Genomic DNA, 72,089 nt, shown 5'->3' with positions numbered 1-72,089 from the left:
GGCTGCTTTCCTCAGATCCTGATTTAGATACGATGCCATTTGTAATTAAAAATTGTTTTCAAAACTCAGGGGCTGAGAGTGGCATGCAGGGGAAGTGGGCAGTTTAAGGCTCGCCCTCAGAGTCTGGAAATGAGGTAGACTGCCATCAGTCTAAACGAGGTGGGAGCAGGTTCTCTCCTTGGACCTTGGTCAGTGGATGCTCCTTCAGGGGGTTCTTGGGACAAGCTTCTGAGCCTGTCCTGAGCTTCTCCAGGAAACAAAGTAGCTTCAAGAACATGGAGTCAGGATCTGGCCCCCAAACCACCCATAGCTGCCCCTTGACACGTCAGCTCTCCCTTATCCAGCTCCAACAGGCCTCTGCAGCCACACCTCACACTGTGCCCTATAAAGGCATTCACCTCCAGGTAAACAGCTTTGCCACAAACCCAGAAGAGCCTGGACTCCTCCTCTGACCCTTTAGACATCGACAGATGCTATGTAGGAGCAGAAAGTGAAGTTCCTAGAGAAACCAAGGAAGTCACAAGGAGGGGCATAATTTTAACACAAGGGCATAATACCTAGAAAGAAAATCCCACAGTGAGGCTCTGAAGACCAAAACCTTCACTGTAACCTCATGGGCCTCCTGAAAGACTGAAGCCACACACTCCTAGCCCACCCACCTCTGTGAGCATCCTGGTCTTAGAATCTCCTTTCAGACCGCGAGGCAAAACTTTTCCAACATCTCAAGTCATCTGGAAATACTTTATGGGACTGAGGAAAAGTCAGAAGAGCCAGAGATCAAATTGCCAACATCCATTGGATCACAGAAAAAGCAAGAGAATTCCAGAAAAATATCTACTTCACTGACTACACTAAAGCCTTTGACTGTGGATCACAACAAACTGGAAAATTCTTCAAGAGATGGGACTTCCAGACCACCTTACCTGCCTCCTGAGAAACCCGTATGCAGGTCAAGAAGCAGCAGTTAGAGCCAGACTTGGAACAACAGATGGTTCCAAATTGGGAAATGAGTATGTCAAGGCTGTATATTGTCACCCTGATTATTTAACTTATATGCAGAGTACATCATGAGAAACGCTGGGCTGGAAGAAGCACAAACTGGAATCAAGATTGCCGGGAGAAATATCAATAACCTCAGATAAGCAGTTGACACCACCCTTATGACAGAAAGAGAAGAAGAACTAAAGAGCCTCTTGATGACAGTGAAAGAGGAGAGTGGAAAAGTTGGCTTAAAACTCAACATTCAGAAAACTTAAATCAAAACCTTGTCCCATCACTTCATGGCAGATAGATGGGGAAACAACAGAAACAGTGAAAGACTTTCTTTTCTTGGGCTCCAGAATCACCACAGATGGTGACTGCAGATGGTGACTGCAGCCATGAAATTAAAAGATGCTTGCTCCTTGGAACAAAAGTTATGACGAACCTGGATGGCATTTTAAGAAGCAGAGACATTACTTTGCAACAATGGTCTGTATAGTCAAATCTATGGTTTTTCCAGTAGTCATGTATGGATGTGAGAGCTGGACCATAAAGAAGGCTGAGCACCAAAGAATCAATGCTTTTGAACTATGCTATTGGAGAAGACTCTTGAGAGTCCCTTGAACTTCAAGGAGATCAAACCAGTCAATCCTATAGGAAATCAATCTTGGATATTCATTAGAAGGACTGATGCTGAAGCTGAAGATCCAACACTTGGGCCATTGGATGTGAACAACAGACTCATGAGAAAAGACCCTGATGCTGGGAAAGATTGAAGGCAGGAGGAGAAGCAGAAGACAGAGGCTGAGATGGTTGGACGGCATCACCGACTCAATGGACATGAGTTTGATCAAGCTCTGGGAGGTGATGATGGACAGGGAAGCCTGGTGTGCTTCAGTCTATGGGGTCACAAAGAGTTGGACACGACTCAGCAGCTGAACAGCAACGAGATGCCCAGAGACAGGCTCATCCACTTCCTCCTCTTCTTGTCAGTGGCCAAGGCTTCTTTCTGAGAGACAAAAAAGACTGCAAGTTGATTCTGGACTCAGACTTGTGTTTCCATTTCAGCTCACCTTCAGTCTCAGTGTGACCTGGAGGGACTTGCCTTGTGTTTCTGCTCCCCTTTTTCAAAATCTTAAGAACAGGCAGCAATGGTGCTTCCTTCCCAAAGTTATTGTGATGATTAAATAAAGGAATCTTTTTAGATGCTTGGCAAGACCCGGGAGTACAGTAAGCCCTCAGTAAACAAACACTGGTGGGTGTCAGGGGTTGATTTGTCTCTCCCGATAACATTGAAGTCCCACCTCCAGGACTCCAGAATGCAACCTGATCTGGAAACCTGGTCTTAATAAAGGAATTAAGTTAAGATGAGACATCAGGGTGGGCCCCTAACCACTATGACAGTGTCATTTTTAAAAGAGGAAATGTGGATGCAGAGGCAGACACGTATAGAGAGGAGGTGATGCAAAGACCCAGGGAGGGAACCACGTGAAAAGAGGAGTGAAGGGCTGTGTCTATAGCCCAGAAAGGCCAGAGGTGGTCAGCAGACCCCCAGAAGCTGGGGGCAGGCGAGGAAGATTCCCCGACAGGTTTCAGAGGGTCATGTCATGCTGACACCTTAATTTTGGACTTTTACCTCCAGAACCATGAGATAATAAAATGCTATTATGTAAGCTATGGTCCTTTGTAAGGGAAGCAATAGGAACTGCTTCCTATTAGAGTACATGTGGATATACCCTAACTCAGGAAGCCCAAAACTGCAGTACCTTTATGTTTTTTTAATTTCTATTTTATACTGGAGTTTAGGTGATTTACGATGTTGCCTTCGTTTCAGGTACACAGCAAAGTGCTTCAGTTATACATTCATGAATATCTATTCTTTCTCAGATTCTCTTTCCATATAGGATGTTACACAGTATTGAGTAGAGCTCCCTGTGCCATATAGTAGGTCCTTATTGATTCGCTGTTTTATATATACAGTGTGTATACGGGATTTCCCCAGTGGCTCAGCAGTAAAGAATCTGCCTGCAATGCAGGAGATGCAGCTTTGATCCCTGGGTCAGAAAGAAACCCTGGAGGAGGGCATGGCAACCCACTCCAGTATTATTGCCTGGAGAATTCCATGGACAGAGGAGCCTGGCGGGCTACCGTCCATGAGGTCGCAAAGAGTGAGACACGACTGAAGCACCTTAGCACACACGCACACACACGGTGAGTATATGTCAGTCCAAACTCCTAATTTACGCCCCTCACCTTTCCTCTTCAGTAACCGTAAGTTTGTTTTCTATGTCTATGAGTGTGTTTCTGTTTTGTAAAGAAGTTCTTTTGGATCATTTTTGAGTTTCCATATATACGTGATATCGTGTGATGTCATGTGGTATCATGTCTTTCTCTGTCTGACTTATTTCACTTAATATGATCATCTCTAGGTCCATCCAGAAAATGCAGTGCCTTTAAAAAGAAGCTTCTCATTGACTGGTCAGGTTGTGTTAAGTTCTGGGCAGGCAGAACCCCTCTGCTCTGTGGGTTCACTGGGAACCCAGGTTCCTTCTGTCTTGTTGCTCCATCACCTGCATTTCAATCAGTGTGGAAGGGCAGGAAAGGGTCTAGGACACTTGATGTTGGGGCTTCGGAGCTCAGGACATGACCTGGAGGTGCAGGCATCGCTTCCACCCACTTCATATCAGCAGGAGCTGAGTCACACAGCCACACCTGGCTGCAAGGGGTAGGGGATGGATGGAGCCTCCAGTGTTCCTTGTTGTAATTTGTTATTTTTGTTGTTGTTTGGTTGCTAATTTGTGTCTGACTCTTTGTGATCCCATGGACTGGCGTGATCCCATGCATCACAGGCTTCCCTATCCTTCACTATCTCCCAGAGCTTGCTCAAACTCATGTCCCTTGAGTCATTGATGCTATCCAACCATCTCATCCTCTATCGCTCCCTTCTCCTCCTGCCCTCAATCTTTACCAGCATCAGGGTCTTTTCCAATGAGTCAGGTCTTCACATCATGTGGCCAAAGAATTGGAGTTTCAGTTTCAGCAAGAGTCCTTCCAATGAATATTCAGGGTTGATTTCCTTTAGGATTGACTGGTTTGAACTCCTTGCTGTTCCAAGAACTCAAGAGTCTTCTCCAGCACCACCATCAATTCTTCAGTGCTCAGCCTTCTTTATGATCCAACTCTCACATTCATACATGACTACTGGAAAAACCATAGCTTTGACTATATGGACCTTTGTTGGTGAAGAGATAATCTCTGCTTTTTAACATGTTATCTAGGTTGGTCATAGCTTTCCTGTCAAGGAATAATTATTATTCAGTGACTGAGAAACCCAATATTACATTTGATGAGAAAACAATGCAGAGATTCAATTATGTCCAAACCAGGAACCTGGGCATGTGCCACATAATGGCTGAAGTTTGACAGAATCAGTCCATTCAGAGGAAAGGCCTTCTCCCAAAATATCTGGGCAGAATCTCCCAAGACAGACTCCTGGAGGATGGCCCCAACTGAGCAGGCCATAGCTGCCCTGAATTCAGGGCTCTCAGTGACCAGTTGAATTGCTCTCTGCAGCTGAATTGCCATTTCTTTAGCTGTGGCAAGGTTTGGGTCATCCATCTGTCTGGCGGTTTCATTAGTATCTATTTTTGCTCATAACGAAGAGATAAATAGGCAAGAACTTCATGATTGATGTAAACCTCTTTGTTAAAAAGAGTCATTCATCACTAACTGCCTTAGAAATTACAGCCCAACTGTGCACCTTCAGAAATAATTCTAAGCATAAAGATGCAACTATTTATCAATTAATTTAAACTCCAGTGAGAGTTTTGCAGACACAGGCACTTTAGGATTTGGTCTAATGGATTGAATTTAGACTTACTCTACAAATGGATTCTGAGATCAGGGTTATATATATTCACAAGCTGAGACTTTGTGAAGTATTCTTGGCAGAATAGAAGAATATATTAAAATCTGGACTCCTTGTGTGTTTCCCCGGAAGAAATCAGCAGTCAGTTTCTTCTACCATTAAATTAATCCAGAAAGTAAATGAACATAATATAAGAAACAACTCTGTTGAGGTACCCAGGTATTTCAATGCCAGCTGTGGCCAACAAAGTTTTGGCCCTATTATGCTGGAGCCCTTTGAAAAATATGTCAAATCTTATCAAATTGAATTTGAAAGAGACTATTAAAGATTTCCAGGAAGCTCTTTTGAGGATCAAAATGAAGGTTTATAGCAATAGAAACAAATTTGATTTCTAAAGTGACTTTTGATAACATCGCGTTAATGACCTTTAGGGAAAATCTTCTCAGGAGAACTATTAGGTCGTGGGGTATTCAATCAGCGAAGCAATGTTAACGCAGGAAATGTGCAAATTAAACATAGCATCATTGGTCTTAGATTGATAAGAGACAGATCACAGGAACAAAGTCTCCAAAACGTACAGCAGAAAATCAAACCTGATTTAATTTGATGACTGTCACCCAGCCTCATGGTGATGTATATACCATAGGACTTTATTCCCAAGATTTTATAGGTGAAATTTGTGGCCAGAGGAAAAAGGTAATGATTCTACAGAAGGAAGAGAAAAAGGAGGGGGAGGGAAAAGTGTGAAATGCCTGAATTTATTCTCCCCCAAATGGTAAGAAATCATCAAATGACATGGAAATAGGGTTTAGGTCAGGACCAGAAACTGGCAGAAACAGGCCATCTCACGTGGATATGTATGACTGCCCTCAGCCCAGACACTGCCCGAGGCCTTGGACACAAGGGCCAGGGAAGAGCTAGAGACTAAATCTCCCCACCTCAGTGGCCTTGCACTGCTGGACAACCCGTGGCAAACCCAGAGACAGAGAGAGGGCTTCACCCAGAGGGGACAAGAGACCACCCCGCCCAGAGACTCAAAGCTGCAGACTCCTCAGCTTCCAAAGGGCCTGTCCCCTGCACCCAGTTCTGCCCAGGTCGAAGGCAACACCTCAGAGTAGACAAAGGTGGCTCCAGCTTTACGGCCCCGAACTCGGGCAGCCTCTTCCTCCTTCAGTGTTCCTCTTGGTTCTCAACAGCCTCAGATCTCAGTCCTTCATCCTCAGCAGCCAACAGACTCCAGCAGCCAGCCCTCTTCTTGACATCTCCCTGATGTACAGACAGGCATCTCAAACATGATACGCCCCTCTTCAAACCTGCTACTCCTCCAGCCTCCCCCTACCTTTGTGCATTGGAGCATCAGAGCCCCAGTTGCTCAGATAAAACATCTAAGAATTATTCTTGATTTCTCTTTCTCACATCCCACATTCAACCCTGTGGCAAGTCCTATTGATTCCACCTACAGAACATAGCTCAAAGCCATTCTCTTCTTGAAACACTACTCTTGCCAAGAGTCCCAACCAACAATTTCCCTCACCTGGATTATCAAAATATCATCCTATCCTTCTCTCTGCTCCGATGGAACCTCTCCAACCGACTCCCCTCACAGCAGTCGGAAGAGTCTTCAAGAAGCACAAATCAGACCATGTCACTTTCCTCCCTAGACCCCTGCTCACAGAAATTCTGGGTCCAGTGAAACTGATAACTACATGTTATCATAATGTAGTGACCGTATGATAACGCGGACTCTGTAGGCAACTCTGTGCTTGCGAGTGGCATCCTTCAAAGACCCCCAACTGTTAACCTTCAGGTGCGGACCTCCCCACAGAGCTCCAGACCCTCACACTTGAGTGTTCACTTACTACCTTCACACTGCTGTCTCAGCACTGTCTTAAGCCGAACATGTGGGATGCTGAATTCATCATCACCACCCACAACCTTCCCATCACAAATCTGGTTCCTCTTCTGGTCTGCTCCTCAATGAATGGTACCAGCTGCACAAGCCACAGCTTAGGCATGATCCTTGGCATCTGCCTCTCCTCCCCCAGGGGCATCTGGGCAACTCAGCTCCTCAATATCTCTTTAAACCAGCCACTGCAATCCTCACTATGGCCACACACCCTCACTCGTCAGTGAGAACCTTACCTTTCACCTAATCAGCCTTCCTGAGTCCACTGTGGCCTCCCAAGCCGATCTATTTCCAAACAAGTGGCCCTTCCCCTCTTCCCGGGAATCCCAGCTCCATGCTACATATTCTCAGTGCAGTGTCTCCATCTCTTCAAGGGATGTAGCTAATGTATATTTTTTTCATTTCTTTCTTTTTTATTTATTTTTAATGGGAGGACAATTGCTTTACAATATTGTGTTCATTTCTACCATAGATCAACATGAATCAACCATAAGTATACATATGTCCCCTCCCTCTTGAACTTCCTGTTCAAACTCCCAGTCCATCCCACCCCTCTAGATTATCACAGAGCCCCGGTTTTGAGCTCCCTGCATCATAGAGCAAATTCCCGCTAGCTATCTAACTTTCTATATGGTTATGTATATGTTTTAATACTACTCTCTATTCGCCCCACCCTCTCCTTCCCCCACGGTGTCCACAAGTTCGTTCTCTGTGTCTGGATCCTAACTGCTGCCCTGCAGATAGGTTCATCGGTGCCGTATTTCTAGATTCCATATATATGGGTTAATATGCAGTATTTGTTTTTCTCTTTCTGACTTACTTCACTCTGTATAATATCCTTTAGGCTCATCCACCTCATTAAAACTAACTCAAACACATTCCTTTCTATGGCTGAGTAATAGTCATTGCAAATATGTACTATAGCTTCTTTATCCATTCATTTGTTGATGGACATCTAGGTTGTTTCCATGGCCTAGCTATTGTAAGTAGAGTTGCAATGAACACTGGGGTGCATCTGTCTTTTTTGATTATGTTTTTCTCAGGGTACATGCCCAGTAGTGGAATTGTTGGGTCATATGGTAGTTTTATTTCTAGGTTTTTTTAAATAAATCTCCATATTTTATTATGATAATCTGGTGGACCATCAACTCAACAGAGTGTGAGCTGTTGGCGAGGATGAAGCCAGGACATGACTGAAGTGACTTAGCACACACACACATATCCAAGAACCCTGAGCCGTGCCTGACTTGATGACCAATTTTTGAGTGAATGGCACTGCCCTGCCCACATATCTTCATGGAGAATCAGAAGGCTGAAACAAAGCACTCTTGTGAAACAAAGCCCTGGAGGACTAGGCTGGGGTGGCAGAGTACATGTTCGGGTACAAGTAAGCCTTCCCTTGTGGCTCAGCTGGTAAAGTGTCTGCCTGCCATGCAGGAGACCTTGGTTCAATCCCTGGGTTGGGAAGATCCCCTGGAGAAGGAAAAGGCTACCCATTCCAGTATCCTGGCCTGGAGAATTCCATGGACTACAGTCCATGGGTCGCAAAGAGTTGGACACGACTGAGCTACTTTCACTTTCACTTACTTTTCACTTTCAAGCCTTCTCTTTATGGAAAGGAGTTTTGGGTTCTGACATCAACTGCATCTGAGAAAACTCTCTGTAAACTTGTGTAGAAGGGTAAATTAAAATAATAAATTAAAATAAATTTTCATTTAAACATTAAAATAATAGTAATAATAATTATTACTAATATTATTTCAGAACTTCAGAGTCCTTGAGGCATTTTACTTTGCATTATTTTGCATTATTATTATTTATTTTGCATTATCAAATACTGCAAAGACATCTGAGGGAAGCCTCAGCCACCAAGCTGAGTCGCTGCAGCTCTATTTGCTAAACGATTTGCAATCTTGGAAGAACAAGGAGTGGAAACAGCCCAAGGAATGCACGGAGCTGACTTGAGCTCAGCATACAGCCTCAGACAAGCCAAGAGTGAACTGAAGGAGTTTTATGATTCAGTGAAAGGTGGCACGATCCCCTAAAGATGGATTAGAAGTGGTCCAAAGAATGACAATAGCTTCCTCTTCACACTTTCTGACCTGCCTTTTCAAGCTCCTCACGTCCTCCATTATCCCAGATGTCACCGTCAGGACCCCCTTTACATCACTGTGTGAGTCCTGATCACCTCCCCTTATAAACTGCCCCTGGCTAGAAAGTCCATTATGATTCCCGGCGCCTCACACCTGTGAGGAGGCGACACTGATGGGGTAATCTATCGCCAAGCAACACGTCATATGCTGTGCATCAGGAGTGACTTGCTCTGTATTCCGAACAGCCCTCACGCAAGCGTTCTCATCTAAACAGTGAGGGCTGCAACCCCAGCAAAGCTGAGCAGTCCTTGCCCTGCCTGAAAGCTCCCCTCCCCACAACAAAGCTGTCTGTCTTACTCTCTCACGGAAAAGCAGAAAGGGCTCTGAAATGCGTCTTGCATGCCTGATTTTAACTTTAGAGGGCTAGAGGTTGGCCTTGCTGAAATTCAAATGCAGCTGCTCATTTCATCATTTTATTTGAGCTGGTCTGTTTTGTTTCTTTTTGATCCCCAGTGGAACCGTGTCGGTTTCATGTAGCCAGTGCTCAACGGTTTCGTAGGAAAGAGTCTTACATATGCACACATACGCAGCACACACACTCTCTCTATAGCTACATAATATGATACAAATAGAAAGCTGCCTTGTAAAATACCCAAGACATTGTTCCGCTTAGAGAAAGGTCAAAAGCAGCAAAGAGTGATGGGGAGTCAGGGCGGGGAATGTCTTTGTCAGCGGATTCCAAGTTATTTCCCCACAGACTCCCAACCAAGGTTGATTCTCAGTCCCAGGGTGCCTCCAAATGGCTTGGAGATCTTGTCAAAGATTCCTGAATTCAACCCCAGGAAGTCTTGATCTAGCAGGTCTTGTGAATGGCTGTAAGTCTGGTTTAAACCAGCAGCTTGCTTGATTCAGAAGCTGTTTGTCCAAGGAGCAACCTGGACTATGATCCAGAAGCCGTCCTCCTTCAGCTCAGAGCCCTTCCATCATCCCCAGAGAAGGTGCCCTGACTCTGCCCCAGGTGGGTCTCAGGTTCCCCTTACACGGGTCATCTTGTCCCCCAGCCCTTCAGCTCAATGTCCAGCTCCCCTCTCTCTTGAACTCACCCCACCCTCCTGGGAGATCACGTTGCACCTGCTCACTGCCTCCCTTACTTGCTGAACTTTCTCTGGCTTCTAGAATGGCCCCACCAAGTCACTCTAGCACACGCCTTCCTCAGCCGCCACTATGGTGGCTTTGTCCCAGGCAAGCCTCCTACCCAAGCGGAGCCAGTCCAAGCCCCGCCTCGGAGATTCTGAAGCTTAAATCAGGTAAGGATACCAGTATTCTCTCTAACACATGGGGCTGTCCATGAACACGTTTCCACGCGTTCTCTCTGGTGGCTAAAACTCCACCTTCTAACAGTATTCGCTGAAGAAAAGAAGGCTTTCTTGTCTCTCCTAGCTGTTCTCTGGAACTCTGCATTCAGTTGGGAATATCTTTCCCTTTCTTCCTTGCCTTTCATGTCTCTTCTTTTCTCAGCTATTTGTAAAGCCTCCTCAGACAATCACGTTGCCTTCTTGCATTTCTTTTTCTTGGGCGTGGTCTTGATCCCTGCCTCCTGTACAATGTCACGAACCTCCGTCCACAGATCTTCAGGCACTCTGTCTACCAGATCTAATCCCTTGAATCTATTTGTCATCTTCACGGTATTAATCATAAGGGATTTGATTTAGGTCATACCTGAATGGTCTAGTGGTTTCCCCACTTTCTTCAGTTTAAGCCTGGATTTTGCAACCCGGAGCTGATGATCTGAGCCACGGTCAGCTCCAGGTCTTGTTTTTGCTGACTGTGCATGGGGCTTTCCATGGACATGTTTTCCCTGTTTGCACAGAGGAGAGGAGGAGGAGGGTGGATGGAGAAACCCGGGAGAGGGGAGGGGCGCCTGGGGGACCTCCTCCTCCCATACCTACTCCTACCCGAAAGTCTTTCCCGAGGCCAGATCATTCCTGTCTGCACGTCTCCATGATACATCCTGTGTTTGTTTGCTAAGACTGCCATAACAAAGCACCATGGAACTGCTGCTTAAACAACAGAAGTTAATTTATTTTCTCAGCATTCCCAGGTCCAGACGTGTAAGAGCAAGGTGCCGGCAGGTCTTCTCCCTGTATCTCCACATGGTCCTCCCTGTGTACCTTTCTGAATTCTAATGTCCTCTTCAACACAGCACCAGTCATATTGGATCAGAACCTGCTATAATGACCTTATCTTAATTGCATCACCTCTGTTAAATACCTACCCCAAAGCACAGTCACGACACAGTACTGGGATTAGGACTTCAGTATATGAACTTTGAAGACACACAATTCAGTTCAGAACCTCCCCCAATATTGTCATAATAAACCCATTTTTTGGTTGAAGCTCTGAGTTGGAAGCTCTCCTGCCTGCAAACTGTAGCCCTCCTCACCTCCAGTGTGTCCCCGGGCAGCTCTCCAGGCAGGAGAGCTTGGGCACTGCTGGTTTGCTGTTCTTTGCCCTCACTGGACAAAAAAAAAAATGTCTCGTCTGCTGAAATGAGTCTTCCCAGGGTTAGAACATGGCACCCAGCACAGGTTCTCTGCTTAACATCTGTACCACACGTGTAAGTGGACATCACACGCTCCTCTTCCCATCACAGGAAATTCAGAGGAGGGAGCCCCCTTAGAAAGCTTTGCTCAGGTTTGCAAGATATATACTTTTGCCTTTCGGTTGCCAAGTTGTGTCCAACTCCTTATGAACCCATGGACTGCAGCACACCAGGCTTCCCTGTCCTTCACTATCTCCTGGAGCTTGCTCAAACTCATGTCCATTGAGTCAGTGATACCATCCAACCATCTCATCCTCTCTCATCCCTTTTCCTTTGGGCCTTGAATCTTTCCCAGCATCAGGTTCTTTTCCAATGAGTCAGCTCTTCACATCAGGTGGCCAAATTATTCTGGCCTTATTCCTGGTGCTCTTCGGCCAAAAAGAAAGTACTGTGAAGAATTATTGCCTAAATATGAAGAGTTTTTATTGGCATTCTAGGAAGCCAGAGACTTCTGAGTAGTGTATGAATCACAGGAAGAACGATGATTATTTTTTACCCAGAAACTGACAGTATTTGATGATGAATAAATGTAATAGTTCATGATCTGTAATCTCCTTTGATGTCATTTCAAGATTACTTGAGAAAAACCTTGCAGAGAAGGACATGATTAGGGGGGAAAATGTGAAAAAAAGTGGAAGTGTGAGTTGCTCAGTCTTGTTTGACTCTGCAACCCCATAGACTGGAGCCCACCAGGCTCCTCCGTCCATGGAATTCTCCAGGCAAGGGCTTGCTGTCCCCTTCTCCAGGGGTTCTTCCCGACCCAGGGATTGAACCCCAGCTCTTGGTGACCACAAAGTAGATGTAAGCAAAACAATGGCAGTTAATATCATACAAGTAAGAATATTTATTGTTGATGGAAATACATCAAACTATAAAAGCATGCCCAGCAGTGATAAATGAGTGGAGAGGGAGGAAAGTTAATAAAACTCAACTGGAATATTGTATCCCTTTAAAGGGATGAAGTATTAAGATTTGATGTAGCCGTGTCATAGTTCTTGGTGGCCTCTCATATTGTCCTCTGTATTTTTCTATCTGTTTCAAATATTTTCATACTAAAAACATTGAAAAGGAATGAAGTGAAATATGAATAAGGCATCCCTGAAGAAATCTACATGGGTGAGTTTCAGCTGTACTTCACTTTTCTCTGATTGTTGTTGATTCCAGGGCTTTCCTGCAGAATGGCTAACAGCCCAGACGTGGAAGCCAGAGACTGGAAATCCAGGAGGTGTCCACAAAAACCTGATGTCCACTTCTTTCCTGAGTGGGAGAAGAAGCCCCCTCCATACCTAAAGAAGGTTGGAGGCAAGGCAAGGAGCTCCAGGTCAGGAAAAGATTGCCCATCCTTTATCTGATTACCCACCGCCAGCCATCATGTGAAAACCCGCACTGGGGTGTGAAGCCCAAGCTTTCCCACTCAGCCAGTCCCTCCCGCTTCTTGTTCACAGAGTCAGACATGCCTTGCAGCTCTCTGGCCTTCTCATGCTCCCTTTTTCTTCCTTCACAGAAATTTCCCTGATAACCTCTCAGATGTGTAATCCTACTTTAGTGTCCGCTTGTCCGAGGACCCAAAGTAGCATCATTTATTTCCAACACCAGCAAAGGACAAAAATATAATAAGAGCTAGTTGTTTTTCAATGAATATAAATAATGAGGAAAAAATAATGTTGAAAATTTAGAAGTTTTCTACAAGGAAAATGCAAAAATTCACTGGTATCTATAATTGAAAAACCACTTTAAAATAAATTTTATGATCAGTGCATTGTTTGTAAATTAATTTTTGTCAACATTTTTAGATTCGTGAATGATTAGCAATCAGTAAGGAATCACAGTTGATGAAACTACCAAATTATAGAGATAATTTATAACCTGGTTTCTGCTTCATTAATTTAGCCACTCTGGATGCACTGAGGTCCTTGCTCAGTGGCTGAGAATTACTCTAAGAAAAAGATGGCCCAGATCCTTGTCAACCTGTGCTCATTGTGGCTTCATCTAGGACCTACACCTTCTCATGTTTGCATTTATCAGCACGTAAGGGTGGTCTGGTATGCCCATCTCTTCCAGAATTTTCCACAGTTTATTGTGATCCACACAGTCAAAGGCTTTGACATAGTCAATAAAGCAGAAATAGATGTTTTTCTGGAACTCTCTTCCTTTTTCCATGATTCAGCAGATGTTGGCAATTTGATCTCTGGTTCCTCTGCCTTTTCTAAAACCAGCTTGAACATCAGGAAGTTCACGGTTCACATATTGCTGAAGCCTGGCTTGGAGAATTTTGAGCATTACTTTACTAGCGTGTGAGATGAGTGCAATTGTGTGGTAGTTTGAGCATTCTTTGGCATTGCCTTTCTTTGGGATTGAAATGAAAACTGACCTTTTCCAGTCCTGTGGCCACTGCTGAATTTTCCAAATTTGCTGGTATATTGAGTGCAGCACTTTCACAGCATCATCTTTCAGGATTTGGAATAGCTCCACTGGAATTCCATCACCTCCACTAGCTTTGTTCGTAGTGATGCTTTCTAAGGCCCACTTGACTTCACATTCCAGGATGTCTGGCTCTAGGTCAGTGACCACACCATCATGATTATCTGGGTCATGAAGATCTTTTTTGTACAGTTCTTCTGTGTATTCTTGCCATCTCTTCTTAATATCTTCTGCTTCTGTTAGGTCCATACCATTTCTGTCCTTTATCGAGCTCATCTTTGCACGAAATGTTCCTTTGGTATCTCTGATTTTCTTGAAGAGATCCCTAGTCTTTCCCATTCTGTTGTTTTCCTCTATTTCTTTGCATTGATCGCTGAAGAAGGCTTTCTTATCTCTTCTTGCTATTCTTTGGAACTCTGCATTCAGATGTTTATATCTTTCCTTTTCTCCTTTGCTTTTCGCTTCTCTTCTTTTCACAGCTATTTGTAAGGCCTCCCTAGACAGCCATTTTGCTTTTTTGCATTTCTTTTCTATGGGAATGGTCTTGATCCCTGTCTCCTGTACAATGTCATGAACCTCATTCCATAGTTCATCAGGCACTCTATCAGATCTAGGCCCTTAAATCTATTTCTCACTTCCACTGTATGACCACCTGATCTGCCTCTTGAGAAATTTGTATGCAGGTCAGGAAGCAACAGTTAGAACTGGACATGGAACAACAGACTGGTTCCAAATAGGAAAAGGAGTTCATCAAGGCTGTATATTGTCACCCTGTTTATTTAACTTATATGCAGAGTACATCATGAGAAACGCTGGAGTGGAAGAAACACAAGCTGGAATCCAGATTGCCAGGAGAAATATCAATAACCTCAGATATGCAGACGACAACACCCTTATGGCAGAAAGTGAAGAGGAACTCAAAAGGCTCTTGATGAAAGTGAAAGTGGAGAGTGAAAAAGTTGGCTTAAAGCTCAACATTCAGAAAACGAAGATCATGGCACCCAGTCTCATCACTTCATGGGAAATAGATGGAGAAACAGTGGAAACAGTGTCAGACTTTATTTTTCTGGGCTCCAAAATCACTGCAGATGGTGAGTGCAGCCATGAAATTAAAAGACGCTTACTCCTTGGAAGGAAAGTTATGACCAACCTAGATAGCATATTCAAAAGCAGAGGCATTACTTTGCCAACAAAGGTCCATCTAGTCAAGGCTATGGTTTTTCCTATGGTCATGTATGGATGTGAGAGTTGGACTGTGAAGAAGGCTGAGTGCTGAAGAATTGATGCTTTTGAACTGTGGTGTTGGAGAAGACTCTTCAGAGTCCCTTGGACTGCAAGGAGATCCAACCAGTCCATTCTGAAGGAGATCAGCCCTGGGATTTCTTTGGAAGGAATGATGCTAAAGCTGAAACTCCAGTATTTTGGCCACCTCATGCAAAGAGTTGACTCTTTGGAAAAGACTCTGATGCTGGGAGGGATTGGGGGCAGGAGGAGAAGGGGATGACAGAGGATGAGATGGCTGGATGGCATCACTGACTCAATGGACGTGAGTCTGGATGAACTCCAGGAGTTGGTGATGGACAGGGAGGCCTGGTGTGCTGCGAGTCATGGGGTCACAAAGAGTTGGACACGACTGAGCGACTGATCTGATCTGATCTGAAGGGTTCCTAGTTTTCACTCTGATAGCCATTTGTATGAATGTCCTGATCTCCAAACAACTGGAGAAAATAAGTACAGTCGATCCACGCAGAGTTGTTAATGCTACCGTGTTCCTTGGACAAAGGAATTCAATCCTGCTTCCCAGGAAATCTGCAGGGAAGAACCAGTGGCAACAGGTAGCTACTTGTAACCCATAAGCCTGTGGGTGTGATTCTGATTTTGTGTTAGCCTGATTTCCCAGCTGCGCATGATGCTACGAAGCAGCAACACTGCTGTGTTTGCTCTGTAAACTTCAACACCACTGTCCAGCACTCTCCTTTAAATCTAAGATTGTTCTCTTCACCTGCCTTAAGTAAGAAACAACATTTGTCACCAAAAGCACCTATTGAGCGTTAGTTGTGTGCTAATGTTAAATTCTCACAGCAACCGAATGAAACAGAACTACTATTATGGCCATTTTCAGACAAGAAACTAGGCACAGAGACGTTAAGCAACTTGCCCAAGGTCACACAGCAAAGAGAGAGACAAGACAAGGTCTGAAACGGGGCAAACTACAAGCAAGGTGTGAAGCTGAGTAAACAACCCTTCTGAATTTCAGCTTTATTTTTAAAAGGCCAACAACCTAAGATGATTTTCTAAATTTAGTTTCATGATTCCAAGAAGACAAAAATGACTTTTGGTATATGTCCAATCAGCATAACGTCATCATGGAGAAAAAAAATCTGCCAACACAACACATGCCTTTATAAGCAAGTCAATGCCTTTGCAATAATGTTCTCTTCCTTTGACAAAGAGAGTTTTACATTTTTCTAGAAGCAGACAGCCTGCTGCTCAAAATTTATTAAAAACATGTTTAGTATTCTGCCCCAGTCCTTTTTCCAGTTCTGAATGTGAAAATGTTTTTTATTGCTCTGCATGATTGCCACGTTGATGACCAAGCTTGGGGTCAGTGGTCAAGCTTGGGGTCAGTGGTCAAGCTTGGAGTCAGCAGGGAGTGATCATTGTGTACTTTCTCAGCAACAACACGATGCTTAGAAAGCTTAGAGAAGCTGATAATCTGGATAATGTGCTGTAAGACCTGTAACATATAATAGATATGACCATTAGTCAACTCTCTATATCACAATTCTAATGAGGATCTGAAAGTGTTAGTCGCTCAGTCATGTCTGACTCTTTGCGACCCTACGGACTGATAGCCCTCCAGGCTCCTCTGTCCATGGAATTCTCCAGTCAAGACTACTGTTGTGGGTAGCCATTCTCTTCTCCAGGGGATCTTTCTGACCCAGGGATTGAACCCAGGTCTCCTACATTGCAGGAGAATTCTTTACCATCTGAGTCACCAGGGAAGCCCTTAATTGGGAGAGGTGGTAATTTTTTAAAAGCATTTTCGATATTTTAAACAATTAAGTTATTTGGCAGTACAGCTCTCAGTCATGGCATATTTGCTCATGATACCGTGAGCTCTTGAGCACTTTCTTCTATTTGCTCTCACCTGTCCAACCCAAGAGCAGTTCATGGACAAGAAAGTGGTGAGAGGAGGGAGGCAGGAAGGCACCCCAGAGGCTCTGGCTTCACTTGGCCTGGGATTCTCATTTTTTCTTAAGTCAACAGGCTTATAAGAACAGCTCACAGAAGGCTCCTCCCGTAAGCATCAACGTTTGCACTGAGCAGAAGATGTCTGAATCTCCTCATCACGACCCTACATTCTGGGTCCAGCCAGCAGTCTGGACTCTGAGCAAGTGTCTTTAATCTCAGAAAGTCAGTCACGTATTCTATAAAATGGAACAAATGAATCCTGGGATCTTAAAATAGACAACAGGTATGAAGTGTTGTGTTCAGAAAGTGTGGGAAAGAGTTTTCGTTCAGAAGATGTTGGTTCTGCCAATTAGAGAGCTGATGGAATCGGTGATCTGGAAGGTGTGAATTGCAGTTGGGGATGGGCTCTTTTTGTTTCCTGTTTCCAAGTTAGTGGCATTGCACGGTCTTCACTTAAATGGGAGAAATAGTGTCCACTGGTAATTATTTTGCTCTCAGTCCTATTGAGGAGGAGTATCAAGGTAAGTGGGCTTCCCTGGTGGCTCAGACAGTAAAGAATCTACCTGCCAATGCAGGAGACCCAAGTTCGATCCCTGCATCAGGCAGATCCCCTGGAGGAGGAAATGGCAACCCACTCCAGTATTCTTGCCTGGAGAATCCCACCAACAGAGAAGCCTGGTGGGCTACAGTCCATAGAGTTGGAAAGAGTGAGACACAGCTGAGCAGCTAACACAACACACGCATCTAGCAAAGGCGAGAAATTGATGGGAGAAGAAAGGACTCAGCTGATGGGAGCACCAGTCTTGAGGGTATCTCTAGTGATCCTAGACCAGAAGTGCCCACATCTGTTGAGGACTAGGCTCGTGTCCAGAACTCACTGTGGAAACAGTGGAGGATCACTGAGTCCGGTGCTGAAGAACCCAAGTTTGAAAACATGTTTCTTATACCAATGAACAGGCCAAAATCCAGCATAACTCAAAAGAGTTGTTCAAGGGCACGTGGCCATTCAGAAAGAGAGGTACAAATCTCGTGACCTCCACGAGGGTTTCCCAACTAGCTTCCATCAGTGACTTTATGGTCTGTGTAGGTTGGAGCAGGAAATCCAAAACTGTTTTGTTATCCTAGCCTGGATGTATTTTGTACTAATTTCAAATACATCCAATTGAAAACTGATGCTGAAGCTGAAGCTCTAATACTTTGGCCACCTGATGTGAAGAGCCAGCTCATTGGAAAAGACCCTGATACTGGGAAAGATTGAAAACAAAAGGAGAAGGGGGCAGCAGAAGATGAGATGGTTAGATAGTATTACCAACTCAATGGATGTGAATTTGAGCAGACTCTGGAAGATGGTGAAGGACGGGGAAGCCTTGTGTGCTGAAGAACAACCACCAGTGAAATAAGTAAAAGTCATGATGTTAGCCAACAAAAATATTTATGTTGGTCTTCCCTAGCAGTTCAGTGGTTAAGACTGAGCACCCTCTGCTTGGGGCATAGATTCAACCGTGGCCAGGGAACTGAGATCCCATATGCTGCCAGGTGAAAAAGCATATTGTGTAAAATACAGTTATTCTAATTGCTAAGATCACTTAACTACTTAAGACTTAGATATAGAAAAATGCAAGAATTTTAATTCTACAGGCAAAATTATATAGGATATTAAAGCAGAGTCCAAAGGCACCATTCAAAATATAATGTCAGAAAAAAAGTATAGAAGACATTAAAATAAGCAAATTTAATTACTGTCTAGGGTATCTTTCATTGTCTTTGAGCCATTAAGCAACCGTGTAAGTGGTAGGCAGCCAACAATAATGAAGATGGCTCTTGTCCATGTAAGGCACCTTCTGTCTGGTGGAGATCCACTAGATTATTGCACTGTGGATTTGATTAATTTTGTATCATGTTTAAATTCATTTCTATATTCCTTTTTTCTTGATGGTCTATACATGTGTGAATGTGCATGTTTATTTTAATCTTCCTTTGAACCATTTATAACATCATACTGAATTCCTGATTAATTACGGTGCTGAATAAAATCCTTGATATGTGTTAATTTTATAGGTTTCTGAGGGTCATTATTTTGTTGTTGTTGTTTAGTCACTAAGTCATGTCTGAATCTTTGCAACCCATGGACTGTAATCCCCCAGGCTTCTCTGTCCATAGAATTCTCCAGGCAAGAATACTGGAGTGAGTTGCCCTTTCCTTCTCCAGGGAATCTTCCTGACCCAAGGAATGAACCCTTGGCTCCTGCATTGCAGGCATATTCTGTACCACTGGGCCACCAGGAATGTCTTACCGCTTAAGAGCACACACAAAAGACAGTGGCCAGTTTCATCCAAAAGGCTAGAATGCAAGCTTTATCTCTAACTAATACATGAAACTCTATGTCTTCCCAGAGCCTCTGCAGCCCAAAGCTATCTCAGATACCTGTGTGCTCACCAGTCCCCTCCCAGCTGGCACAGAGGTAAAAAATCCACCTGCCAATGCCGGAGACCCAAATTGGATACATGGATTGAGAAGGTCCCTTGGAGTAAGAAATGGCAATCCACTCCAGTATTCTAGCCTGGGAAACCCCACAGACAGAGGAGCCTGGTGGGCTACCCTCCATGGGGTTGCAAAGAGTAGGACACGACTGAGCGACTGAACAGCAACAAAGTAGCAACAACGAAAGCTACATGAAGCAGCCACCAATCGGAAGTTCACCACAGAGAACATGTTTAATGGAAGTAGAAGGTTAAGCTAGAATAAAAAGATTCAGAGGTAGTAATACTCTGATTGGCATTTCCATCAAGCTTCACACCACCCGGGGAGGCAGGCACAGCTCCTCTCTCCTTCCTGTGTTTAAAGGTTGTAAATGTCACTCACTCAGATGGAGGCAACAGGAAGTTGACAGCAGAAGTTCCCTGAGAGCCGGCAAAGACGATGAATGCCTGGAACCATGTTCATGCATCGTGTCAGCACTGTGTTTAAACAGTTAGGGAGCGGCTTTGACCTCCTGGAATCTTACTGATAAGTTTCAGTCAGTGTAAGAAGAGACTTCCTGGTTTTATCTTAATCTCCTTGAATGTGACTGATTCACATGATACGCGTTTGATGCAAATGCATGGGAAGGAAATCAGTCCACGTGGAAACATAGAGCAGCAGAAGTAAGGCCCTCCCCACCTCAATAGGGGACAAATTATACCTTTTTAGGGAAAATTATGAAAATATATTGCTGCTGTTCGGTTGCTAAGTCATGTCTGATTCTTCGCAATGCCATGGACTGCAGTATGCCAAGCTTCCCTGTCCTTCACCATCTCCTGGAGTTTGCTCAGATTCATGTCCTTTGAGTCAGTAATGCCATCCAATCATCTCATCCTGTCATCACCTTCTCCTCCTGCCTTCAATCTTTCCCAGCATCAGCGTCTTTTCCAATGAGTCAGCTCTTTATATCAAGTGGCCAAAGTGTTGGAGTTTCAGCTTCAACATCAGTCCTTCCAATGAGTATCCAGGACTGATGTCCTTTAGGATGGACTGGTGGGATCTCCTTGCAGTCCAAGGGACTCTCAAGAGTCTTCTCCAGCACCATAGTTCGAAAGCATCAGTTCTTCAGGGCTCAGCATTCTTCATGGTCCATCTCTCACATCCCTACATGACTACTGGAAAAATCATAGCTTTCAACAAATTATTTACTAAGGCATTTCTAGGATGAGTTCCTCTTCAATGGGAAGAATGAAGGAAGCATTTTAGGAGAATATGTAAATTGAGCAGAGTAGAAAGGAAAGCAAGCCCAGGGAAGCTGATTTTTCTGGAGCAATCGTGGGTTGGGGGTCAGGGACTGGATGTGAAGGGTGGTTTGGAATCAGATTGGAGAGGGCTGCATCTCGCCTGCTAGGACTGGAACCAGAACAGGCACAGGAGCAGTACTGAAGAGTTTTGATCAATTACCTGATGTTATTTGAGGTTGTCAGAATGAAGAATTAATTGGAATAAGCTTAGCTTTGGAGAGAGAAACTAAACAAGCCATAAAGGCAAGTCTTAAACGGGAAGTAATCAGGCTGGTGCCCAGCACACAGGGTGAGATCAAGAAATAGTTGTTGGGAACTGGGCTATGAAGCAACAGTAGAAAAGGAGACAGATTCAAGAGAGACTGCGAAACGAAAATGTGTAGGACTCATCAGTGCATTGGATCTGCACCATCCCCCTCCCAAAATGAGCTTCCTGGTGGCTCAGACAGTAAAGAATCTGCCTGCAGTGTGGGAGACCTGGGTTTGATCCCTGGGTCGGGAAGATCCCCTGGAAGAGGGCATGGAAACCCACTCCAGTATTCTTGCCTGGAGAATCCCCATGGACTGAGGAGCCTGACAGGCTGCAGCCCATGGGGTTGCAAAGACTTGGACATGACTGAGTGACTTAGCACAGCACAGCACCCCCAAAATAACACAGTCAGAGCGACTTTGACTGGGGGCAGGGCCAGCCTATTCAGACACCACATTCACCTTGGAAGACTCAGTGCTGACAGTGACCCAGTGGGTCCTATTTTCCTCAGCCAACCACGGAGAAACTCTTCTAAACTCATTTTCTGTTTCAGAGCCTAAGTCCCAACCTTCTGTTACTGGTGTCGTTTAGGGGCTGTTTTTCCCCTCAGGGTTCCCATTTATCTAAAATGCTATATGAAAAATAACCACCTCATGCAAAAAGAAGCAACAGTTTTTGCCCAAAATATAGCCTGGAAATATTTTCTTAGGAACAGCTGGAATGTCATAATTCACTAAGCAGCAACCTCGTCTCTGGGACAGTGTTCTCCCCCGAGAAACCATCCTTGTTGTTGTTCAGTCTGGGCAGTGGGTCTCTAGATAGGAATCTGGAGCACACAAATGCTAAGACAGATATCCAGAAGGCAGCTGAGTTCACCTGTAGCTTTCCAAGGAAATGAATGTGAATCCAAGGGACGTGTGTCACTGGCACAGGAAAACTGAGCAACTGAGGATCCAACCAGGACTCATTAAGGGTGTGGTGGACAGAATCCTACCGTGACCCACGGGTAAGCCACACGCCCTGGTAGAATCCCCTCCTCTTAGAAGGGCCCTGTGGATGTGGGGGGACATTCCACAAGTGATGAGGTTCGTCGTGCGGTGCACGTGACTTGATCAGGTGAGCGTTAAGACAAATGTGGCTCTTCAAAGTTAGAGGGATCTGATGCAAGAGGAACTCTTCATTGCTGCTGTGAAGACAGACAGGATCGAGTGGCAAGGAGTATTCACTGCTTCTGGAGCTGGGAGCAGCTCCAAGTCAACAACCTGCAAAAGAGTGGAGACCTCAGTCATAAAACTGTGAAGACTGAATTGTGCTGTCAACAATTCCTGAGTGGGACAGCCAAGCCAGCCAAGACAGCACCTTGATCTCAGTCTTGTGCTGAGTGTGGGCTTCTGATGTTTATATTATGAATGAGTTTTGTTCTAAACTTTGTTAGGCTTGTGGTGCTCCATCATGAGGCACTAGGAAATGAAAACTGAAGTCTCAAGGCAGTTCATGTCCCTTTGCTATAATTTATTATCACTGTTTTTATTATTCTCAAGTATCCCAGCCTGGGTCCCAACAAGAAAGAGCATGTGATTAAGTCAACTGAGGAAAGTTAATGGAGGGGGTGTCTACAGAGATGTGTGTTAGCTGCTCATACATGCATGCATGCTAAGTCGGTCAGTCATGTCCGTCTCTTTGTGACTCCATGGGCTATAACCCACAAGTCTCCTCTGTCCATGCAATTCTCCAGGCAAGGATACTGGGTCACCATTCCCTCCTCTAGGGGATCTTCCCAACCCAGGGATTGGACCAATGTCCCTCGTGTCTCCTGCACTGGCAGGTGGGGGTTGTTTACCACTAATGCCACCTGGGAAGCCCCGTGTTACTTGCTCAGTCATGTCCAACTCTCTGTCACTCCATAGACTGTAGCCATCCAGGCTCTTCCATCCATGAAATTCTCCAGGCAAGAATACTGGAGCAGGTTGCCATTCCTTTCTCCAGAGGATTTTCCCAACCCAGGGGTCGAACCCAGGTCTCCTGCATTTCAGGCGGATTCTTTACCATCTGAGCCACCACCACCTATGAGATGTGAATGTGGACCGAGTAAAAGAAATCCACAAGGGAAGGTGGAGTGCCGCAGGGCTGAGGGCTCCAGGGAGACCCAAAGGCTCAGCAGAGGGAGCTTCCAGAGCCCAGAGGGCAGCTGCATTAAAAGGAACCACGGCTTCAGGGCAGGAAGTAACCAAGACACTGAGATCTCACAAGTGGGAACATCTGCCCCAGGACCACAGACCAAAACCAAGAGCAAGACGCAGGGAAACTGGTCCTTGTGCTCACCGGGAGGGACAGGGTGGAGAGCAAAACGGAAAAGCAGACTCGACTCTTCAACACAGCAGAAACATCGATACCAAAGGGGGCCCTGGACTGGGGCAGTCAGAGCTTGCGTGACATCTGGCCTCTAGAAGGAAAGGTGACGTGTTGTAAACTGGAGAATCGCAGTGCCCGTGACACATGTAACTCCTCTCGAGCTGGGACAGACTCGGGATGAGGCAGAGATGAAGGCCAGGCCTCAGTGACGCCAGAAGTGGTCATCATCAGTTAAAAAGACACTGGTTACCACTTTTATGGGCTTCCCGGAGGGCACTAGTGGTAAAGAACCTGCCTGCCAATGCAGGAGACATAAGAGACGTGAGTTCAATCCCTGGGTTGGAAAGATCACCTAGGGGAGGACACAGCAACCCACTCCGGTATTCTTGCCTGGAGAACCCCATGGGCAGAGAAGCCTGGTGGGCTGTGGTCCATAGAGTTGCAAAGAGTCGGACATGACTGAAGCGACTTGGCACAGCACAGCACATCCCTTTTATACCGTCCTAGTGACTGCTTTTTAAATGGATGGACGGTGGTGGACAGTTTTGACTATGTGGCCACTGGTTTAAAAGATGCTGACTTTGTTTTCTCATTCAGATGTGTGGGACAAGGGGACTTGAACGTAGGCTCAGTCATGCCCCCTCAGAATCGTGGTAAACATGGCTAACAGTGTAGGCACAGAACCACAGTTAGTTGTACATTTGTGATTTTTATCACTCTGTATGTTTGCCAAGGGAATGCGGAGCTTCCGAGTCTGGGTAGAGGTAACTCCCATTTCCACCTGCGCAGGAACCGCGCACAGATGGCTGAGAGGAAAAGCAATTCTCTGTGAATGAGCTGGGCCTTTGTGCTGGGCCTTGAGTTTGCAGGAAGGAGCAGTGAAAAGTACTCTAGAGGCAGGGGCAGTGTCTGCAAAGGCACGAAGTGAGTCTATTCAGGCATAGAGACGTGGTCCAGCGTGACTGGAGTGCAGAGCATGTGTGTGCACCTCGTGAGCAAGGACATTGAAATTGCAGACGGGGGCAAGGCAAGGTGGTGTGAAGAGAGTCACTGCCCACAAAAGCAACTAGTATGGTCTTTCCAATAGTCATGTTTGGGTATGAGATTTGGACCATAAAGAAGACTGAGCATTGAAGGATTGATGCTTTCCAACTGTGGTCTTGGAGAAGACTCTTGAGAGTCCTTTTGACTGCAAGGGGATCAAACCAGTCAATCCTAAAGGAAATCAACCCTGATAGTCACTGGAAGGACTGATGCTGAAGCTCCAGTTCTTTGGCCACCTGATGCAAAGAACCGACTCATTAGAAAAGACCCTGATGCTGGGAAAAATTGAAGGCAAAAGGAGAAGAGGGTGGCAGAGGATGAGATAGTTAGATAGCATCACCAGCCCAGTGGACATGAATATGAGCAAACTCTGGGAGATAGCAGAAGACAGGAGAGCCTGGCATGCTGCAATCCATGGGGTCACAAAGAGTTGGACACAACTGAGTGACTGAACTACAATAAGAAAATGTCTACAGTGCAGAGATGCCTCAAGTTTGAATATAAACCCTTTCACATGACAGCTTCTCAGGATTAAAATCCAAAGATTAAGTTCCCCTTTACTCATAAGTTAAAATCTAAAGAAATGAAAATGACAAATTTCTAAGCCAAAGGAATTCAAGTACAAAATCTAAAAGCTAAAGAAAAAAATGTAAAGCCTAAAAATATTTTAAGGAAAAAAATTTAAAGTTTAAAGAAATTAAAATGAGGCAAAAAGTACTCTAGCTTTTTCTCTCCCAACTTGGGGCCCCTCTCAGGTGCCTGGCCTACACTCAGCTCCCTTCTGCAGCTGCACCTGAGTCGTCTCCCCAACTCTGGCATGAAGCCTTCAAGACCTAAGAGGTTTCTCTTACTCATCTGACTTACTTCACTCAGTATGACCATCTCTACATCCATCTATATTGCTGCAACTGGCATTATTTGATTCTTTTTGATGAGTGAGTAATATTCCATTGCCAAAAATTGATGCCTTCAAACTGTGGTTCTGGAGAAGGCTCTTGAAATTCCCCTGGAAAGCAAGGAGATCCCACCTGTCGATCTTTATAGAGGTCAACCCTGAATATTTACTGGAAAGACTGATGCTGAAGCTGAAGCTCTAATATTTTGGTCATCTGATTCAAACAGACGACTCATTGGAAAAGTCCTGAGGCTGGGAAAGATCAAGGGCAGAAGGAAAAGAGGGTGTCAGAGGAAGAGATGGCTGGATGGCATCACTGATGCAATGGACGTGAACTTGGGCAAACTCTGGGAGATGGTGAGGGACGGGGACACAATGCATGCTTCTGTCCATGGGGTCACAAAGAGTCAGACATGACTGGGTGACTGAAAAGCCAGAGCAAATATATCTTTATCCATTCCTCTGTCAAAGGACATTTAGGTATTTAGGTTGCTTCCATGTCTTGGCTATTGTAAAAAAAGTGCTGCAATGAACACTGGGGTACGTGTATCCTTTCAGACCATGTGTTTCTCTGGATATATGCCCAGGAGAGAGATTATCTCACTGAGTCAGACAGAGAAAGAGAAATATCATACCATATCCCTTATATGCAGAATCTAAAAAGAAATTATACAAATGAACTGATTTACAAAACAGATACAGACTCACAGATTTAGAGAACAAACTTTGGTTACCAGGGTGAAGGGTGGCGAGAAGGGATAGTTAGGGAGTTTGGGATGGACATGTACACACTGCTGTATTTAAAATAAATAAGCAACAAGGTCCTACTGTATAGCACATGGAACTCTGCTCAGCGTTAAGTGGCAGCTTGGATGGGAAGGGAGTTTGGCGGAGAGTGGATTATGTACATGTATGACTGAGTCCCTTCCCTGTTCACCTGGAAGTATCACATTATTAATTGGCTACACCCCAGTACAACATAAAAAGTTAAAAGACCACAGAAGTGGAGTACATCCAACACCATGGCCCCCACGAGCCCAGTCTTTAAAGAATCTGAAGAGTTCTTTGGAACAGTAAGACATCTCAACGCTAGTGGCACATCACGAGGTGTAGAGAATTGAAGTCCTACGCGTTACAAGTCCATGGGGATGCTACACACGTGGGTGTCAGGAGCACCATATGTGAACAGGATGGCAGGGGTTGGCGGCCACGCATTTTGCACAGACTTGCCAGTTCTCCACATCATGCTTAAGAGTGCTCTCTTTTCTCTGTTCACATGCATGCTCCATAAAGCATGTATTGAGCCCTTCCGAGTGCAGGCCCATGAAGCAGCCCTGAATGCGGACTCCACAACTTCTGATCCAAGCCCAGGCAAATCTCCCCTCATGCCTGGTCTTGACACGATGATTTACCGTACCTTGGAAAGAAAGGAAAAAATGTGCACTATCTCTTCCTCTCAGAGAGTCATATTTCAGACATCTGTACCTGGTGGCTTAATAGTAAATAATCCACCTGCCATTACAGGAAACACAAGAGGCTCAGGTTCAATCCCTGAGTCAGAAAGATCCCCTGGAGGAGGGCATAGCAACCCACTCCAGTATTCTTGTCTGGAGAATCCCATGGATGGAGGAGCCTGGTGGGTACAGTCCATGGAGCCACCAAGAGCTGGACAACGATTGGGTGACTGAGCACGCAGCAGTACCTTCTGCAAAGGTGAAATTTGCAATCATGTCGCGCCCGTCTCCAGAGTTCATTTAAGAGGGCCCTCCTCTGCATCTGTGTATTGCAATCCTCTCAATCCCCATTTCCCTGACCTCCCCATTTCCTGCAGGTCCCAGGTTTCCAGGGGTGATGGGCTCTGTCTAAAGGCATCACCTTTGCTTTCTCTTATGAGTTCCCCTGGGTCACAGTGGTGGCCGCCACCCTGTCCTGCTGAGGAATCGTGTAAGTCTATGAACGTTGCCCCACCGGACACTTTCCCTCCATCCCCACCCATATTCCAGCTCCAGACCCAGTCTCAGCAGACTCAAGAACAAGCACATTGGTGCTTCCAAAGTTGGACCCCTCTGAACCTCAGGAGAACCTGCCTGCAGTCTCAAATCACGTTTATCCCTCTCCTGTAATGCAGGCTTGGCTTAGCATATAGTCTAGGACATCAGAGTTCTTCTCCAAATGCCTCTAGTGGCTTATCTGCCCCTACGTTCAGTTTTTCTTGAGAGTCCCTTGGACTGCAAGGAGATCCAACCAGTCCATCCTAAAGGAGATAAGTCCTGGGTGTTCACTGGAAGGACTGATGCTGAAGCTTAAACTGCAATCCTTTGGCCACCTGATGTGAAGAGCTGACTCATTTGAAAAGACCCTGATGCTGGGAAAGATTGAGGGCAGGAGAAGAAGAGGATGACAGAGGATGAGATGGTTGGATGGCATCACCAACTCAACGGACATGAGTTTGAGTAAACTCTGGGAGTTGGTGATGGACAGGGAGGCCTGGCGTGCTACAGTTCATGGGGTCGCAAAGAGTCAGACACGACTGAGCGACTGAACTGAACTGAACCGAACTGAAGCTAAGCTGAGCTTCTAATAGTGAGATGTATTTCTTAAGCTACAAAAAATTCTGCCTTCCCCACGAAATGGAAGGTTAGGATCATTTGCCAGAATTCAGTACCTCCCTCCCTTTTATCTTCTTTTAGCTTTCCAGTCTGACATTTGTGGTTCTAGCATATCACACTAGATTTTACCTTGGGAAGTATCCCACAGTGAGAGGGATTCAATCTGGAAGTTCTAAACCTGCCAAAGGCATTCACCACACAATGCGATATTGCCTACGTGTCCCCGAGTGACATAATCCTTCCTGGAGGCAGTCCCCATCAGAGCCAGCTGAATCTACTCCCAATCTTGTGTTGTATATCCTGCCTCACCCTGAATAGCTCTTCGTTGACATGCCTTCTCTCCAGGTCTTAATTCTGTACCAACTGCCTGGGAGATGCCATCATGGGGTACAGACATCAAAATAACAATTCCACCCACTTGCTCAGATGTCCTTTGCCTACTTTATGCTGACTCTTCAGTGTTGCCCTCTTTCACTTCGAGTTCCTGGCCTGCCAGGCTGGCCCAGTCCTCAGGGTGACATACCTGTCCCCAGTGGCTCCCAGATGGTGGCCCAGATCCCCACACCCTCCCGGGAGTCATCCCAGGCTGTTTACTGAGACTGCCCTTCTCTGGTTAGACTTTTCTCGTCCCTTGTTATCCTTACTGATCTGACAAAAAAACAAGGAATCTCCTTTTCAAAGCTTCCTTTAAGAGTACTTGGATTAAATCCATCTCACTTTCCCTTTCTAAAGACCTATCCTGATAGGTCCTTTCTGAAGGTCCCTATCTGAAGACCTCAGTGTTTCTCCAGCCTTGTCACTTGGCTTCTGTCCCTGTTCTAAGTCTGAGGAATAGGCTTAATACCATTGCCATCCCTCCTTGATTCCCAGAGACAACCAGATAAGTTCATGTGGACAGTTTCCTGGGCTTCGGTTTTACAGTAACTTAGTTCCATTTTTTTCTCCATCTTAGTCCAGATAGAGAGCATATTCTCTTTATAATCAGGTCCTTATTACTTTACTTATATGTTGATAAAATTGGTCACCTGTGTGCACAGAGCATCACTTGGGGTCTGGGACTCTGAAACCTCAAGCCACATTCTGTGCTTGCAAGAGACACAAAAATCAGGCACCCAGGAGCCTGTCTCCACTTGCACTCTCTCTATTGGTGATCCTTTCCAGCCCCGAGGCTTTCAGTTCCACCCCCAGACTGACGACTCACAAATTAATATTTCACGTGAGCGCCGAACTAGTTCTGCTTCTCAAAATCTCCATGAGGGTTTTTAATCAGCATCACAAATTAATATATCAAACTCTTTATTCCCCGACTGGAAACTGGCTCCTGCCATGTCTCTCCCTCTTCAGTAAGCTGTCCCCAGCTCCCAGCTGTGCAAGCTTAAAACACTGATTTCATCTTTGATTTCTACCTTGATTTTCTTTTCTCTTTTTTAATTTTTAATTAAATTATTTATTTTAACAGGAGGCTGATTACAATATTGTGGTGGGTTTTGGCCATATGTTGACATGAATCTGCAAATATTATTGTTCCGCCTGCACAATATTACCCTAACATGCCAAATTCCCTTCGTGTGCACCGCTATAACCATGTTCCAACCCATCACCTCTCACTCGATTGTCTTTCTGCATCTGCTCCTGCCTTCCTGTAGTGCTAAGACCACAGAAGCTGGAGGGAATCAGGGCATTCGGCTCCTCCAGGTAAAAGTCTTGCCACTCCTCCTAGAGTGTAATTCATCTTCTTCCTGTGGCCAAACAACTCACACAAGTCTCCCCTCTAACTCCACCTGCCCCCTCCCTCCCAGTCCACCATTTTCCAGCCACAGGGATTATCTCTCTGCTCCTAAATGTGCACCCAAGCTTGCCCCCTTCTCGGTGCTCAGGCACTAGCCAGTCCTTTGTCTGGAATGTTCTTTCCTTGGATCTTCACATGGCTGACTCTTCCAAGCAGATCTTAGCTCAATGCCCCTCCTTAATGGACTTTCAATGGGACTGTCCAGCCAAAATTATCCCCATCCCTTCCTCTCTTAGCCCCTTTCCATCAGATTACCCCATTACATGTCCTGCATTGTACTTATCCCACTATCTGGGATAACCTGGATTGTTTATTTATCCCCTTGTAACCTAGTATTGTCAGCTTCATGAGATCAGTTACCTTAACTGGGACATTTTCCTCTTGGTTCCCACCAGAGCACCGGTGGAACAAGAAGAAACATCATCTTTGCGCATCTCAAACCACATGGGCTGCCTGAGAAGCACCCCCCTTGTCAGAAGCGAGGTGATTTATTTAAGTCTTGATAAGAAAGGAGAATTAAAACTCAACATTCAGAAAACTAAGATCATGACATCTGGTCCCATCACTTTATGGCAAATTGATTGAGAAACAGTGGCAGACTTTATTTTTTGGGCTCCAAAATCACTGCAGATGGTGAGTGCAGCCATGAAGTTAAAAGATGGTTACTCCTTGGAATAAAAGCTATGACCAACCTAGACAGCATATTAAAAAGCAGAGACATTACTTTGCCAACAAAGGTCTGTCTAGTTAAGGCTATGATTTTTCCAGTGGTCATGTATGGATGTGAGAGTCGGACTATAAAGAAAACTGAACACTGAAGAATTGATGCTTTTGAACTGTGGTGTTGGAGAAGACTCTTGAGAGTCTCTTAGACTTCAAGGAGATCCAACCAGTCCATCCTAAAGGAAATTGGTCCTGAATATTTGAAAGGACTGATGTTGAAGCTGAAACTCCAATAGTTTGGCCACCTGATGCAAAGAGCTGACTTATTGGAAAAGACCCTGATACTGGGAAAGATTGAAGGCAGGAGGAGAAGGGTCTGACAGAGGATGAGGTGGTTGGATGGCATCACCAACTCGATGAACATGAATTTGAGTAAGCTCCGGGGGTTGGTGATGGACAGGGAGGCCTGGCATGCTGCAGTCCATGGGGTCACAGAGTCAGATATGACTGAGCGACTAAACTGAGCTGACTGAAGAAAGGAGAGAAGCCAGAAAACTGGGGAGACAATGCAGAGAAAAATACCATTCCTCTCCCCAAAACAGCCCAGAGGAATAGAGTGGGAAAACTTGTTCAGGAACACTGCTGCTGGACGCCAGAAAAGCAGAGCGAAGCCCCTCCTGTGCTTCTAGCCCAGGGGACCTGCCCATCCACCCATCATCTCAGAAGCTTCACATCGCATCCAACCCTCCTTTCACTCCACAGAGCAGGGAGCCTCCTATGGGTCCTACTCCTCTTATGCCCATCTGTGGTCCCCTTTATTCCAGCTGCTCTGGGCTGCCACAGGCTTGGTTCCAGCCTCACCATCCTCAGCTTGATCATCACAGCACTCACACCCTCTACATACCCATCATCCTCCACAAAGGGGATCTTTCCAAACTGGGCTCTTGTCATGCTACTCCCTGCTTTAAAAACCAAGCTAGTTCGGGGCAGGGAAAATATGAGATGAGTCTGGAGCATTTTGTGGTGGCCTGAAGTAAGAAAATGCTCAGAAATGAAAGAAAGAAAGAGAGACAGGAAGGAAGGAATAAAGGAAGGAAAGAAGGGGAAGCAGAGACAAAGGTAGGCAGGAAGGGAGGGAAGAGGGAGGGATGGACGTGGAAAGGAAGGAAAGGCAAGGGTGGATGGAGACACGTCAAAAGGATACAGGAGCTGAACTGATAAAGATCTCTATGACCAGAGTTGAAACAGTTCAGCAACAAAGCACATAATAATGACAGTATTGGATTGTAACACAAAGAAGCCAATAAATATTCACGAGTTCATAGTGATATAAACAAATGATGGAATAAATACATCACAAGTATTCCTTGCAGAATAATTCCAACAAATAAATGTAGAACAGGTGGGGGAAATGGAAAATGAATGTTAGAACACCGTAGCAAAAGTTATTGCAGGCAAGATTCGCCAGTGAATGCTTGTATTAAAGGGCAAATACTTAAGGAGAAAGATTTTCATTTAACCTCCAAGTGTCTTCCCCAAAATTAAATAGGGAAACGTGGTAACTTCATAATGGAGAAACTCCACCTGCAACATCTTCACTGAGGGACTGAGGTTAATATCACCAAACTGAGCACCTCTTTTCCACGTGCAGAGAGTAGTCCATCACCTCTGGGGCACTCTTCCTATAAATCTATAACCTCAATACGATCTTGCAGAAACATCATAAAAATCCAAAGAGACATTTTACAACACACCAAACAACAGTCTTCCAAAATGTCAGGGGAATGAATGATTTGGGGAATACTCAGGAAGAGACCGGCAGAGACTAAAGACTTGAAACTGAGTGCAAATGGAACCTCCATTGGATCTTGGACGAGATAAGGACATTAGTGGGGAAACACAAAATCTTAATAGTCTGTGGTTTAGTTATGATATTATGCCCGTATTAATTTCTAATTTTGACAAACGCACCATGGTCAATCAGTTCAGTCACTCAGTCATGTCCAACTCTTTGCGACCCCATGGACTGCAACACGCCAGGCTTCCCTGTCCATCACCAACTCCCGGAGCTTACTCAAACTCATGTCCACCCAACCTCTGTCATCCCCTTCTCCTCCTGCCTTCAATCTTTCCCAGCACCAGGGTCTTTTCCAATGAGTCAGTTCTTCGCATCAGGTGGCCAAAGGATTGGAGTTTCAGCTTCAACATCAGTCCTTCCAAAGAACACCCAAGGACTGATCTCCTTTAGGATGGACTGATTCCATCTCCTTGCAGTTCAAGGGACCCTCAAGAGTCTTCTTCAACACCACAGTTCAAAAGCATCAATTCTTCATGCTCAGCTTTCTTTATAGTCCAACTCTCACATCCATACATGACTACTGGAAAAACCATTGCTTTGACTAGACGGCCTTTTGTTGGCAAAGCAATGTCTCTGCTTTTGAATATGCTGTCTAGTTGGTCATAACTTTTCTTCCAAGGAGCAAGTGTCTTTTAATTTCATGGCTGCAGTCACCACCTGCAGTGACTTTGGAGCCCGAGGGTGGCAATGGATGTTCACATTAGAGGAAGTCGGGTATGTAGGAGTTCTCTGTCCTGCTTTTGCAACTCTTCTGTAAATCTAAAGTTACTCAGGGGCTTCCCTGGTGGTTCAGTGGCTGAGAATCCACCTGCCAATGCAGGAGGCATGGATTCTTTGATCCCTGGTCCAGGAAGATCCCACATGTTGTGAGGCAACTAAGCCTGAGAGCCACAGCTTCAGACGCCTCTGCGCCCAGAGCCCATGCTCCACAGCAAGAGAAGCCCCCGCAGCGAAAAGCCTCCTCATTTTGACTGGGGAGTAGCCCCCATCCTCCCCAACTAGAGAAAGCACGAGCACAGCAACAGTGGCCCAGAGCGGCCGAAAACAAATACAGAAATGTCGAAATAAAAGGCAAGCAAAATAATTTAAAAGCCCCTTGCTAGCTTGGCAGGGCCAGTAGAATCCAACCTCTTTGCTGCAGCAACAGAACCGCCCAGGATCTTAGCTCCTGGGGATTCTTGAGGAAAGGTCCCCCTCCATGCGCCACCCCCCAGTACCTTCAAGCAGCATCACTCTCCAACCGCATGAAGCTCTTCACAGCCCTCTAGGCAGCCCAGGCTTCATAGTCACAGGCCCCAAGCCTTCATCCCTCCTTCATCTTGGAGTCTGTTTCTTAATCAAGTTCTTGGTCAAAGTCAAAGCAGAAGTCACTTTTGCATGACTTTCCTGAGCCCCCACTTCCACCACGGGCAGATTAACTCTTCCTGCCCCACGTCGCCCCCTCCCCACCCTCTACACCCTGTGATGACTTCTGCCATGGCCCCCTCCCCATTGTCTGCACAATGACTAAACTCTTGGTTCCCAGGACAGAACTGGGGCATATTTATCTTCATGGTCCTCAGTCAATACTAACGATGTGTGAGATTAATCGGGAAGGAGGGTGTTCCTGGAGCTGGACAAACCCATCTGGTTAATCAGCTTCTGTAGGCAGAGCCTTGGGGAGGGCAGGGAAGGCTGGCACCCTGCGTCCTGGGAGATGGTGCTCATCCATCACTCTCCAGCCCTGCCAGCAGCCAGCAGCAAAGTGCCTGCACCAAAGGTCACCTCCTCGGCTTCTGTGAAAAGCCAGGGTCTAAGCTAAAATGCATAACAACTAGGAAGAAAAGCTTTCTACTCAAGAAATGAGTTGCTTTTAGACATAGCTGAACTAACCAGCAATGCAAAAAAGGTTACTGGAATGTGAACAGGAACTAGATTTACTACTCATTAAACCAAACCATTTGATAGAATTCCCCCTTATGGCTCAGAACGTAAAGAGTCTGCTTGCAGTGCAGGAGACCTGGGTTAGATCCCTGGGTTGAGAAGGTCCCCTGGAGAAGGGAATGGCAACCCACTCCAGTATTCTTGCCTAGAGAATCTCATGGACAGAGTGAGAGAGTCAATTCCTAAACAGGTTGATAAGAAGTCCGGGGGTCCCCAAGGAGAAAGGACTCTGGGGCTCTTGAAGAGGAGAAAGGGGTCTGGGGTTCTCAGGAGGAGGAAAGGACAAACTTCTTTTTCCTCTACATTCCTTAGTCTTAGTCACAGAAAAAGTATTTTTCTTTAAGCCCAGAACTGATAATTATACAATGAACAACTCAGTTTAAACTCTGTGAAAGTGAAAGTGAAGTCGCTCAGTCGTGTCCGACTCTTTGCGATCCCATGGACTGTGTAGCCCACCAGGCTTCTCCATCCATGGAATTTTCTAGGCATGAGTACTGGAGTGGGTTGCCATTTCCTTCTCCATTAAACTCTGTACTGGGGATTATATCCTAGGGAAGGACTAGGATTATATCCTAGGAAAGGACTGATGTTGAGGCTGAAACTCCAATACTTTGGCCTCCTGATGTGAAGAGCTGACTCATTTGAAAAGACTCTGATGCTGGGAAAGATTGAAGGCGGGAGGAGAAGGGGATGACAGAGGATGAGATGGTTGGATGGCATCACTGACTCAATGGACATGAGTTTGATTAAACTCTGGGAGCTGGTGATGGACAGGGAGCCCTTGGGGTTGCAAAGAGCTGGACACGACTGAGTGACTGAACTGAAGTGAACTGAACTGAGGGATTATATAACAACAATGTATCCTGCTTGAGGACAGTTTTTCCTTCCTGAAAACCTTCTGGCTAATCCTGTTACCTTAAAATGTAAATTATGGGAGTGGGTCTGGTAAAATTTTCACAAACTTGAGACATTCTTTTGATTTGTTGTAATAATTAATTCCCTGGAGAAGGAAATGACAACCCCCTCCTGTATTGTTGCTTGGAAAATCCCAAGGACAGAGGAGCTTGGCAGGCTACAGTCCATAGGGTCAAAAGAGTTGGACACAACTTAGGACTATCTTTCTTAACTAATTAAAAAAGCATATAACTCCCTTGCTAACACTAGCGAGGGGGCACTCTCCGCCCCCCTTCTGATGTCTGTGGCAGAAACTTTCCCTGTCCCTCTCATACTTTAATAAAACTCTGCTACACAGAAGTCTTGAGCGATGAAGCCTGGTTCCTGGTCTCGAAGCTAAATCTTCTTCAGAGATCGTGATCCAAAACTGTTCACTGTAAGCTATCAAGAGGAGCCTGGCAGGTTACAGTCCATGGGATCACAAAGAGTCGGACACAGTTGAGCAACTAATACTTTCACTCTCTGTGGCCAGCTTGAATTAGTCTATGTATTTAAAGGTAATAAGTCCCCATTCTTTTGTAAAAGCCTAAACCTTACATATTTCAAACTTTCTCAAAACTCACTCCTTTGTGCTCACTTGAACCCAAGTGACTACAGATTCTGAAGCTGCCTGCTCGCCTGCAGCAGATTCTGAAAGGACGACGTTTGCCTTGTAATTTAGACTTCAGTCCCACAGTTTGATATCCGCAGCTCTCCCAGACCTCGGGCTACTGATGTGAGAGCACCTTCGGTCTGGCTTTTTCAGGTCAGTGAAGACTGCTTTTTTAAAGTTTTTCTTGGTATGTGCTTTTCCGTATTGATTTCTCCCAATTCCAAAATAGAGTTCAAACAGTACAGCCGTAATAGCTCTCGGATTTCAAACCCCTTGCTCTTGATTTGTGGCTCTTAATGTTTCATGCATGTGGCCCTTACATAACTCTGCGTCTCCACCTCGGTATCGATTCCCTGCCCTCACCTTCAATATTTGATCATAGCAATGAGAAGAGCCAAATAAGTAACTGCAGCTTTTGGAGCTGGACTCAAAAGTAATTCTTCTTCCCGTTAATGCAAGAGGAGAAAAGGAAAAGAAGAGAAAGGAAATTGCGTTTATTTCTCAGAAGAGCAGCCCGCTATTTTCTGAAAATGATACTTTTATTGAGTTCATTTTCAGGACAGGACACAGAGAGGCCAGCTAGGAGGAGCTCCTGCTATTTCTTCCCACCTCCTTCTTGGCCTTAGGAACAGGCGGTAGGTCAGCAGCTCCCGACTTGCCCCCGCTGGTTCTCTGTCAAGAAGTGGGATCAAGGAAGCCTGGCATCCGAATGCCTCCGAGTCACCTCCCCATGATGCTCCACGGTGGGCCTTCTTCCGGGCTCCTGAGCTTCCCACCAGAAAAGCCGTGATGCGGTCCTGATGGTGCTTCTACTTCACCTGCAGCAGCCCTTCTGGTCCCCATCACTGGGGAAATATCTGTCAGTTTCCCAGAGAGGTTTTGGGCATATTTAACCAAGGATTCATCCACCTAGTCAACTAGCCTAAAACGGAGAAATTCTTCCTTCTATCTCTAATTATATCCTTGCACCCATATCCCACCTGGCTGGTCATCGAGTCCTGAGGCTGCCCCTCAGAAGGACCTCTGTAATGTAGCCCCCCCTTTTTTTTTCCTATCTTCAATACACTAGTGAAGGGTCAGATTTGATATTTCCACCTGGAACTACAGTTAAGAAGGACTTTTGCATCCCTTTCCAGAGGTTACAGGGGAGAAGGGACCAGGAAGAGGAAGCAGATGGGTCCCAGCCCCAGAAAGAAAGTGAGCTCTTGGAGGATTGATATATGGGATAATGGGAGCGATGAAGGCAAGTCTTATTTTCTAAGATCCTGAGTAAGGTTTCTAAACCTGAGTAAGACAGAACAGACTAGAATCTCCAAAAACTTAGTTATCCCATTATAAATGTGAACAGACATTGATTAGGATTATGACTTACATTCAATCATCTCTTTTAGTTTCTTGATGTCATTCGATAGTTAAATGGGTTTTATAATAACAAAATGTAGTGCTATTTAACTCAGGTTGGCCCAAAGATATAAAAATATGTCTCACCTTTTATAACATACAGCAGAAAGTATCCCCAGTTGTATGTCCGTAAACCTCTCGTGGGATAAAACAGTGTACCTAAGCTTGTTAATAAATGAGCCACTGTAAATTAAAAATGTTTCATGGACTCCTAGTGTTAATATAGCTTTTAGCCTAGTGACACTTCAGCATGTCCAAACATAAAACTAAATATGAAATCTTTATACTAGTAACTTTGAGACAATTGTAAAACTGAAATAATTTGAAAAATTAAACCACCAGTCTTAGCTTTATTAATTATATACTTTGAATACTAAGAATTATGTCATTTTACTGAAACTAAATCGGTGTTCTGAACACAAATATGATGTAGACCATCCCTGTGCAGCTCCTACTGGACTTGACAAGTTTCACAGTGTAAATACCACAGGCCCTGGGATAATCCCAATGGCTATGAAACCACAGTGAACAGTCTAGCACAGATGTGTTTGGAAAAACAGAAAAGGAGGAAGAAGATGGAGAATGTATATTTGAAAAGAAAACTGTTCAGGGACTTCCCTGCTGGTCCAGTGGTTAAGAATCCACCTTCTTATGCAGGGGACACAGGTTCGGTCCCTGGTCAGGAAACTAAGATCCCGCATGCTGCAGGGCAGCCAAGTCCATGCCCCACAACTCCTGAGTCTGCTCGCTCTAGAGCTGGAGTGCCACAATTCAAGGAAAGCCCTCACACTGCAAGGAAAACCCCATTCGCCCCGACGAAGGTCCCTAGGGCCGCGACTAAGACCCAAATGAGCAAACGCTGTTGCTGTTTAGTTGGTAAGTCACGCACAACTCTGTGACCCCATGGAATGTAGCCCACCAGGCTCCTTTATCCATGGAATTTCCCAGGTAAGAATTCTGGAGTAGGGTAGCCATTTCCCTCTCCAGGAGATCTTCCCAACCCAGGGATCGAATCCACGTCTCCTGCATTACAGGCAGATTTTTCACTGCTGAGCCACAAAGGAAGCCCAAATAAATAAACATTTTTGTAAAAAGAGAGTGGCTCAGAACTTTATTACATTGATGAAGGACATCACCTATAGATCCACCAATTCCTAAATTCCAGAGTAAGACAAATTTTTAAGAAAGATACTTCCTGACTCAGAACTAATAGGGAAGCTTATATCGATTTAAGCCTCAAGCCAATAAATATTACAAACTCTGGTGGGGGTGGGGGGCGGGTGCTGGGGAGGAAAAAACTCTTGAAGGCCCTGGAGATGAGCCTAGAGAATAAAGAGTCTGGAGGCACATGATCCTTGGAGAAGGGAAGCAAACGTGTGAGCACAACACTCAGCACTTGGCCAGGCTTTTCTCTGAGGACACTTCTGATTAAAGACAGCAGATGGGGGCATACAGCTCAAACAGAAAGCAGTGGTCTTGCTGGAATGGAAGAAATGGGGCTGAAGTGATCAGAAACTAAGAAAAAAGTCCTAGAGAGGAAGGAGACATAGGTGGAAGCTCCAAAACCTTCACACTAAATTGAGTCAAGTCCCTGCACAGCTCCAAGAAGCCCAAGAGAAATATTTCAGGAGCTTTCTGCCACTAGAGAGACAGGGATTGGCGTTCAAGTCTCACCAGCTAGGCAAGCAAGCTGAATGCCTCAAGCTTCCCACTGAAGTCCCTGAAGAGCCACACAGTCGGAATAAACATCACATTTTAGGACTAACAGATTCACTGTCCGACCAAGAGTAAAATCTAATTAATTAGCAGCAAAGCCTTAAACAAACTCTCCACAGGATTTAGGGGCTTACCTGGTAATTTAACCGCCTTCCAGAGCAAGTATGACATCCTGCAGAGGAAGATATCAAAATCCAGAGTTCCTACAATGTTCCAAAGAAAATATCAGCCTAAAGTCAAAGATTACTAGACATGAAAAAGGAGCAGAAAAAGCGGTCACCATGTGAAGAGAAGAAAAAAGCAGTCAAATGAGATTGTCATACTGAGTGAAGCAAGTCAGACACAGAAAGACAAATATCGTATGGTATTGCTTATATGTGGAAGAAAAAACAAATGAACTCATTTATAAAACAGAAGTCGAGTTACAGATGTAGAAAACAAACAGGTTACCAGGGGGTAAGGGGAAGAGAGGTAAACTGGGGGGTTGGGCTTTACATAAACACACTACCACATGTAAACTGGGGGCTTTCCAGGCGGCGCTAGTGGTGAAGAATCTGCCTGCCAATGCAGGAGATGCATGGCATGGGTTCCATCCCTGGGTCGGGAAGATCCCCTAGAGGAGGGCATGGCAACACACTCCAGTATTCTTGCCTGGGAAATCCCATGGACAGAGGAGCCTGGTGGGCCACAGTCCATGGGCTCACAGGGTCAACACAACTGAAGCAACTTAGCATGCACACACACATATCTAAAATATGCTGGAGAGGGTGTGGAGAAAAGGGAACTCTCTTACACTGTTGGTGGGAATGCAAACTAATACAGCCACTATGGAGAACAGTGTGGAGATTCCTTAAAAAACTGGAAATAGAACTGCCTTATGATCCAGCAATCCCACTGCTGGGCATACACACTGAGGAAACCAGAAGGGAAAGAGACACGTGTACCCCAATGTTCATCGCAGCACTGTTTATAATAGCCAGGACATGGAAGCAACCTAGATGTCCATCAGCAGATGAATGGATAAGAAAGCTGTGGTACATATACACAATGGAGTATTACTCAGCCATTAAAAAGAATACATTTGAATCAGTTCTAATGAGGTGGATGAAACTGGAGCCTATTATACAGAGTGAAGTAAGCCAGAAGGAAAAACATAAATACAGTATACTAACGCATATATATGGAATTTAGAAAGATGGTAACAATAACCCGGTGTACGAGAAAGCAAAAGAGACACTGATGTATAGAACAGTCTTATGGACTCTGTGGGAGAGGGAGAGGGTGGGAAGATTTGGGAGAATGGCAATGAAACATGTAAAATATCATGTAGGAAACAAGTTGCCAGTCCAGGTTCGATGCACGATGCTGGATGCTTGGGGCTGGTGCACTGGGAGGGCCCAGAGGGATGGTATGGGGAGGAGGTGGGAGGAGGGTTCGGGATGGGGAACACATGTATACCTGTGGCGGATTCATTTTGATATTTGGCAAAACTAATACAATTATGTAGTTTAAAAATAAAATAAAATTAGAAAAAAAAATGATAATACACTGTGAAAAAAAAAATAAATAAAACTAATAAGAACCCGCTGCACAGCACAGGTAACTCTACTCAGCACACTGCAGTGGCCTCGATGGGAAAAGAACCTACAAAAGAAGTAAAAGAGTGGATGATGCATGTATTTACATAGCTGACTCACTCTGAGTGCATCGGAAATAACACAACATTGTAAATCAACTATAAAAATAAGTCAGTAAGTCGCACTGAATAGATTGAGCAAAAGCAAGCAATAAAGTGATACACCATCAGTGAATTCCTTAACTTTTCATTACCTAATTTATTTAATACTTTATTCTTAATGAGCCTGATTTCTTAAGTTATCCTTTTAAATTGTTCAGTTCTGGGACATCGTAAAGAAAACCCAAACTGACCAAATGCTGCTCAATTTATTCAGCCCTTCACTTCAGAATGTATCGTGATTGACAATGAACACAATTTTAGACCCATTAAGGCACAGTCTTCCTCATGCCCCTTACACATTTTCATTTTCTCATACCAAGTTTTCAAGTTTTATTGTAATGTCACCTTCATTGTGTGTTTGAGCAAGATCCACCTTTCACTAAAAACATTCAAAAGCATTTTAATCCTAAAAGAAAAATGCCTAAATTTAGACGTGGCTTTTTGTAGACATTTTCATGCATAACATTAACAGAAAATAACTCCTGCCCACTAAGTGTGGATGGTACAGACTCAGCACTCACTTCTTTTGTGCGCTGGAAACCACGCTAACGTTTTCTCTGAGGCTCACGGTTGACGTCACTCTTCTAGTAAGAATTTTATCTTGTTCAAATAAAGCAAAGATTTGGTATTCTTTTCATGTGGTCAGGAAAGGCTGAAAGGTCAAATGTGATAAGAGATTCTATCTTTGGGAAGATTTGGAAAATAGCATATATAATTATTGCATTCATTGGGCTTCCCTGGTGGTTCAGACTAAAGAGTCTGCCTGCAGTGCAGGAGGCTAGGTTTGATCCCCGGGTTGGGAAGATCCCCTGTGGGAGGGTATGGCAACCCACCCCCATATTCTTGCCTGGAGATTCCCATGGACAGAGGATTCTGGTGGGTTACAGGCCATAGGGTCACAAAGAGTTGTACATTACTGAGTGACCAACACAACACTTGCTCCAAAAACTGTTATCACTAAACGTATAGTTGAGTCATGACTCCCAGTAAAAAATGGATTTTCAGCCAACATTCTGGTTTGTACACTTTTATCTTTACCAGTGTTATTAGTGTTTTCTCCTTTATATCAAAACCTGAAACTGAAAGTTGTTCGGTCACACCTTTCTCATATCAAAGCCTACACATTTTACAGTAGATATAAAACCAATGACAGCCGTTAATTTTGATGTCTGTTTTCATCTTTCTGGTGGTTAAGACTAAATCCACAAATGTTATTTGTTCAACAGAACATTTTGTCTTTGGTACAGGTGATGGAAATGGGTAATATTTACTTTTTAAAACATTTGTGTGTGATTTCTTCTCTTACTTTAGTAAGATGTCCATTCACATCCATTCATTAAGATATGGGTCTCATTTGAATATTTCATCCTTGATAATCTTCATATGCTTTATTTTTTAACCAAAATTCCAGGTTCAGCCATTCTACCGTTTAGTTTTGCAGGCATTTCTACTAGGAAATTTCTATTGCTTTCTATAAATATTGTACTGTGGGTATCACAAAAAAAAATCATCGTGCTTGCTAATAGTGAGCAGATAACACGACTCTTTAAGAACATCGCATCAACGTACTTCCAGGTCCGCAAGTCTTTCTTCAGCGCGCTCACTCACTGTTCGTTCAGACTGTTCCCCATGGCAGTAACTACCTGTGTGACTTCTCTGGTTCTAGGTGCAAATGCTGTCTTATGTTCTTATAATTAAGAGTTTGGATGTTTGCAGCCACAGATACCACCTTACCCAAAGCTACGTTACAAAATATGAAAAAATAGTTGCAAAATACTTCACTTTAAACTTAAAATCTGTAAGTTGGTGGCTATACTTTCTTCTTCCAATAGAAATCATGGCAAAGTAAAATACTCAATTTTCTATCAGGCTTATGGAGAGAAAATCAGAATCGTCAATTTGAATCAGATTGCCTTTGCTAGAAACATTCACACACGACCCAAATGGTGTGATGAGGCTTCATCTCTCTCGCCCTATTTGCCTATTTCATGAATATCATTTTCCTCATCTCCTAACAGCAGGCTGGTGCTCTGTCACTTCCAGCTGTGGTTTGGATAAGAAATACTCTTTCCCACTCTCATTGTTTGATCAAAAATTCAATCTTCCTTTAATAATGACTATAAAGAGATTTTATCTGACCTGTTTAAGTTTTGTATCTGATGAGAACAATTTTCTTGCTCATTTTCATTTTTTTTTCAATAATGAAATCTAACTAATTATGCAATGTATAACATTGAGTTTGCAAATTTCATCTGAGTCACACACCACAGAAGTCTGCTCAGTTTCATTGTTTCCAGATTAATTTTAAATGTTAATGTGAGCAGAGTTCCTTTCATGAAGATTTTCCTATTTCCTTCTCAGCTTTCTGTTTCTGAGCCCCACTTCCATATCTTCTATTGCACACATACACACAAAAAAAAACCTGGCTGTATTTATTCTCCATGATCTAAAGTTTATAATATGCATTTCGATTAAAATATACAATGGAATGCTGTTTGAACTGTATTCATTTAAATACATTTTCATCAAAAATATAAATACATGGAATTCGTGTGAGTGCTCAGTCAGGTCCAATTCTTTGCTACCCCATGGACTGTGGCGAGTTAGGCTCCTCTGTCCATGGAATTTTCAAGGCAAGAATACTGGAGACGGTTGCCATTTCATATACGGAATTTAGAAAGATTGATGGCACCAATGATCCTACATGCCGGGCAATAAAGGGGACTCAGACATAAAGAACAGACTTTTGGACTTGGTGGGAGAAGGCGAGGGCGGGATGACTTGAGAGAATAGCATTGACACATATACATTAACAGACAGTAATTCAAGTCAAATCCTAAAGGAATCTAGTCAAACCAGTCAATCCTAAAGGAAATCAAACCAGAATATTCACTGGAAGGACTAATGCCAAAGCCGAAGATCCAATACTTTGGATGGCATCACTGACTCAAAAGACATGAGTTTGAGCAAGCTCTGGGAGATAGTGAAGGACAGGAAAGCCTGGCGTGCTGCAGTCCATGGGGCTGCAAAGAGTCGGACACGACTGAGCGACCGAAAAGCAACAGTATACAATAACATATGTAACAGAAATGACCACTGCACGTTCAAGGCAGGAAACAGGGCACCCAAAGCCGGTGCTCCGGGACAACCCAGAGGGACGGGGTGGGGAGGGAGGTGCGAAGGGGCTTCAGGATGGAGGGGACATGTGGATAACTTCGGCCGATTCATGTTGATGTAGGGCAAAAACCGTCACAATACCGTAAAGTAATTATCCTCCAATTAAAATTAATACATTAATTTTTTAAAAAGAAAAAGGAAAAAATAAATACATGAAACATATATCTATAAATGTACAAATTATATCTATAAAAATATAATCTGTACACTTATATATGCAGCTGCTGCTAAGTTGCTTCAGTCGTGTCCGACTCTGTGTGACCCCATGGACTGCAGCCTACCAGGCTTCTCCGTCCATGGGATTCTCCAGGCAAGCACACTGGAGTGGGCTGCCATTTCCTTCTCCAATGCATGAAAGTGAAAAGTGAAAGTGAAGTCGCTCAGTCGTGTCCGACTCTTCACGACCCCTTGGACTGCAGCCTACCAGGCTCCTCCATCCATGGGATTTTCCAGGCAACAGTACTGGAGTGGGGTGCCATTGCCTTCTCCTATATACATGAAATATATCTATAAATATATATCTATAAATGTACCAATTAAAATAACATTAAAATGACAATTAAAAATATACTCCATGTATTATCTCAAAAAATTTATTCTTCTTGTAAAATATTTAAACCAATTTTTATAATTGAAGGTCAAACACAAACTGTGATTAATGAACTCAAATTTTTTAAATCAAAATCATATAAATAAAGCTGTAGTTATATAAATTTGTTAAACTATAATTCAAGTGCTAAATATTTTTATAGCTGTAAAGTTATTTACAGTTTTCCTGTTGAAATCCTCCTAGATGCCAGTGTAAAGACTCCCCATCACACTGCACTCCAGGGACTGGTGTATCTAGATGGACCCCAGCACATGCCCCTTGCAGGACCCATGCTGCAAAGTCTGGGGCGACTCACATGCCTGTTCACATTCAGAGTGGTCTCCTCTGCTCTGAGGCCACAGGGCAGATGTGGAGAAGTTGACCTGGGGGCCTGAATGGTGTTAGCCAAGAGATACGCGGTTTGCTGTGCCACGTGGAGGACAGGTGCTGCCCACAAACACGTCTGTCTGTGTCTGTTCTCCCAACACCGAGCCCAGAGCAGGGGCAAGGCCGGCAGTGCCTACTGGGCCCCTCTACAGAACCACGTGCACAGGTGAGCAGGGACCGCGAGCAGTGATGCTCAGGGAGGGGTCTTTCTAAAAGCCACAGCCACACCCACAGTCCAGATGCCCACTCACAGAGGAATAACTGAATCATTTGCTGTGCTTTCATAAAACGGATACAGAACAGCCACAGAAATGAAAGAGCTAGACGGACCTGCAACAACACAAGTGAATGCCACGCACGTCAGTTGAACAAGAGAAGCTCAAGGTAAAAAGTGATTGATTTCACTGAAAGCAAACAAGCAAACAGATCTTGGACTGTGCCTGCTGGAAAATCCTTAAAGAGATAGGAATACCAGACTACCATAACTGCCTCCTGAGAAACATGTATGCTGGTCAAGAAGCAACAGTTAGAACCGGACATGGAACAACTGACCAGTTCAAAATTGGGAAAGGAGTATGACAAGGCTGTATATGGTCACCCTGTTTATTTAGCTTATACACGAAGTACATCATGCGAAATGCCAGGCTGGATGAAGCACAAGCAGTAGTCAAGATTGCCGGGAGAAATACCAACAACCTCAGATATGCAGATGACACCACCCTTATGGCAGAAAGCGAAGAGAAGCAAAAGAGCCTCTTGATGAAAGTGAAAGAGAAGAGTGAAAAAGCTGGCCTAAAGCCCAACATTCAAAAAACTAAGATCATGGCATGCAGTCCCATCACTTGTTAACAAACAGATGGGGTAATGTGGAAGCAGTGACAGATTTCCTTTTGTTGGTCTCCAAAATCACAGAGGACCATGACTGCAGCCGTGAAATTAAAAGACGCTTGCTCCTTGGAAGGAAAGCTGTGACAAACCTAGACAGCATATGAAAAAGCAGAGACATCACTATATGCCAACAAAAGTCTGTATAGGCAAAGCTATGGTTTTTCCAGTAGTCGTGTACAATGTAAGAGGTGGACCATAAAGAAGGCTGAGCGCTGAAGAACTGATGCCTTTGAACTGTGGTGTTGGAGAAAATTCTTGAGAGTCCTTTGGACAGGAAGGAAATCAAACCAGTCAATCCTAAAGGAAATCAACTATGAATATTCACTGGAAGGACTGATGCTGAAGTTCCAGTACTTAGGCTGCTTGATGTGAAGAGTGGACTCTTTGGAAAAGACCCTGATGCTGGGAAAGACTGAGGGCAAGAGGAGAAAGGGGTGACAGAGGATGAGATGGTTGGATCATATCACCAAATCAATGGACATGAGTTTGAGTAAATTCAAGAAGACAGTAAAGGATACAGATGCCTGGAGTGCTATAGTCCATGGGGTCAGACATGACTTAGCAACTGAACAACAATGAGTGTCAGGAATAATTATAAAGCGGAGCCAGGAAGGGGTCACCACAATAGTCAATGGTTGGCATGTGGGTAGCTTTTAAGGGGATGGGGAGGGACAGTCACTGCAGGGGGCATGGGTGTCCTTAGCCTGTGGGGACACTGGAATTGTCTTTGCTATGGTCTGCCTATTTGTGTCCCCCAAACTCAAATGTTGGAGACCTAATGACCAAGGGGACACTATTAGGAGATGAGCCTCTTGGGAGCTGATTAGGTCCTGAAAGTGGATGCTTCCTGAATGCGGTCACTGTCCTTCTAAAAGAGGCCCCAGGGACTTCCTTCACCCTTTCACCCATGTGGGGCACAGTGAGAAGTGTGAATTCAGAGGAGGGCCCCCACCTCACCACATGGACAGCATGGCCACGGATGTCCAGCCTCTGGAATGGTGAGGAATAAATGTCTGTTGTTTCTAAGCTGCCCAGATTCTGGTGTTTCCTCAGAGGAGCCAGGATGGAGGAATAGGGCAGTTTTCTCTCTGACTTTGGTGGGGTTGTATGCGTTTCACTGGTACATTTCACAGCATCATTTATTAAGCACACATTTACAGTGGTGTACTTTTCTGTATATTACACATCAAGAGAAAAATTTTTTTTAATGAATGGAGGGCAAAAATTAGAAGATAGCAGCTCTAGATGACTTGTTTAATCATTCATTCAGCAAATATTTATCCATACTGTGTGCCAGGCTCTTCACAAAATGTTCAGAAGCAAATTCAACATTTGAGATCCCACTCTGTCTTTTAAGAAGACATTTGTAAGCAGTCTCCTCACTTCCTCTCAGCTTGTAGCCAGAAATACTGCAAAGGGTAAGACACGTACGTCCTCTCCTTGAAAACTTGCCCCTGCCTGTCCTGAGTGCTGGTGAGAATCAGGGCTCTTTTCTAATGATGCTCAAAACAGACGATGCAGGCCTGCATCACTGACATCCACCAGTGTCCTTTATTAAGTAACCTGCAAACTCTCCCTTGGACTTCCCAGGCGGTGCAGTGGTAAAGAATCCATCTGCCAACGTAGCAACTGCGAGAGACGGGGGTTTGATCCCTGGGTAGGGAAGATCCCTGGAGTAGGAAATAGCAACCTGCTCTGGTATTCTTCCCTAGAGAACTCATGGACAGAGGGCTGCACTCCAGGGGGTTGCAAGGAGTTGTAGACACACAAACACCCCTTCTCTCAGCTTTCCTGCAGGAGGGAGACTTGGGGAGTGTTATCAGAGCCCCTCCAGAGCTGTCCTTGGTGCTGAACCTTGCAGAGCAAGGAACTCTGAATGTTTCAACTTCTCCTCATTCTTCAAAACATATCAGCTCTTTTTGGGAGAGGGGACTACCATCTCAATTTTTTATTTTAGCAGGGGTTGGTGGCCAAGAAATTTAAAACACAAATACAATAAATTCTTCCTCGTGTTTTCAGTGGAGCAAAACACACTCATCCATCATTCTTTACACCACTCCGATGGACAGCTTATTTTCTAATGAACTAAGCTTCTCGACAACCTCAAATGTACACCAATAACCAGGCTCAAATGAGGGCTTAGCTCATAATCCCCACAACTCTGTGATATTCAGGAAACATATAAAGACTGCTTGTAGACTGTGTATAACTGAAATTCATAGACCAGCATCCCAGCAAAGGCGGTCACTCTGGTCTTTGCCAGAGAAGCAGGTGAGATGAATTCAAATCCTCTCAGGCAGATTCTTTACCGTTTGAGCTACAGGAAAGTCTTCTAAAACACCACAGGCTGGCAATTCCATGCACTTAAGACTCAGTCATGGACAACCACCTTCTGACTCTAGCAGTGGAACATGATGCTCAGGAAATAAGTGGAAAACTTAATATAAATAAACCACACTTGAATTCTAGTAGACTATGTGGCATTATTAAATTTTTTCTTGTAATGCTTAATATCTTTCTTGATTTCTCAATATCTCTTTACAGCATTGGGAGAACATTTTCAAAGCCGCCTTGTCGCTAATTTAATGCCTACGAATTCCCCATGGATATGTAGAAAGATTGTACAGCTTAGGGGATTAAGTACTCTACATCTTATTACAAAAGTACAGGTTCAAAATATATAAAGCCCTATTATCTGAAGAATATTTTCCCTGTATATAAAATAAAGTTACTTTAGGAGAGAAAATTATCATGTTAAAAGGCACATCACATCACCATCAATAAAATAATGTGTTTAAATACAAGTCAAAGAGTTAAAAGTCAAGAAAACTAAGAAGAAAGTTATCATTTCAGTATGATATTACCCTGTATTTATATAAAACTCTTTTAATGGAATTATTATTATATTATTCATATAACCTTGAATTCCTTTCATTGTTATCCAGTAATATAATCCCAATTAGCAGTACTATTCTCACTCTTTGTGTTATTACAACCACTCTTCAAGAGAACTCAAAGTAAATAAGTTTAATTAAAGTTAATCTTTGGAATCCCCACTGAGGCAGAATGAAGTGGACATTATCCTCTTTGTACATAGAAATGTATGTCCATGAGAAGAATCCCAGATGAGGACTTCGGTGTTACCAAGGGGAAAACATCCAGGTGTTTGAGATGAATGTGGTCCTGTGTGCTTACTGGATGCTGACTTAGGTCTCCCAGTTATGAGTCTGCACTTCATTGGTGACCAGTCTTTATGATGATGATCAACAGGCAGTCAGAATACCATTCCGGGCAGGGTGTCTCAGAAGCTCTCAGAACATCTCTGAGAGCTGTTCGTGGACCAGCCCTGGTCCACTGGCATCCAGGTGAGAGGAGAAGGGGGAGATGGGGCAGAGCGAAGGGAGGAGGAGAAACTGTCATGTCATCCTGTTCATTTCCAGCATAGTCCAAAAGCCCAAACCAAGAAAATCATTGCTGAAAGCATCATGCCTTGTCTCAGTAGAAATGAAAAAATTGTCTGTATTTGTCCCTTTTGTTTCTTGATCAGATCATAATTTACTCAGGTGACAAAAGAGGTCAATTTCTAAGAACCGGAAACATTTGGACTTCCCTGGTGGCTCAGAAAGTAAAGAATCTGCCTGCAATGTGGCAGACACAGGTTCCGTCCCCGGGCTGGGAAACCTCCCTGGAGAAGGGGATGGCAACCCACTGCAGTGTTCTTGCCTGGAGAACTACATGGACAGAGGAGTCTTGCAGGCAACAGTCCATGGAGTCACAAAGAGTTGGACATGACTGAGTAACGAACACTTTCACTTTCAAAAGAGGAGTGTCCCTCTTGAAATCTTATATCATTTCCGTTATAAATTCTCTCTATGGTATATCATAGAGAGTGCACAAAACAAAACCAACTAGTAAAGGATCACAAACTAAACACCATTGTAACCACAAACTGGGTCAAGATACTGTCGGCACCTCAAGATATTTGTCGGCACCCCAAATAGCTTACAGAAAGTTGAATATTCAAAGAAAACAAAATGTTCACACCTTCTTTTTTAAGGGTGTCTTGGCATAGCATCCATATAAATTTTAGAATCAGCTTCTCAATTACACATACATACACTTCACCCAGTTAGCAGTTTTACTGGAATTGCATTGAATCTAGAGACCATGTTGGAAGCACTGATGTCTACAAAATAGTGAACCTTCCCCTTTGTAAACATGATATACTCTTCCACTTATTATTTTAAATTTCTCTTATTAATAGTGCTCTCATAAAGTCTTACATATTTGTGCCACTTGTTCTTAAATATTTGATGTTTTTATGTTGTTGTAAATATCTTTTTAGATTTAATTTTCTAATTTGTATGCTTATAGATATCAATTTAGAGTTTCTATGCATTATTTTAGTGACCTGACTACCCTTATTATAAATTCCAATAGTCTATTAATGGACATAATCACATTATCTGTCAGAAAAGTTTTGGCTTTCCTACTTTTCAACCTTCGTACTTTCAAAATTCTCATTATTACTTCTTTTACTTTTTATTAATTTTTACTGGAGTATGGTTGGTTTACAATGCTGTGTTACTTTCTGCTGTACAGCAGAGTGAATCAGTTATATATATACATACATCCTCTCTTTTTTAGATTCTTTTGCCGTATAGGTCATTACAGAGTATTGAGTAGAGTTCCCTGTGCTCTACAGCAGGTTCTTATTATCAATAGTCATCTATTTCACAAGTGTGTATTTGTTGATTCCAATTTCCCAGTTTATCCCTCCCCTATTTTTCCTTTTGGCAGCCATAAGTGTGTTTTCTACGTCTGTGACTCTATTTCTGTTTGGTAAATAAGTTCATTTGTACCATTTTTTGATGCCACATAGAAGAGATACCACAAGATATGTGTAATATCACTTTTTGTGAATATCACTAATTTGTGAAATACAAATGCAACAGTGTATATAACATTTCTAATGTGCTATCTTACTAAGAAGCTATTCAAAGATGTGAACTAAAGAATCATCACTGAGTGGAGGTCCTTTGAGCCAGCCCTTTTCTCAGGAGCCCTGTCACTGGCACCATCCCCACAATTAATCCCCTTAATCCCCATGAATTCCGTGTGTTCCATAGTTGCCAGGTGTCCTACCAATCCCAGGAAGTTACAGAGCTAAAGGCGATTATTGAGGAGCAGGTAACAATGGGGAGCACTCACCCAACATTCTGTGGTTACCTGGTACTTAATAATTTGAGAAGGCTCCACAAAGGTTCCCCCACCTCACCCTGGCACTCAGAGGAACTGCCACCTCACACCATGAGCACAACTTGGCACCATGGGAAACAGGTGACGTGTTGGAGAGCACGTGAGCTTCTGAGCTCCGGTTACCTGCAGAGAGCTGCGTGCTTACCATGGAGTAGATGGGACCTCACCCCAGAACACTCCATACAATTGCTGGAGGGGGACTAGAGGGCTTCGGTGCCACTCTAACAGCAGAATTGACCTGGTTAGAAACGGTGACCCTGTGGAGCCCCCAGGACAAGGACAGCTAGTTCTCCTGTTGAGCCAAGTGGCCTTCTGTAAGCTTCCAGACAGGAGGGGAGGCTCCAGGTCACCCAGGTTTGATGGAGGAGCAATGATCAAGAGACGCGGATGCTTTCCTCAACCAAGCCTTCTTTTAAAGGATGTTTCTTCCTGCAACTTCACTCATGGTGTTTCCTGATGTCTTGTTTTGCAAAACAAATGGCATCTAGAGGCTCTAAGACCATAACCAGGGGACAGAGCTGTCCCCCTTTGGAAACACGTAAAAAGGATGCTGTCCCAAGAAAATTATCAAAACCACAGTCAAACATTTATGTACAAAGTTGATCGAAATGAGTTTGCTTCAAAAGGGGGAGAAATTAGAAAGGGTTTGAATGCATAAACCTAGATTTGAAGCATCACAATTTATCCTCTGGATGCATGTCACACAACCCTGGGACTCTCAGCCAGCACTGAGCAACCAGTGCTCAGCAATAATAGAGGGCCCATACTGAGTTGTTAGGCAGGAAAATAAATTTTTAGAAATTCATATAAAATGATCTGGCATACGCTTTGGAAAGACAAAACGAGAAGTTTAGGGAAAATAAAGCATATCAAGACATAATAATGAGTTTTTACAGTGGGAAAATAGTTGCTGTTTGTCTTCTTTTATGTACCCTCGTCTGTTCTCCAAGTTCTCAATAATGCATGTTTATAATTTTATCACCAGGAACAGGTTACACCTAGAAGGCTCCATGCATTAGTGAGATACTCCGTGTGAAGGGCGGAAACCATCACCCAGGATTCAGTCTCCTTAGGCCTGTGTTCAAATCCTGGTTCAGCCTGTCATCATCATGGTGAGTATCTCAGCCACACTGGCCCTGCCGTGCTGTCAACTATAAAGAGGAGACTCACCCCACTTCTCAGGGTGCTGAGGAGGGCGCTAAGAGATGTGCTTAAAAGTACCAGGAACATGTTGTGCACTCCGCTGGTCCCTGAATAGGAGCAGATTACTTTAACAGAGATGAACCTGTCCGTTCCCCACATTGTCAGTGAGACCTTGACAATGGAATCAGATCGATAATTCTAAACATGGCACATTTCAATGAATGTACTTCAGGGAAAGAGCAGCCTCATGTCTCATCCACCCAGGTCTTGGGGGTGGTCTTGGCACCTGGAAGTGGCCCCCATCCCCACGGCTGCTGCTGTGCCCATCACCTCCAGACATTCCCTCCTGCTCGTCTTCTGACTCCTGGGAGTGCAGGTGTGGTTCTGACCTTGGTGTGGAGAGATGCCTCTTCACTTGTAGGACGATAGAGTCTGCGTTTCATCACCAGGTATCACTCAGTGTTGGAGCGTTCCATCACTTTTAGATATTTGTCCACCCTAAGTGTGAATCAGGAAACAGTTGTACACGTGATTCCACTAAGAATGCCTTGGGGGAGAGGTGGGTGTGGTCCACTCAGTGCTGGCCATGGAGGAACCTGCCCCAAACTGGTGTGAAGTCCAGGAGAGAGGGGTGGGTTGTCATGTGGGGGTCAGGGGCTGGAGAGATTTCTGTACCGCTGGGAGCATCACCCCTGTGAACACACACCAGCTCAGGCCGCCTGCCTCTGTAAAATGCTCAGTGTCCCGAGTCAAGGCTCCTCTCATTCTCCAGGCCACCACTACCTCTTCCAGGCTCAGGATCACAGGAGAGGGCAGGAAGTCCCTGAAGCTCCAGGCCTCCTTTCCCCCAATTCTTGACTGTCCCATCAGGGGCTCAGACCCTTTCCCATGATAGCCTCCCTGCCTGCAGTGGGAGATGTTACTGTTGGAAAAGTACTGTACGTAGAACCCCTGAAGGCCATGAAGACTTGACTCATACTTAGAGGGTACGGCCAGATCCCCGGAGGGCCGTGGGAGTGTCTGCATCAAGTATAAAAGGATGGGGTGTGATGGGAGGACAGGGATGTGCAGGGACCGGGCTGGCCTCTGCTAGGCGCTGATTTGGGCTTATTCACATGTGGGTCGCCTTGCTCTGCCCAGGCACGGGGAAACCCTGCCCCTCTGGTTCCACTGCCACCCTCTCCCTGTGCCTCGGTTCTTTATTCAACAGTCAGCAAGTGGCCTGCCCAGCTCAGATTGCCACCAGCGCATGGCCGCAGGTGGGTGGAGAGGTGGACCAAGGCAAGTGGGTCTCCTGCCCCTACTGAGCCAGGGAAGGGGGGCCCAGGGAGGCCAACAGGCAGTAAATGAATCAACACGATTATGAGCCGAATAGCACCAGCAGGAACCATTGAGGTCACACACTGGTGATGGGATGCCGTGCAGGATCGAGGTCGCACGCTGGTGATGGGGTGCAGTGCAGGATGGAGGTGGACGCAGGTTTGTGGAGAGAGGATGGAGCACCGCTCAGAACCCTGAATGGCACGGAAGAGCCCTGCAGAGGTCAGGGAGGGCAGGGACCTTTCCAACTAGAAAGACTTGTTCCAGGAATAAGAAGAAGGTCAGAAGGGTGTGAAATGAAAAGGCCAGGTGGGGCTTGCAGCAGGCATGGAAGTACCAGCTAGGGTACCAGCCTCCCATCCAGGGGAAAGGATGCAGATGACCATGCAAGGGTCCAAGGCCACAGCCCAGAGTCCAGTCAGTCTGGAGGCTGTGGGGGCACTGATCTGACCGAGTAGACTGGTGTGGAGACCAGTCTACACAGGACAGGGGGCAGGAGACCACTGTGAGTTAGCTACCATGTTGAGCAGGAAGCATCCGGAGGTGAGTGAGCCCGAAAATGAAACCTGAAGTGTGATGGAGCTATGAACGCTCAGTTAGAAACCAGAGAGCACCTGGGAAGGCCTGTCACCTCCCAGCTCGGGTGTCCCATCCCCTCTGTGCAGTCTCCTTTCTTGAGGAAGCCCCTCCCACCACCCCAGCCTCAGCCAGCCCTTGCCATTCTCTGAGCAAGTGTAGCATGTTTCCCTGCTGCCCTCTGTGTGTGCTTGACGCAGCCTCGCCTCTTCTCCACCAGAACGTTTGCTACTCTCCACTTTTGAGACCACAGATTGAGTCCTCTGGGGGCCCAAAGAGGCTGCATGTGTCTCTGCTCCTGCTCTCCTCCAACTGTGCAGTCTGGTTCCTTTGTGTCCAAGCAAGAGTGGCTGTTCCTCAAGCAGGAGTCACATCTGATGCTGAATCTGGCAAAAGGAGATATTCAGTAAAAAGTCCAATTCACTGCACCTGAGCAGCATCAGTGCTTCAAGGGGAAGTGGAGAAGTACCAGCCACAAACACTCTGGGAAGCAGACACACAGACATCCCACTACCCACTCATCATGTCTACACTGGTCTCCAGTGCCTCTCAACACACCCTTGACCACTGGCCATTCCTCCTGGCCTTGATTCTGCTCTCACATCCCTCCTCCAGGGCAGCAGGCAGCCCAGTCCCCAGTGCAGACCTTGGCTCCATCCCAGACACACCCTCTTCTGACTTTAGAGATTCCACAAGAGCATTCTGGCTAATCCCTTCGCTTTCTGGTCCAGGTTTCCAGAAGAACCGCGCCCCCTCCACCCGCCCCCGCATCCCATACTGTTCCCTTTAAAAGCAGCTGCCAGCCCAAGACTCTGAATTGAAACAGGAGAGATGAAGCCAGTGAAGTAAGAGAGTAGAACATGGAGACAGGAGGTAGGACATCACTGGCTCTTTCTGTCTAACTTTCTTCCTTTATCACATAGGCTGAAGAGCATTTGCCTTGAGCTTATGCAGGCTTGAATCTTCAAGCTGCATTTGCTGAAAATTCAATGCCATGGTTGATTTCACGCTGAGTGAAATTTCGCTGTAACTTTATCTACTGTGCTGCCAATTTGGGAATTACAAAGCTCCCCCAATTAAATAATTTTACCCATGAAGTTCTCATTTATAAATTTCTAGAGTCCTTTGGCATTAACCCTACTGCTAAAATCCAATTCTTCAATGTCAAAATATTAGAGTAAGACTTCCCTGGTGGTTCAGTGATTAAGAATCTGCCTTGCAATGCACTGGCCACAGTTTCAATGCTTGGTCTGGAAACTAGGATCCCATGCGCCTCAGAGTAACTAAGTGCAAGTCGCAACTACTGAACCCATGCGTTCTGGAGTCTGTGAGCTACAACTGGAAAGTCTGTGAGCTACAGCTGGAAATCCTGTGTGCTACAGCTGGAGAGACTGTGTGCTACAGCTGGAGAGCCTGTGTGCTACAGCTAGAGAGTCTGTGAGCTACAGCTGGAGAGCCTGTGAGCTACAGCTGGAGAGTCTGTGAGCTACAGCTGGAAAGTCTGTGAGCTACAACTGGAAAGTCTGTGAGCTACAGCTGGAAATCCTGTGTGCTACAGCTGGAGAGTCTGTGAGCTACAGCTGGAGAACCTGTGAGCTACAGCTGGAGAGTCTGTGAGCTACAGCTGGAGAGCCTGTGAGCTACAGCTGGAGAGTCTGTGAGCTACAGCTGGAGAGCCTGTGTGCTACAGCTGGAGAGCCTGTGTGCTACAGCTGGAGAGTCTGTGTGCTACAGCTGGAGAGTCTGTGAGCTACAGCTGGAAATCCTGTGTGCTACAGCTAGAGAGCCTGTGAGCTAAAGCTGGAGAGTCTGTGAGCTACAGCTGGAAATCCTGTGTGCTACAGCTGGAGAGTCTGTGTGCTACAGCTGGAGAGCCTGTGAGCTACAGCTGGAGAGCCTGTGAGCTACAGCTGGAGAGTCTGTGAGCTACAGCTGGAAATCCTGTGTGCTACAGCTGGAGAGTATGTGTGCTATAGCTGGAGAGTCTGTGAGCTACAGCTGGAGAGCCTGTGAGCTACAGCTGGAGAGCCTGTGAGCTACAGCTGGAAAGTCTGTGAGCTACAGCTGGAGAGCCTGTGTGCTACAGCTGGAGAGCCTGTGTGCTACAGCTGGAGAGTCTGTGTGCTACAGCTGGAGAGTCTGTGAGCTACAGCTGGAAATCCTGTGTGCTACAGCTAGAGAGCCTGTGAGCTAAAGCTGGAGAGTCTGTGAGCTACAGCTGGAAATCCTGTGTGCTACAGCTGGAGAGTCTGTGTGCTACAGCTGGAGAGCCTGTGAGCTACAGCTGGAGAGCCTGTGAGCTACAGCTGGAGAGTCTGTGAGCTACAGCTGGAAATCCTGTGTGCTACAGCTGGAGAGTATGTGTGCTATAGCTGGAAAGTCTGTGAGCTACAGCTGGAGAGCCTGTGAGCTACAGCTGGAGAGCCTGTGAGCTACAGCTGGAGAGCCTGTGTGCTATAGCTGGAGAGTCTGTGTGCTACAGCTGGAGAGCCTGTGAGCTACAGCTGGAAAGTCTGTGAGCTACAACTGGAAAGTCTGTGAGCTACAGCTGGAAATCCTGTGTGCTACAGCTGGAGAGTCTGTGAGCTACAGCTGGAGAGCCTGTGTGCTACAGCTAGAGAGTCTGTGAGCTACAGCTGGAGAACCTGTGAGCTACAGCTGGAGAGTCTGTGAGCTACAGCTGGAGAGTCTGTGAGCTATAGCTGGAGAGTCTGTGTGCTACAGCTGGGGAGTCTATGTACTACAGCTGGAGAGCCTGTGAGCTGCAGCTGGAGAGCCTGTGAGCCACAGCTGGACTGGAGAGCCTGTGTGCAACAACTGGAGAGCCTGTGAGCTACAGCTGGAGAGCCTGTGAGCTACAGCTGGAGAACTTGTGTGCTACAGCTGGAGAGTCTATGTACTACAGCTGGAGAGCCTGTGAGCTACAGCTGGAGAACTTGTGTGCTACAGCTGGAGAGTCTATGTGCTACAGCTGGAGAGCCTGTGAGCTACAGCTGGAGAACTTGTGTGCTACAGCTGGAGAGTCTATGTACTACAGCTGGAGAGCCTATGAGCTGCAGCTGGAGAGCCTGTGAGCCACAGCTGGAGAGCCTGTGAGCCACAGCTGGACTAGAGAGCCTGTGTGCAACAACTGGAGAGCCTGTGAGCTACAGCTGGAGAGTCTGTGTGCTACAGCTGGGGAGTCTATGTACTACAGCTGGAGAGCCTGTGAGCTGCAGCTGGAGAGCCTGTGAGCCACAGCTGGACTGGAGAGCCTGTGTGCAACAACTGGAGAGCCTGTGAGCTACAGCTGGAGAGCCTGTGAGCTACAGCTGGAGAACTTGTGTGCTACAGCTGGAGAGCCTGTGAGCTACAGCTGGAGAGCCTGTGAGCTATAGCTGGAGAGCCTTTGAGCTACAACTGGAAATCCTGTGAGCTACAACTGGAGAGCCTGTGTGCTACAGTGAAATGTCATGCATGATACAACTTAAGACCCAATGCAGCCAAATAAGTAAATAAAAATTAGAGTGATAATGAAGCTTAGGAACCTCTGTTGACATGAGGGTGTATTCCCTCACAGTCGTAAGTGTAATGATTACTCCCGCAAAGTAGGGGGTGGTTCCCAGTGTTAAAAGGAATGATTTTAGTGCTGAAGCTTCAGAAACATCTCTTGGGGCTCCCTGGTTCTCCAGTGGTAAAGAATCTGCCTGCCAGTGCAGAAGATATAGGTTCAGTCCCTGACCCAGGAAGATGCCACATGCCATGAAGCACCTAAGCCCGTGCATCACAACTACTGTGCTCTAGAGCCTGGATGCTGAGACTACTGAGCCCGTGCATTGCACTTACTGAAGCCTGAGCTCTAGAGCTCGTCTCCAGAACAAGAGAAGCCACTGCGATGAGAAGCCTGTGCACTGCAAGGAGAGCAGCTCCTTGGAGAGTATCTCTTGCTCGCCACAACTAGAAAAAGCCCACGCACAGCAATGAAGACCCAGCACAGCCAAAAATCAGTGAATGATTTAAAAATAAATAAATAAATAAACCATCCCTTGGCTCAAAGAGCGCAAGCTTCAGGGAGCTATGCAGGTCAATGGGGCTCAGTGCCAACATCTTGAATGTTCACTGCTCCTTCAGAACCAGATCCAGTCTCCAACAATAAGGCTAACATGCGAGCCTCAGAACTGAATCACGGGAATGCTTCCAGGCAGGCTTTCCAGCAGAAAAGTTATCCTCTGAGGCTGACTCTGCCTGGCTTTCTGCCCACACACATTTAAACCTTTCAAATTTCCCAACTGTTCCTGCTGAAGGACTTCTAGAACAGAACTCTTTTCTACCATTGCTTTCATTCATTACGTACAAATAAAAATACCTGACAGTAATTAGGAATTCATGATGAAGCCATGTGAAAATCAAACTAAACATGTTTCTGGTGTCTGAGATGAAAGAGACTCAATTCCTCGTGCTGAAGACAAAAATTAAATAGAATTGTTATTTCAGGCTGAAAGGAAGCATGCACTTTTTTATTGAAATAGAGTTGATTTACAATGTGTTCATTTCTGCTGTACAGCAAAGTGACTCAGTTATTTTCACTTATTTTCCATTGTGGTTTATGACAGGATATTGTAGGACCATGTTGTTAATCCATCCTATCACTCAGTCATGTCCGGTTCTTTGCGATCCCATGGAATGTAGCTCCACCCCCCAGGCTCTTCTGTCCATGGGATTCTTCAGGCAAGGATACTGGAGTGGGATGTCATTGCCTTCTCCAGGGGCTCTTCCCAACCCCGGGATTGAACCTGGGTCTCCCACATTGCAGGTACATTCTTTAACATCTGAGCCACCAGTGAAGTCCCATCCTATATTTAGTCCCATCCCTGCTGGCAAACACAAGTCTGTTTTCTATATCTTTTTGTGTTTTATAGTGTTTTTATATTTCATAGACAGGTATGTTCATTTGTGCCTTATTTTAGATTCAACATATAAGTGATATCATATGATATTTGTCTTTCTCTGAGTAACTTCCATAGTGTGCTAATATACAGACCCATCCACATTGCTGCAGGTGGCATTATTTCATTCTTTTTAGCATGTGCTTTTAAAGAAGGCAGCTCAGGCAGTTCCCTTTCAAACTATAATCTTTCAAACTATAATCAACCCTCTGTATCCACAAGTTTTGCATCCATGGATTCAACTGGTTGAATCCCCAAAAGCAGAACCTATGGATATGGAGGGCTGGTTATATTCTTGCTGCATGTGTGATCAGTCATGTCCAGCTCTTTGCAACCCCATGGACTATAGCCCCCCAGGCTCCTCTGTCCATGGAACTTCCCAGGCAAGAATATTGGAGTGGGTTCTCATTCCCTCCTCCAGGGGATCTTCCCAACCCAGGGATCAAACCCTTCTCCACATCTCCTGCATTGGCAGGCAGATTCTCTGTGGATGAGCCACATGGGAAATATTCATGGTACTACACCATTTCATACAAGGCACTTGAATACCCATGGATTTGGTATCTTTAGGGGCTTATGGAACCAATCCCCCATGGATACCTAGGGATGATTGTAATTGTAGTTGAAATAAGATTTTATCATTTAAATAGTTTGCACTAGACTCTTTTTAAAAGGAAGCATATATGGGAAAACATTTTGATAAGTTATCTGAAGTAAATGTAAGACTTGGAGGACAAAGTTGATATGAGATAGGGGACCAGCGCAGGAAGTTGGGGCCTCCAGCAAGAGATGAGAGGAAGAGAGGTGGAAAAGTGAATATTGGAGACATGGAAGAATACGGGGGGTGAGTTGAGGACATGGAGAGGAGATTTTGTGAACTGAACTATCTAAAATTGCTTGCATTGACACAGTATTAACTCTATCATGTTCCTCAAGGTTTCCATAAAGTCTTTTACACATTTAAATGCTTGGGTGAGTGAAGAACTGTATGTCAGGATGAAAGCCATTCAGATCAAGGATTACACTCACTCACTGGTAAGATATTTGCTACACTCAAATAAGTCAATAGAGGCAGGTTTCTGCTGACCCAAAGGCAACCCTGAGGATGTAACCACTAGAGCATTTATCAACAAAGGAGGTATCAATAAAATTACTTCCACAAAGGTGAACTAAGGATTTAAACAATTCAATCCAGATTTTAAACAGGCAAAGTTCTCCTAGCAGATAATATGAGTAAACTGATGAGAAAGGTGATGATGATGAGCATGCACAATGAAAAGCACGATGACCTTTTGACAATGGTATGATAATGACGGACATAATGGTGATGGCGATGGTGGTGATGATGGTAATAGTCATGGTGGTGATCATGATGGTGGCGATGGGATGGTGGTGATGCTGGGAATAGCGATGGTGATGGTGATAATGATGGTGGTGATGATGGTGGTGATGGCGATGGTGGTGGTGATGGTAATAGTCATGGTGGTGATCATGATGGTGGCGATGGGATGGTGGTGATGCTGGGAATAGCGATGGTGATGGTGATAATGATGGTGGTGATGATGGTGGTGATGGCGATGGTGGTGGTGATGGTAATAGTCATGGTGGTGATCATGATGGTGGTGATGGGATGGTGGTGATGCTGGGAATAGCTGTGGTGATGGTGGTGGTGATAATGATGGTGGTGATGATGGTGGTGATGGTTATGGTGGTGGTGATGGTAATAGTCATGGTGGTGATCATGATGGTGGCGATGGGATGGTGGTGATGCTGGGAATAGCGATGGTGATGGTGATAATGATTGTGGTGATGATGGTGGTGATGGTTATGGTGGTGGTGATGGTAATAGTCATGGTGGTGATCATGATGGTGGTGATGGTATGGTGGTGATGCTGGTAATAGCTGTGGTGATGGTGGTGGTGATAACGATGGTGATGGTTATGGTGGTGGTGATGATAATAGTTATGGTTATGGTGGTGATGATGGTGGTGATGGTTATGGTGGTGGTGGTGCTTCTGATGGTGATAATGAGCATGATGATGATCGTGGTGAAGACGATGGTGATTACAGCTAACATCTTTGAGTGCTTACTCTCTGTTAGGTCCATGACAGCTTAATTAAGCTATTGAATTTAATCACAATATATAAGCTTCACCTGCTGCTATTGTCATTTTGTAGATGAGAGTAATAACAACTCCATCATCTAACTGGAAAGAGACATAGAGGACATTCTAACCTGGAACGACCATGAGTCCAAAGAATCTTTGGTGTTCCAGGAACAAGAAGTCAGTTAACAATGGAAACATGCCTTGGGAGTGAGTCACGGGGTGAGTGACAGCACTGCACCTGTTAAGGCAGTGCCTAGTGTAAGCACTGCACACACACACACACTACCTACTACCTAGGGAGGACTATTGCCTCAGAGGACACAAGAGGCAGAAAGAGGGGCGAGGGGGAGGGGCAGGTGGAAAGGGGCTCTGGAGCTGTGTGTACCTAAAAGAGAGAAACTGAAAAAAAGGCAGGAAATAACCACAGTGCATGCACCAAGATCTCTGCAGCCTCCACCTGTCATCGCTGAGTCCCACTCCCCCCACCTCCAGCTCCTCCACCTCCAGAGGAGTCTGCTGCAATCATCAGTAATTTAGTACATGACCACATAGACAACCCCAGCAGGGTTGCCAGACTAAACAGGGGGAGCCCAGTTGTGTCTGGATTTCAGACAAGCGAGAAATACATTTGAGCACAAGTTTAGTGCCACACATGGGAAATTCACAGGTAACTGGAAATCCTCATTGTCTGTTGCTGAATGTGGTAACTGTACTTTTCCAAAATCAAACTCCTTCTATTGTTCCATTTCTCTCTACTGCTCATTGATTCAGGATAATGGTGGTGAAAGTAAAGTCTGATGCCATAAAGAACAATATTGCATAGGAACCTGGAATGCTATTAATAGGTCCATGAATCAAGGTAAATTGGATGTGGTCAAGCAGGACATGGCAAGAGTGAATACTTACATCTTAAGAAGCGGTGAACTAAAATAGATGAGAATGGGAGAACTTAATACAGATGACCATTATATCTACTACTGTGTGAAGAATCCCTTAGAAAAAATGGAATAGCCCTCATAGTCAACAAAAGAGTCTGAAATGCAGCACTTGGGTGCAGTCTCAAAAAATGACACAATGATCTCAGTTCATTTCCAAGGCAAGCCATTCAACATCACAGTCATCCAAGTCTATACCCCAACCACTAATGCTGAAGAAACTGAAGTCGAATGGTACTATGAAGACTTACAAGACCTTCTAGAGTTAACATCAAAAGAAAAAAAAGGACGTCTTTTTCATCATACAGGACCGGAAAGCAAAAGTAGGAAGTCAAGAGATACCTGGAGTAACAGGCAAGTTTAGCCTTGGAGTACAAAATGAAGCAAGTTAAAAGCTAACAGAGTTTCAGGAAGTCAAAAGAACACACTTGTCATAGAATACTCCCTCTTCCAACAACACAAGAGATGACTCTATACATGGACATCACCAGATTGTCAATAACAAAATCAGATTGATTATATTCTTTGCAGCCAAAGATGGAGAAGGAGAATGGAAGACAGGAACAAATTCACTGTGTTTTTCCACAAATTCAGATTCTCGAGCTTTGAGAATGGGGAAGACAGGCAGGAGGGGTTGGATTTTCTGCTTAGTTTTTGTGTGGTTGTGGCCAATTTAAGATGCTTGCAAGCAGTTCTTACTAAAGACTGCCACAAATGCATGGAGGCAGCTGGAAGGAGGTTGTGTTTATCTTAAATAATCAGCTCCCAGGCATTCAATCAACAATAAGTATTAGGCACTCCCTCCACACCAGACAGCCCAGTAGGCTCAGGGGCTGCCCTGGAGATAACAGGGAATAAGCTTCCTACCTTCATGGAGGCCACACACAGTTACAGCCTGAGCTGTGTCCCTTAAACTGTGTGTGTTGAAGTTCTAAACTCCCACTACCTCATAATGTGACCTTATGGGTCTTTACAAGATGCAGGCTGCGTGCCAAGTTGCTTCAGTCGTATCTGACTCTTTGGGACCCTAGGGACTGTAGCCCGCCAGGCTCCTCTGTCCACGGGATTTTCCAGGCAAGAATCCTAAGTGGGTTGCCATGCCCTCCTCCAGGAAATCTTACTGACTCAAGGATCGAACCTGTGTCTTCTGCATTTCAGGTGGATTCTTTGCTGTCTGAGTGACCTGGGAAGCCCTGTTTATGAGATGAAAGTGAAAGTGAAAGCCACTCAGTAATGTCTGACTCTTTGTAACCCCATGGACTGTACAGTTCATGGAATTCTCCAGGCCGGAATATAGGAGTGGGTAGCCTTTCCCTTCTCCAAGGGATCTTCCCAGTCTAGAAATCAAACCGGGGTCTCCTGCATTGCAGCCAGATTCTTTACTAACTGAGGTATCAGGGATATCTTTATATCCCTGATATATACCAGATATATCCCTGATATATCTGATATATCCCAAATATCTTTACGAGATAATCAAGATACCTCGAGGATATATCAGGGATATACCAGGAATATCAGGGATATACCAGATATACCAGGTATATCAGAGATATGCCAGATATATCTGATATATACCAGATATCTTTATGAGATAATCAAGCTCAAATAAGTCCATTAACTTTGGGCTGTACTTCAACAGGACGGCTGTCCTTATAGAGGGGAAATTTGGACACAGGGAAGATGACGTGGAGGCAGAGGGTGGTGTGGAACATTTATAAGCCAGGCAACACCAGAGGCTGCTAGAGGCTCGGAGAGAGGTCTGGAGCAGACCCATCACCTGCCCCTTCAGAGGGAGCCTGGCTCTACCAACCTCTTGGTCTCAGACTTCTGGTCTCCATAATCATCAGACAGTAAATTTCTGCTGTTCTAAGCCACTTAATATGTAATAGTTCATTATGACAGTCTCAGTAAAGTAATACACACATTAATCAAATAAAACTCCAAATAAAGAGGGGGTGTTCAGGCTTCAGGGGTCAATTTCAGAGGGTCTTTCCTGGTCAGAAGATAGGGCCATGCTGAGCTGACTGGAGCCTGTGGGTGGACAGGCAGAAGGGCAGCGGAGGGGGTGAAGCCCATGACCCAGAGGGGAACAGTGAGCGGTCCCCAGGCCTCCTGTGAGTGTGGGTCAGGTGGCCCCATCCTCTAATGGGAAATCTGAGACTTGACACAGAGGGTAAGATTCACTCATCAGCAAGTCTTTCCAGATCTGTAAATACATCACTGATGAGATTAAGGCACCTCCTCAAAATCCCATCAGGAAGCAAGTGATGCAAACAGAACTAATAGAAGATGAGACAGTCTCCCAGCCTGTAAAGTATCAGCCTTGAGCAAACAAGAGGAATATGTAGCCAGAAGTGGGAGTGGGAGGCGGGCGTCTGTGCTCTTCCAAGCCCTGTCTCGGAGGATGGATGCCCTGATTTCAGGTGTCCCTTCCCAGATCTTCTTCTGGAAATAGCCTGGTGTTGAAAAGGACACCATATCTTGCTACCACAGCACATTGGGAACATCCCTAAAGAATACCCGACTCACTTTGCTCCAATTTTATGCTCACTAAGCAACCTTTTAAATTCTAATTTGGTGTCTGACTAGGTGATTTTTCTCTAGGCCCGGAGCCAGGACTATTCTCAGAACCAACCTTTAGGCTGCAAATGAAGAGCGGGCAGCATTGTGACCCCCCGGTAGGACCACGCAAGCCAGAGAAGTGGAGGAAGGGAGAACTGAGCAATGAGCAGTGATGAGGAGTGAGGAGCAGGGGGCCAGAGTTTGCCCAGAACCAGGTCTAGCTGGCCCAGCAGGCAGCCCTGGAAGGAGAGTGAGGCTGTTAACCCCAGGCATGTGATCAACGGGTCCCATGGAACCTAGAAAAGGCAGAGCCCCACTGAGCAAGCAGGCTGACAGGAGTCAAGGTCACTGACTCCCATCAAGGATGTGGCCCTGGGTCAGTAGGGCCCAGAAGACAGCATCAGCCTCCAACAAGCCCTGCAAGGCGGCTCCCCTGATACTCGCAGGCAGCCCCCTCCGCACTGCCAAAGCCCCTCACCCTTTGCTCCCCAGACATCTGGCTCCAATGCCCAGCTCAGTGTGTTTCTTGCAGTTCTGCTAGGGTTGTACAACCATTGAGAGTTGGATGAAAGGTAAAACCAGCTTCAGGTTATTTTCCTCTGCATAGGTTTTCCTTTCCCTAAGCTACACCCCACTAATGTTCACGTTAATCGTGAAATAGACCATAACTCAAAACTAATGGAGAATTATCCTGTAAGACCCAGCTGGCAGACTCTCTAATTCATTGAAGTTCTTGTCCAGTATGAGATAAGATGGTTGTGTTAAGTTTAAAATGTGTGGTCATTTAAAATGTGTGGCTCCTCTGTCCATGGATTTTCCAAGCAAAAATTCTGGAGTGAGCTGACATTTCTTTCTCCAAGGGACTTTCCAGACCCAGAGATCCAACCTGGGTCTCTTGCACTTCCTGCATTGGCAGGCGAGTTCTTTACCACCACACCACCTGGGAAGCCCATTTAAAATATATGGTCATAACATTGCAAATCAACTATTTGTTGTTGTTTGGTCACTAAGTCATGTCTGACTCTTTTTGACCCCATGGACTGTAGCAAAACAGGCTTCCCTGTCCTTCACTCTCTTCCAGAGTTTGCCCAAGTTCACATCCACTGATTCAGTGATGCCATCCAACCATCTCATCCCCTGTCATCCCCTTCTCCTCCTGCCTTCAGTCTTTCTCAGCATCAGGGTCTTTTGAAGTAAGTCGGCTCTTTGCACCAGGTGGCCAAAGTGTTGGAGCTTCAGCTTCAGCATCAGTCCTTCCACTGAATATTCAGGATTGATTTGCTTTAGAATTGACTGGTTTGACCTCCTTGCTGTCCAAGGGACTCTCAAGACTCTAAGTCAACTATGATACAATATAAAACAAATTTTTTAAAAAATGTGTGGCCACAAAACCTCAAACCAGAAGCTCACTTTGAGCTTGGAAGCTCAAAGCGGACAGTGCTAACTGGATCAGGGACTTCTGCTGAATTTCCACTCAGTTCAGAACACTGATGTAGCCCACCCTGTCTCCTTGTCCGTGAGAGTAACACTTCATGTGGAATTTATGGACTTACTTCATGGTGCCAAGGAAGAGGGACCCTTCGATCTGAGGCTATTTTCTACACTGGCTGGTATCCTGGATGAGGGTCTGACCCCACAGGCACCCTTTGCAAGTTGGCAGAAGTGTCTACTGTGGCTTACACATCCCCTGGTCCTGAGACCCTCTGCACCATGGGCCATTCTCCATCAGCACCTGTGTCTCTCAGGGTGAGGTTGCTCCTGCATCTTCAGAGTCCTCTGTCCTCAGCTGAAGTTGTGAATGCTGGGGTTGGGGAGGATGTGACATCATCCATCTTTGCATAGACCTGCCCGGTGCCGTGGCGGCTGCCCCGCAGTGAGGGAACCCTCCCGCTGTCTGGGGGGCTCCTTGTGGTCCTCTCCACCAGGAGCTTCCCCTGAGGAAATAGGGAGCTGGTGTCTCCTTCTCCTAGCCCCTTCGCACGTCCCTCTAGCCTGGGGGGCACCCCCTTGATCTGCGAAGGAGGCACTGCGTTTGCAGCCTCCACACTCCCCCAACCCTGTGGTGTAGCGTGTGCTTCTAGAGTTTGCTCCTGGTATCGAAGCCAAGATTCGGCATGCTAAAACCCAAATAGGACAAATGAATCAGCTCGTAAGATGTGTCCCTCTTCTCACAATTCTTGCAACCTAAAACTAGAGCTTTCAAGGCTCTTTTGGCAGCAAAACCAAGAATGTAACCTTGTGTTCTTTCCGGGTCCTTCTGTGTCTTCTGTTCCTGGGACAATGAGCCTTGTCCTCGTGTCCAGGTTAATGGCAGGAGAATCCCAAGGTGAATGGGAATTTCAAGGAGAAAAATATATCAGGGTATATTTCCAAATAGTACTCTGCTCCCAGGGTTAGATGCATGCTCATCTGTCTGCATCTGAGGGTGAATATCCATGTTTAGTAAGAATGAAGAACACAGTCTATAAGATGGAGAATTAATTCTACTGGACAAGGCCTCATGGGACACCAGAGAGTCTGAGCCTGAGATGGACAGGAGCTGCTGCCTATGATTTTTTGCTCACACTCAGTCATGTCTGACTCTTTGCAACTCCAGGGACTGTAGCCCACCAGGTTCCTCTGTCCGTGGGATTTCCCAGGCAAGAATTCTGAGGTGGATTGCCACCTCCTACTCCAGGGGATCTTCCCAACCTATGGATGGAACCCACATCTCTTGCGTCTTCTGGGTTGGCAAGAGGATTCTTTACCACTGTGCTACCTGGAATTGTATCCATTGTCTATCTGCCCCCTCCAAGATGGGAAAATGGGGGCTCTGAAGAGTCCCCTAGGAAGACTGGCTGCCACATCCCCCCTCCTCCCAGAAGCTGACCCCTGACCCCAGGGGACACAGCAGACCAGCCTTGGTCCATGCTTCCCACACCCATCCCTTTCCGTGTTATTTCCAAAACGCTAACTGCTATGCAGTTTTAAAATAATGAGAATAATTTGTAAAGAAACAAAGAGGTGAGCAGATGGTTCAGTTTCAAATAATGAAACCACCCAGAGCACTTTGACCAGGACTGATGCCGCCTGAACCCCCAGGGACTAGGCTCGGGAAATGGCACGAAAAATGGCTCAGTGTCATCTGCACGCTGGAGCCCCCAGCACTCAACGTCACAGGCTCGTCCAGACCTCTGCGACCAGAACCGCCACTCTCTCAAATTAAAAGGCGACGGTTCTGCGGAGAGCCCGGGCAATTGTTTGCAGATCTCAAGTCTGGTCCGTGTCACTCCTTTCCGACTGTGACCCACATGGAGACTCTCGTGGGAGCTTGGGAACATGCCACGTTGACACGCGCTTCTCACCAGGAGCTTGGAGGACCCATCCTGGGAGCCCCTGTGTCTGAGCAGTCGTGCCCTGTTGATTGTGCTATCCTCTCGTTAGGAGGAATTACAAATTCTGACCGTCAGATTATGAAGTTTATGAAACCTTCCTGACCCTCAGGAGACCCTTACTCCATGGACCCTCAACTTCCCATCTCCACGCCAGTGAGCGGCAGATCTCACAGTGGTGAGATCATAGCTGTACCATTATTGTTCTGAATTTACAACCTCTTGATTTATTCTTCATCAAAAGAATAAAGCCCTCTCCGTATGGCTCTAAATCCTTTGGCTTGCATAGTGGGGCTTTCATCTAGCCACTGCTTCTGTTTTTTCTCCCAAGATGCAAACAAAATACTGTTCTGTCTAAAAGAACTAACTCTGGAGGAGAGAAAAGTCCATATAAATTGGGAAAACATTTTACTTAGATTGTATTTTACAGGAAATATCTCAAAGTTGTGTTTAGTTGGTGTCAGGGACTGTGGGCAGTCCCTAAGTTCAGCGCCCTAAAGGAGGAGGCAAGTGCTTGCCGAGGGCTGGCTCAGCTCCATCCTTTGCCAGAATCCAGGGTTCATCCTGTGCCGGACCTCATAACTCCTCCTAACAAGGGCAGCAGCCTGGCAGGGACTGTAGCTCTGGAAGAGCTGATTCATGAGACAGAAGAACCACGAGAGCTCATAAAAATGAACCTCTCATCCTTGGAGCAACAGCCTAGGAGACATCTGAGCAAGAGGGTAGACCCAGGAGCACCGTGCAAGGTGCTTTCACAGGTCAGCATGGTCAACAGTACACGACCACTCAGACTCGGGGCCAGGAGGCAGTCATGTTCACTGTGCTTCGGATGAAACTGCATGGCGGTCCCAGACTCCAGTGTCTGGATTAAAGCTGTTTTTGTTAACTAATTTCCTCCCAGACACCTCTGTTTCCTTTTCTGTTTAATGCATATACCAAACCTCTCTTTGCCCAAGAACGCATTAGCTTTACTTTATCCCTGGATGTTATGTATTATTCAAGCAGCAATATTTTCCTGACCAGTTGATGTTAGCTATGAGGTGGACTCCGAGCGTTTCCATCTGGACTGAAAGTCCTGGTTATGCCAGGAACACTCAGTGCACTGGGGCTGAGAGTGACGAATGCTATACACCAGGGCTGCAGTCAAAGCAATGGTGTTTCCAACAGTCATGTACAGATGTGACAGCTGGACCGTAAAGAACGCTGAGCGCCAAAGAATTGATACCTTGGAACTGTGGTGCTGGAGAAGACTCTTGAAAGTCCCCTGGACAGCAAGCAATCCAACCAGTCCATCCTAAAGGAAATCAACCCTGAATATTCACTGGAAGGACTGAGGCTGAAGCTGAAGCTCCAATACTTTGGCCACCTGATGAGAAGAACTGACTCATTAGAAAAGACCCTGATGCTGGGAAAGATTGAGGGCAGGAGGAGAAGGGGGCGACAGAGGATGAGATGGCTGGATGGCATCACCGACTTAAAGAACATGAGTTTGAGCAAGCTCCGGGAGATGGTAAAGGACAGGGAGGCCTGGTGTGCTGCAGTCCATGGGGTTGCATTAAGACACGACTTAGCGACAGAACTATAACAACAAACTCCAGGGCAGACACCTTGGGGTCAAGAGGAATGTCACAGGAATAAGTCAAGTCTTCCCTCCCTCCTGGCATCTCCTGGACCTGGTGCCCTTGAATGCAGGCCGCCATGGCGCTGGGAAGGAGTGGAAGTGAGGGGAGACTGTCCAGTGTTGGAGCAGTGGAGAGGGTGTCCTGGTCCTTTATTCAGAATGTTCTTTTATGAGCCAAACCGAGATGGCAATTTTCCCAGCTTCTGTGCCTTCCCAGTAAACAAAATAAAATATTCTAAACCTGGCATGTGTCTTCCTTTGGCTTCCCTGGTGGCTCAGTCAGTAAAGAACCTGCCTGCCAATGCAGGAGACAGAGGTTCAATCTCTAGGTCAGGAAGATCCCCTGGAGAAGGAAATGGCAACCCACTCCAGTATTCTTCCCTGGTACATCCCATGGACAGAGGAGCCTGGTGGGCTACAGTCCACGGGGTCGCAAAGAGTCGGACACGATTTAGTGACTAAGCTACCAGCACCACGTGTGTTGGTTGTCCAGAATCCGAGAGCCACCTGTGACAGAGGGCGGCGTTGATCAGGGCGGCGGAGAGCAGTCAGAGGACAGATGGTCAGGAAGTCAGGGGCGCTGATGGGAGAGTTCGGAAGGTGAGTATCTCACTGCCACTCCGTTCTTCCAAGAGACAGAGCGCTTACAGGTGACGGGGAGTCTACACTGGCTGCACAACCACAGCTGGGGACCCTCTCGGTGGAGACCACTAGGGTGGTCCCTCCTTGCTGGGTGATTATCTTTGCATGGCAACTCGATTTCCTCTAAAAAAGCAAAAATTCCAGCGTCACTGGCATTCGGCTTCCCTTCATCCCACAGAAAGACACAGCCTAAAGAAGCCCACGCAGAGTAACACCCCAGAGAACCGCCCCAAACTCTGATTATTGCTCTCCAGTGATTTGCCACTTTCTGCCTTCAGAATGGATCGATTCCAGCTTACTGGTGTGCTTGCCTTTGCTGACAGAGATGCTTTTATTAATTGACATGTCCTTGAAAAGTGCCCCCAAGTGGAGGAAAGAGCATCACACTTTTGTGCCCTTATTAAAATAAGCCCCTGAGGGAGAGGGTGCCTCGTGCCTGGGCTGAAACCTGCTCTTGCCACGTATCCACAGGACCCCCTCCCTCCTTCCCTTTCTTTCCTTTCCTTTTTTTTTTCCACAACAGAACGTCTTACGGGCTCTCTCTTACTTACGGGGAAAAACATGGCCCACTTAACAAGTTGATTTCTTCCAAGGCTGTGCAATTTCTCTGTAGTTTATGAACAATTTTTGTCCACAAGGACTAAAGCAAATATTGCTTACAATATAATCAGATGAATAGAGCCAGGGCAGGAAAACAAATCCTTTCGATTACTATCACAGCTTCCTGACACACCTGGTGATTTCTCGAAATTCGTGAGCCTGCAATGGCTAAAGGTCAACATAATCTGCAGTCAGAAAAAAAGAAACAGAAAATTCAGGACCTGAGTTTCAACGTTATTGTTGCTTCCAGAACCTTACTGTGGAGATAAATGACTTCTTCCCAAGTGCATAGAGCCCTGAGTTGTTGAATTATTGTGGGATGATTTTACCACGTGTGGAGCAGAAGTCAGCTCAGGCTGCCATAACAACAGACACCACAAACTCAGTGGCTTTGTTGTTGCTGTTCAGTCGCTCAGTCGTGCCGGACTGTGACCCCATGGACCACAGCACACCAGGCTTCCCTGCCCTTCACCATCTCCCAGATTTTGCTCAAACTCATGTCCATTTAGTCAGTAATGCCATCCCACCATCTCATCCTCTGTCGTCCCCTTCTCCTCCTGCACTCAGTCTTTCCCACATCAGGGTCTTAAACAATAAGAGCCCATTTCTCATAATTCTGGAGATCAGGGGGCAGTGTGGTCAGGTGGGGGGAGGGCCCTCTTCCTGGCTTGCAGATGGACACCTCCTTGTTGCATCTTCACATGCCCTTTTCTTAGTGTGTGGAAAGAGAGCTCTTTCTCTTCCACTCCTTATAATGCCACTGAATTTCCTGGATTAGGGCCTCATCCTTATGACGTCATCTAACCTTACTTTGTTGTTTAGTCGCTAAGTCATGTTCGACTCTTTTTTGACCCCATGGACTGTAGCCCGCCAGGCTCCTCTGTCTGTGGGACTTTCCAGGCAAGAATACTGGAGTGAGTTTCCATTTCCTACTCCAGGGGATCTTCCTGACCCAGGGATCAAAGTCCCGTCTCCTACATCTTCTGCACTGGCAGAAAGATTCTTCATTACTGAGTCACCTGGGAAAACCCTGTACGTAGCAGTATACATACGTATATACAGACATGGACATACACACAGATAGAGCAAAGATGTAGAGACAGATGTTGACGTATGACGGGAAGCTGAGCACACGGGCAAAACAGTCATGGTGATTCCGGGAGCGTGAGCTGGCGTGTGCGCACACAGTGCGGGAGCGTGAGCTGGCGTGTGCGCACACAGTGCGGGAGCGTGAGCTGGCGTGTGCGCACACAGTGTGGGATAGTGAGTTGGCGTGTGCGCACAGTGTGGGAGCGTGAGCTGGCGTGTGTACACACAGTGTGGGAGCGTGAGCTGGAGTGTGTACACAGTGTGGGAGCGTGAGTTGGCG

The sequence above is a fragment of the Bos indicus x Bos taurus genome, chromosome 20, assembly GCF_003369695.1.
Source record: "Bos indicus x Bos taurus breed Angus x Brahman F1 hybrid chromosome 20, Bos_hybrid_MaternalHap_v2.0, whole genome shotgun sequence".
In the NCBI taxonomy this organism is placed as follows: Eukaryota; Metazoa; Chordata; class Mammalia; order Artiodactyla; family Bovidae; genus Bos; species Bos indicus x Bos taurus.
The sequence above is the reverse complement of the archived record's forward strand: the minus strand, read 5'-3'. Positions refer to the sequence as shown.